The 72,089-nt window shown below is 44.1% G+C and overlaps 1 protein-coding gene across 3 annotated transcripts; it reads right to left on the bottom strand.

The window, feature by feature from the left end:
* Window positions 1-27,007: 27,007 nt before the first annotated feature.
* etaa1a (ETAA1 activator of ATR kinase a) lies at window positions 27,008-57,347 on the bottom strand. 3 transcript variants are annotated; one of them, XR_011595036.1, is made up of 7 exons: window positions 57,075-57,347; window positions 48,944-49,081; window positions 47,741-47,817; window positions 38,339-38,439; window positions 32,323-34,652; window positions 32,052-32,207; window positions 28,255-28,300 (listed from the first exon to the last, which is right to left on the bottom strand). XR_011595036.1 is itself a non-coding variant. In XM_070889792.1 (6 exons), exons 1-6 carry the CDS (start codon window positions 57,250-57,252, stop codon window positions 28,173-28,175), a joined length of 2,952 nt encoding a protein of 983 aa, XP_070745893.1. In that variant the 5' UTR covers window positions 57,253-57,347; the 3' UTR covers window positions 27,008-28,172. The 3 variants fall into 3 exon arrangements, 2 of the variants coding, with proteins under 2 accessions (XP_070745893.1, XP_070745894.1); XM_070889792.1 differs by lacking the exon at window positions 32,052-32,207 and having other exon boundaries at window positions 27,008-28,300; XM_070889793.1 differs by lacking the exons at window positions 32,052-32,207; window positions 57,075-57,347 and adding an exon at window positions 52,194-52,361 and having other exon boundaries at window positions 27,008-28,300.
* Between the last annotated feature and the right edge of the window lie 14,742 nt (window positions 57,348-72,089).

Raw genomic sequence — 72,089 nt, 5'->3', positions numbered from 1 at the left:
AGCATACTCAGAGGTGCATACATTATACCTGTCCTTGCTGTAGTGAAGATAGCAGTGGTTAAAACACATGGCTTCTACCAGCCAAACATTTCAAACATTTGTTCTTGGGAAGTGGGCACTTATTGCCCATCCCTAATTGCCATGAGGGCATTAAGAGTCAACCATGAGTGTAAGACTGAAGTCACATATGTGCCAGACCAGGTTAAGGGAGCAGGTATTAGTGAATCATTTGTTTTTTATAACAATCCAGTAGCTTTCATGGTCATTTTTCCAGCTGCCAGCCCACAAATTACCAGAATATATAAAATTCATTTTCACAACCTGCGACAGTGGGATTTGGACTCCTGTCCTCTGTGCTATTAGTCCAGTACTAGGCAATTACATGTTACTTGATGAAACCCCTGTACTGGCAGAGTTCAGTACTTCCTCCATGTGTCAGCTGTGGCTTAGTGGGTTAGCACTCTCTAGGTGGGAGAGGCTAGGAGTGAGCAGGTGCTGCTGGAGTTGGAGTGAGTTTGTAAAAAGTTGGTGGTGGGTTTTTTTTCTTCAAATTTTAGGGCCTTCTTGGCCCATAAACATCAGCCAGATAGCTGCTGAGGGGCCTGGAGTACTGGGCCCCTCAGAGAATTTAACCAGGAGAGAGAATGTCTTGAGAATAAAGAATAAAAGGGCCAAGATTTGGGTCAGGATCCCAAGAGGTTTGGAAAAGAAAACACGGTGGTGGTTCACTGCCTGGATAAGGAGATGCGAGCTTGGGGTATTATCCAGGCAGTACTTGAGGAATGCGGTGAGGGAAGTTGCTTTGCTTGCTGACCAAAGCCGAATGTTGGATTCGAAGTGACAGTCAGTGGCCGAGAGAAGATGGAAAAATTTTTACTGAGCCTGAAGTTTGGTGAGAAGTACTTGGATGTATCTTTGCTATATTCCGAAGAGGTGATAGTTTCATTCTTAAACCTGCCGGTTTATGTTGAAAACGATGTGCTGATAAAAAAGTTGGAGTCATGAGACATTAAACTTTGCTTAGTAATAAAGAGGAGATACTATCCTGGAACGCAGGTAGCCGATGGAACCCGTTATGTAAAAATGCAGTTCCCAGAGAGGGTGAAGTCATTATCCTACAGCATGAAATTCGAGACAAGGGAAGGAGTGCAGTACTTCTGGATTCTGCAAGATAACTAGGTGAAGGTTTGCTACTACTGTCTTGGACACAACCATTTAGTAAGACGCTGTCCAGACTTGTACTGTTATAACTGTGGCAAATTTGGGCACATCGCTTGGAACTGCAAGGTAAAGAGCTGTGCAGTTTGTCGCAAATGTCCCACCCGCTGTGAGTGTGAGGCAGAAGGAAGTTCCTTGAACGATGAGGAGATGGGAGAAGGAGCAGGAGGTGTGAGTGGAGTAGCCAGAAGAGTTGAGCAGGCGGGGGACACAGCCGCCGAACGGAATGAGGAAAGAGCGCAAGAAGAGGCAGAAAATTGTGGAGCAGAAAACAGGATGGGAATGGTGGAAAACACACCAAGTGTGGTGGAAAAGGAATAAGTCAGCGGAGGACATCACGGGTCAGAGACAGGGTCGAGCCATAATATGGCTCACCTTCAGGTGTCCGTGGGGGGAGCTGGGGCGGGTGTGGGGTGCGGGGTAAGTGTAAGTACTCCAACGAGAGACGGGGAGTTGTACAACTTGGGAAGCAGGAGGGTGCAAGAGGCAGGAGCCTTAAAGGAGCAGCAGGAAAGGAGCGGGGAGACAAAGACGCCAAAAGGGAGCAAGATGGGTGGGGACACGCCATTGTCCCAGAGAGAGAAGAAACGGGGAGCAAGGGTCAGCAGTGGAGGTGAGGCTGAAGGGAGTGGCACTGTTGGAGAAACCATGTTAGCAGAGGACTCTCTAAGGGAGATTCTGTATCTGACGGGGAACAGGGATGGGAGATTACAGAAGAGCTCGAGTGTGAGGAGTCAGAGGAGGATGGTGACATGGAACTGGGGGTTGGGGGGGGGCTTCATGTGAAAGGGAAAGGTTAGTGAAGGGCAGAAGGAGGGAGAAGGGACAGTTCCACAGCCTAAATTTAATGTAAGAAAGAGGCTGAAACTGCAGGGAAAGTTCAAATAGGAGGTGAAAAAGAGCCGGAGGCTGCAGGAGAAAGCAACAGCTGCCTAAAAAACGGAGCATGAGGGGAGGGAAGGACCAGAGATTAAATGATGCTGGGGGCATTATCAGGCACACTTCTTTTATCAGGAGCAATGATTACATTGGTCTCGATTAACGTGACCGGACAGGGGAGAGAACAAATTGCAGCAGTTGTTGCAGTGTTTTAAAGGCACTGACCTGTTGTGCCTGCAAGCAACCTTTTGGGGTGAGGATATCCTAGAAAGAGTTCGGAAGGTTTGGAAGGGAGAAGTGTTTGCAAGTTGCGCAAATAATAACTATAGAGGGGTGGCTGTTTTAGTGAGTTCATCCATAAAAGAGAACGTTGCATTGTTGGACAAGGACACTGAGGGGAGATTTTTACAGCTAAAGGTACAAAATGGATGAACTGAATTGTGATCTTTTTAATATCTATGCACTGAATGACCATTGCAGGCGTTGTGAGTTTTTTCGGTGGTTATTCACAGAAGTGGCAGAGGTGGAAAACCCTTGTATACTGGGGGATTTTGGTGTATTTTTATCTCGGATGGACATTTCAGCCCAGATGACCTTTAAGGATGATAACTCCAGAGAGATGATTGTAAAAATGATGGCGATTTTAAATTTGAGACTTATGGAGGGATCGGAACCACATAAAAAGGGAGTTCTCCAGAAATAAAACAGAGCCGAATAGATTTTGTGTTAATGTGGGAAGGGTTAAGTTCTGAGGTGATGGAGATTTATTATAAAAAAGTATTTTTTAGTGACCACTTGGCTTTGGTTCTTAAAATTAGGAACAGCAGAGTTAAGATCGGTCCAGGGGTGTGCATTTTAAACAATCAGTACCTGAAAGAAATTGCTTTTAAAGAAGGGATTTTAAATATAATAAAGAATGCTCAGAAGGAACCTTTATTCTTGAAAGAAAAAAGAGTTTGGTGGGACAATTTCAAATATGAGGTAAAAGTTTTTTCGCTACGTTATGGGAAAGAAAGAGCAACAGCTAACCGGCGTCAAGAAGATAATATAAACAGAAGGTTTACAGATATCTGTAATGCAGTTGACGGAAGGGATAAGGGAGCAGAGACTAAGTGGAAGGTTTTAAAGGAAAAGTGGAAATTATTACAAGCTGAAAAATGCAAGGGGGCCATTCTCCGCGCAAAGGCTAAAGATGCATTGGAGGGAGAAAAATGCATTCGATATTTTCTAGAGCAAGAGAAGTTGCGACAAAGGTTATCATTAATTGGAGAGTTGAAGATTGGGGAAAAGATCATTAATGAAAGTGGGGAGATTATGGAGGCGGCTAGTAACTTTTATCAAGAGTTATATACAAAAGATACTTCCAAATTGGTGATGGAGAAGGTTAGTGCTTTTATTGAAGAGGGTTTAAAGGAGGATGACAGAAGCATGTGTGACAAAGGAGTAGGATTAGCGGAAATAAAAGTAGCAATAAGTGGAATGAAGGGGGGAAAAGACCAGGGTCCGATGGATTAAGTGCAGAATTTTACAAAGAATTTTTAGAGATTTGAAGTCCATTGGTCTTAGAGGTTTTTAAGGAGATTAAAACTGAGGGAAGCCTGGCGCCATCTATGAGGAGAGGTATCATAAGCTTAACATAAAAATAAAGGGGATGGAAGGGATTTGGAGGACCATCACTTTATTAAATGTGGATTATAAGATCTTAGCGAGGGTTATGGCAAATTGTATGAAGTAGGTGATGCCGCAGAAAGTTTCACCCTCTCAGTCCTATGGAGTCATAGGCCGGGACATCGCTGACTCTGTGGTCTCAATCCGAGATGTGATAGAACTCATGGAAGAAAGTGGGAGGGAAGCTTATGTGCTAAAGATGGATCAAGAGAAAGCCTTTGATAGAGTCCCTCATGAGTTTTTATTAATAGTTTTGGAAACATATGGTTTTGGGAAAAATGTCATTGAGTGGATAAAGATTTTTTATTCAAACACAATTAGCTGTGCTAAATGTAATGATTTTTTTATCCAAGTATTTTGCAATACAGAGAAGATCAGTGAGACAGGGTTGTCCCCTATCCCCATTGTTGTACACATTGGTAGCAGAACTATTAGGTTACATAATGCGAAAGGAACAAGATGTAGCCAGGATTGTGATTCCCAGTTCCGCGCAGGTGCCAGTAATACACCAATATGCAGATGACACGACTTTAACATTGAGAAATGGGGAGTCAGTGGGAAAGCTATGGGAGTAGTGGAGGTGTATTGTAGAGCTTTAGGTGCCAGAGTAAATTATAGTAAGTTGTGGGAAGGAGTTGGATGGGGGCGGGGGGAGGTTAGGGGTGGTGGTTGGAGGAAAGCCCTTTTAAGGTAGTGGAGGTTTTAGAAGTTCTGGGGGTGCAGATGGGGTGCAAGAAGCATAGGGATGAGGTGGATCGACTCAATTGGGAACCGAAGGTTATGAAAATTAAAAAGATTTTGGGAAGATGGGAAAGAAGGTGGTTGAAAGTGCAAGGAAGAACGACAGTGGTGTCAGCTCTCCTGCTCTCTAAACTATGGTACTTATTGACGATAGAGGATATTCCTGAGTGGGTGGAAAAGTCTATCCGAGAGGCTTGTGTAAAGTTTTTATGGGAAGGGAAACTAGTCTTGGTTGCTTACAATGGCTTTGGACAGCGAAATCAGGGACGACTCAATTTCCCAGATATTGATTTGAAACATAGAAACATAGAAACATAGAAAATAGGTGCAGGAGTACGCCATTCGGCACTTCGAGCCTGCACCACCATTCAATAAGATCATGGCTGATCATCACCTCAGTACCCCTTTCCTGCTTTCTCTCCATACCCCTTGATCCCTTTAGCCATAAGCGCCATGTCTAACTCCCTCTTGAATATATCCAACAAACTGGCATCAACAACTTTCTGCGGTAGAGAATGCCACAGGTTAACAATTCTCTGAGTGAAGAATTTTCTCCTCATCTCGGTCCTAAATGGCTTACCCCTTATCCTGAGACTGTGTCCCCTGCTTCTGGACTTCCCCAACATCGGGAACATTCTTCCTGCGTCTAACCTGTCCAGTCCCGTCAGAATGTTATATGTTTCTATGAGATCGCCTCTCATCCTTCTAAACTCCAGTGAATACAGGCCCAGTCGATTCAGTCTCTCTTCATATGTCAGTCCTGCCATCCCGGGAATCAGTCTGGTGAACCTTTGCTGCACTCCCTCAATAACAAGAACGTCCTTCCTCAGATTAGGAGACCAAAACTGAACACAATATTCCAGGTGAGGCCTCACCAAGGCCCTGTACAACTGCAGTAAGACCTCCCTGCTCCTATACTCATATCCCCTAGCTATGAAGGCAACGTGCCATTTGCCTTCTTCATCACCTACTGTACCTGCATGCCAACTTTCAATGACTGATGTACCATGACACCCAGGTCTCGTTGCACCTCCCCTTTTCCTAATCTGCCGCCATTCAGATAATATTCTGCCTTTGTGTTTTTGCCACCAAAGTGGATAACCTCACATTTATCCACATATACTGCACCTGCCATGCATTTGCCCACATAGCTAACCTGTCCAAGTCACCCTGCAGCCTCTTAGCATCCTCCTCGCAGCTCACACCGCCACCCAGCTTAGTGTCATCTGCAAACTTGGAGATATTACACTCAATTCTTTCATCTAAATCATTGATATATATTGTAAATAGCTGGGGTCCCAGCACTGAGCTCTGCAGCACCCCACTAGTCACTGCCTGCCATGCTGAAAAGGACCCATTTATCCCGACTCCCTGCTTCCTGTCTGCCAACCAGTTCTCTATTCACATCAATACATTACCCCCAATACCATGTGCTTTAATTTTGCACACCAATCTCTTGTGTGGGACTTTGTCAAAAGCCTTTTGAAAGTCCAAATACACCACATCCACTGGTTCTCCCTTGTCCACTCTATTAGTTACATCCTCAACAAATTCTAGAAGATTTGTCAAGCATGATTTCCCTTTCATAAATCCATGCTGACTTGGACCGATCCTGTCACTGCTTTCCAAATGCGCTGCTATTTCATCCTTAATAATTGATCCAACATTTTCCCCACTACTGATGTCAGGCTAACCAGTCTATAATTCCCCGTTTTCTCTGTTCCTCCTTTCTTAGAAAGTGGTGTTACATTACCCTCCAGTCCATAGGAACTGATCCAGAGTCGATAGACTGCTGGAAAATGATCATCAATGCATCCACTTTTTCTAGGGCCACTTCCTTAAGTACTTTGGGATGCAGACTATCAGGCCCTGGGGATTTATCGGCCTTCAATCCTATCAATTTTCCCTAATACAATTTCCTGACTAATAAGGATTTCCTTCAGTTGCTCCTTCTCACGAGACCCTCAGTCGCCTAGTATTTCCGGAAGGTTATTTGTGTCTTTCTTCGTGAAGACAGAACCAAAGTATTTGTTCAATTGATCTGCCATTTCTTTGTTCCCCATTATAAATTCACCTGATTCTGACTGCAAGAGACCTACGTTTGTCTTCACTAATCTTTTTCTCTTCACATATCTATAGAAGCTTTTGCAGTCAGTTTTTATGTTCCCAGCAAGCTTCCTCTCATACTCTATTTCACTCTCCTAATTAAACCCTTTGTCCTCCTCCTCTAAATTTCTCCCAGTCCTCAGGTTTGCTGCTTTTTCTGGCCAATTTATGTGCCTCTTCCTTGGATTTAACACTATCCTTAATTTCCCTTGTTAGCCACGGTTGAGCCACCTTCCCCATTTTAATTTTACTCCAGACCTGGATGTACAATTATTGAAGTTCATACATGTGATCTTTAAATGTTTGTCATTGCCTATCCACCGCCAACCCTTTAAGTATCATTCGCCAGTCTATTCTTTCCAATTCACGTCTCATACCATCGAAGTTACCTTTCCCTAAGTTCAGGATCCTAGTCTCTGAATTAACTGTGTCACTCTCCATCTTAGTAAAGAATTCTACTATATTATGGTCACTCTTCCCCAAGGGGCCTCACACAACAAGATTGCTAATTAGTCCTTTTTCATTACACATCACCCAGTCTAGGATGGCCAGCCCTCTAGTTGGTTCCTCGACATATTGGTCTGGAAAACCATCCCTAATACACTCCAGGAAATCCTCCTCCACCGTACTGTTACCAGTTTGGTTAGCCCAATCTATATGTAGATTAAAGTTGCCCATGATAACTGCTGTACCCTTATTGCATGCATCCCTAATTTCTCATTTGATGCTGTCCCCAACCTCACTACTAATGTTTGGTGGTCTGTACACAACTCCCACTAGTGTTTTCTGCTCTTTGGTATTCCGCAGCTCTACCCATTCAGATTTCACGTCATCCAAGCTAATGTCCTTCCTTACTATTGCATTAATTTCCTCTTTAACCAGCAACTCTACCCCACCTCCTTTTCCTTTCTGTCTATCTTTCCTGAATTTTGAATACCCCTGGATGTTGAGTTCCCAGCCTTGGTCACTCTGGAGCCATGTCTCCGTAATGCCAATTATATCATATTCTTTAATAGCTGCTTGCGCAGTTAATTTGTCCACCTTATTATGAATACTCCTCGCATTGAGGCACAGAGCTTGTCTTTTTAACACACTTTGCCCCTTTAGAGTTTTGCTGTAATGTGGCCCTTTTTGATTTTTTCATTGGGTTTCTCTGCCCTCTACTTTTACTTTTCTTCTTTCTATCTTTTGCTTCTGCCCCCATTCTACTTCCCTCTTCTCCCTGCATAGGTTCCCATCCCTCTGCCATATTAGTTTAACCCCTCCCCAACAGCACTAGCAAACACTCCCCCAAGGACATTGATTTGAAAAAAAAATCCTTTAGATTATTAAATGAGTGAAGATATTTCTTGAGAAGTCAAATACAAGTTTTTGGAAGAGTTACTTCCAGCATTTTTTTTAATTAAGTGTGATAGGACAGGGAATATTTTATATGGAATACAACAATACGTTTATGAAATCGATTAAACCTCTCCCTAGGTTTTATAAGGGAGTTGTAGATACTTGGGCCCAATTTTTTTTAAAGTGTGCAATTTATACCCAAAGGTGCCAAGGAATTTTTAGAAGAGCCCTTATTTTTGAACAGGTGGATCAACATTGAAGGAGAGGTATTATTTAATCAAGCTTTTATAAAAGCTGCTATTATATATGTGAAAGATGTATTATATAAGGTAAGTCCAGGTTGGTTGCCAGAAGTGGTAGTGAGGGACATGGTTTGGGAGGAGGATCAGGTGGTAGAGGAAAAAGCAATTAAGATCATGTATGAGAAGATGCCACAGGATTGGATGGAAGAAATAAATACGCAAATCTCCAAAGGAGGTATAATGCGTCCTGCTTTTCCAAGCTTTCTGCTGGAGAAAGGGGAGGAGTTGGTCCAAGTTGACAACTGTAATACTCAAGATTTCTATGGGGTATTTAGAGAATGGAGATTTAAGACATCTGCTGGTCAGGAGTTTTGGCAGAATTTATACCCACAGCTGGACTTCAACAGGATTTGGGAGTGTGGGCGAATTTTAAATATATAGAGTGCATTGAACTGGATTTCAAATTGGCTCATAACAGGATTTTTACCACAGTGTTATGTAAGATTAGGCAAGTAGAGGTGGCAATTTGCCCAGTGTGTGGGACGCGGGATGAGACTCTGTCCCGTTTGCTGGTGTTATGTCCACAGTTAAAGGATTTTAAGTACTATGTTCGACAGTTGTGAGGTTTTCTCGCTGGGAGAGGACTGAAGAGCAAGAATGGGAATCCCGTGGGACTCAATTTTGAGACGGGGATTGCAGAAGAGTCTGCCCGGGTCTAGCGGAGTGGCAATTAATTTATTGTTCAGTTTGGCTAGATTTGTGATTAAGCAAAAGAAGGAATGTTCTGTTTTTTAAGGGGAAGAGAATAAACCTAAAAGAGTATTTTAAATATAAACTAAAAGATTATAAGGCTCTGTAGATGTTTTATTCAGAAAATAATTTAAAGATAGTATTTTATGATCAATTTGTAAAGTACAATAGATTATTATATGTTACAGGAGACAAATTAAACTTCAGGTTTTGATGTTAATATGTGTTGGAGGAACGGCTGTGCAGAGGGGCGGAATGGATTTGTATGACACAATGGAATGATCACGATGTTGTAAATATTCTTAATGTTCAATAAATATTAATATTTTTTTTTAAGTGTGTAGCACTCTTGCTTCTGAGTCAGAAGGGTGTGGGTTCAAGTCCCACCCCAAAGACTTGGACACAAAATCTACAGTGACTCTCCCAGTGCAGTACTGATGGAGTACTGGACTGTTGGAGGTGCCGTCTTTTGGACGAGATGTTAAACTGAGGTCCCACCTGTCCTCTCGGGTGATGTAAAGGATCCCATGGCACTATTTCGAAGAAAAGCAGGGATATTATCCCTGGTGTCCTGTCCAATATTTAGAACTCAACCAACAACCATTATCTGGTCATTATCACATTGCTGTTTGTGAGACCATGCTATGCACAATTTGGCAGCTGCATTTTCCTGCGTTACAACAGTGATTGCACTTCATTGGCTGTAAAGCACTTTGGGATGTCCTGAGGTTATGAAAGTCTTTTTTTTTTTAATTGATCACTATTAGTACAATGCTTAACCAGCATAACACATGTTTTTTCAGCAGAAAACATTAAACTGTAATAATAAGGATCTCTATCAATAGACCATTGAACACACCTGCCTGCAGCATACTTGCAGTGATTGGTGAGCGGTAGAAATGGGAGGACACTGCCCATTCAGGGCTGGCAGCAGCTATATTTTTGGGCTGGGAGTGCTGAATCAAAATATTTGCCCTTCCATTAATAATTGTATTCTGATTTTGTGTACATTATATAAACTAAAACATCACAGGGAGTGGGCTGGAAATATGGTTCCCATCTCGCCAGAACTGGCCTGGAGTCTCCAGGAATTAAAGATTAATCTCCAGACTCACCTGCTAATAAAACCACCCAAGCCACACAATTCACAATTACACAAATAATTTACAAGTAATCTGACTGCATAATAAAATAGTGTTGATAGGATAAAATGTATGGGATTACAATCAGAAACCCACAGCACACATAAAACTGCAAAGCCCTTCATGTGTTACAGTTACCTTGTGCACAAATTCATATTAGCTATGTCACCATGCCCTTGGGATAAACTTGATGCCTGGGAGCATTTTTAGCCAATCGCTAGACGATGTTCAATTTTGAGCAGTTACAAGGGAAAGGAATCTTAATCGTACTCACTGTTTCAGCAATGTGGACCGATAAGAAATCTGTGATTGAGTTAAAAGTATGGCAATCTGAGGAGGTTCGCATGATATAAAAAATGGTTTATGCACATCACCTGATGCCCAAGATAGATTACAGTTTCTAACGACGGTTACCAACTTCATTTTGACGTATTCCTGGCGGTTTCATCACATGATCTCTTGCCTCGAAGCGCCCCGTCCCCACACAGTCCTGCTACTGATCGCCATCCACACAACACACCACCTTCTCACACCAAGTGTAAAGTGAATTGACTCTTTGGATCATTCGTCACCCATAAATGAAAGCGCTCAAAGAAAATGGAAAATATATCATACCATTTTCTTTAATGTTCCTATGATTTTTCTCCAGGGTTAGTTAGCTCACAGCAGTGCTCTGGAGATTAATCTTTAATTCCTGGAGACTCCAGGCCAGTTCTGGCGAGATGGGAACCATATTTCCAGCCCACTCCCTGTGATGTTTTAGTTTATATAATGTACACAAAATCAGAATACAATTATTAATGGAAGGGCAAATATTTTGATTCAGCACTCCCAGCTCGAAACTTTACATGATTGGATTCGGACGCAAAAGTCAGGAAGGCCAACTTAGGACCGCCATGATTTTCAGCATTCTCAATTAATGTTCTACATCCTTTACTCTTCATTGAAATGAATGGATGAAATATCGCACAAAGGCTGCTTATCGGAGGCACTGACTTCCACATCCAAATTCCGGTAGCACTCTGCTCACACAAAGCTCGGTACCGGAAATGCTAAATCGAAAAATGCACTCCATAGAACCTTATCACTCCAAAAACATCTCAATGCACTTGAGTACAGTGACTGTTGTTACGTACGCAAATTATATCATGTGCATTATTTCAGATTTCCAGCATCGGTAGTATTTTGTTTTTGTTTTATTAGTACAGTGTTGTCCAATAGAATGTACTGATCAGCCACAGAAGTGGCACTGTTTTAGCATTAATTTTGGTAGAAAGCACCACACAATATAGGTAAATACACGTCAGGTGTATGCTTCAAAAACAAAATACTGGAATCTGGAATAAAAACAGAAAATGCTGGAAATCTCAGCAGGTCAGGCAGCATCTGTGGAGAGGAAGCAGAGTTAATGTTTTGGGTCGCCCGAAACACTAACTCTGCTTCCTCTCCACAGATGCTGCTTGACCTGCTGAGATTTTTAGCATCGGGTGTATATTTACTTACCAAACATCTGTCACCATTCAGTAACCAAAGAAGTAAAGCACTCACAACGATCAAAAAACACTTAGACACTCTGTTTTCCTCATCATTTTACCAACAAACACACAAGTTCATATCCATACACCGTATGAATATGAGTATTGAGGTTACAGGCTATTGTGTCTATTGCCATACCTGGCTTCTCAATTAGCTCCACGTGTGGCTGGTGGCTAACATATTGGACAGCACTGCACTGGAATGAAAGTTGCAAGGTTTTTTCTTACCGTTTTAGGAGGTTTTATTTATAAAGAAGCGTGGTGCATTGTTTCACAGGAAAACATCACACTCCTTATGACATTCACCTAAAAATAATCTGCAGTGTATTGGAGAGAAACCCCATAAACAGCAAATTTCACGCAATCTTTTATCTCTCATCTTGAGTTGACTTTGAGAAAGGTTTCAGTATTGAGAAAGAGCAGGATATGAGGCCATTTATTTATATTCATTACTTCGAGCTCACTGTCCCATTTTCAAAGTAAGAGGGCACAAAAGGCAAGGACTTGACGTCAGCTTCATTAATATTGCTATCCTGTGTGAAGCCAGACGCAAAGGAGAACTCGTTAATAATAGTAAGAATATATGCTGCAGATATGTTAGTGAGCCAGCAACGTAAGGTAACTTTACGGGTTTATCGCAGGAATTTCCATGTGTCCTGCCTGCCCCCAAATTGGCGGCCGGAGCCTCGTCGGAAGATTGTCGAAAGCCTGTTTATGGAGTATCTGGGGTTTCCATCAATCAGAATTACTGAGGAGATTCCTGTCGCACCTGTCTTTTTATAGTTTTAAAAATAAAAAGCACTTCGGATTCCCTCCGCTATACCCAACAACTTTAGTGTGCCAAGGTGAATTGCTCCCCCGCCACTGCTGCTCTTGAGTGTGCTGGATTATGCTCAAAAGGTGCGAGGGACTGCTCGAACGTAGGCCATCCAACATTGCTTGTCTTTCTGCCTCACTGTGGAGATGTTACGTTTCCCTTGAGTGACCCCTTGTAGGCGCAGAAACCTACTGTGACGAAAACAAAGCATTTCGTCGTGTTTTAGTTTGGTATTAGTTATTTTATTTCATTTTACAGTACGTAAAGCATTAACAAATACAACTGCACTCCCACAAATCGATAAAATAAGAAGCGATTTTCCATTCCAGTGCAAATCGGGCAGGCAGTGTGCAGGACGGATACAGTCAGAATAGGCCATTTCATGGTCAGGCTCACTGATGTTAATTCGGCAAGCTACCAACGCAAAACATATTCCTACAGGCAGCGCACCAATTTGGCAAGTGGGGTATCTGGTGGGGTAGCGGCTGATTTTGAAAGGTCTGCAGCAGGACGGGGTGAACATGTAAACAGATGACCAAAACAGATGGTAAGGGCAATGAACTAAAACGTCACTTTATGGGAAGAATTGAACTGCACTCCCCAAAGCCAATCCTTGCGAGATGGGAGCAAGTGTTGGAAATAAGGCTATAGGAATATAGGTCTCATTCTCACACTCATGCTCCTATTTAGTGACGTTCTCCCTCGGGAGCACAGCCTCAGATTTCACCCTTGTTTCTGTTTAAAAGTGCAATTAATAACCAATACTTGCAGAGGTCTGTAGAGGCCTGTCTAAAGGCCAATCGTGATAAAATTGTGCAACTTTGCATGGGGAAAATAGAAATGATAATTGCATTCTGAACTCCCGAACTCAACAGGGGTTCATAAGAAATGAGCTCAAGTTTGTGGAAACATATCAGAGATACACGGGGGAAATGCAGCCGTATTTCCTTTCTTAACCTGATCTCTAGTGATCGCTCCAATCTGATCAAACTCTTACTGGTAGCACCAACCAGAACTAACTTTCATTGGCAACCCTCACCCAACCTTACTCCTGCTCGGAGTTCCCTCCCCGTGCTGTAATGAAGTTATGGCCATATATAGCAGATTAAATAACAAGTGCTAGCTTTTCTAAAGGTATGAAGGAAATAAATTGAATGCATATACTGAAATTTCCTACATTGTTTTCCACAGTACAAGTGGCTACACTTCAACAGTACTTCATTAGCTCGTCCTGAGGTTGTGAAAGGCACTACATAAATGCAATTTCTTTCTTTTAAAACACTTACTCTAAAATAATGAACTTACGGTTGATAAATCAGCCACAGGTTCAGCTTTTGAGTATTGTAATTTCACTTGTATCTTTGAAAACAAAACTTGTAGCTTCATTTACCAAATGTATCTGTTACCTCCATGTTCGGAGTGGCAGCATGAGTAAGGCTGGTATACCACACGTCTTGGTCAAGCTAGCTGACAAAACCTCTGTATCCTCGCTTGTGAAATCTGCTTTGTGAAATCTTCATTAGGCCATTTTGATAAAACATTAATAAAATGCTTACAATTGATGCTTTTACATGTCTGCTTGAGAAGTGCAAAGTGAGCAGGATTATAGGTACGTCATGTTCCGTCATATTTTGGAGTTTAACATCAAATCAAGAGCACCCAGCATTTTGATAGGCAGCCATTAACTATGAACAAAATAAAGAGTAGTTCAGGATTTTGCCAATACGTTCCAATAGGACCCGAACCACGTGCTTTGAGCAGAAGTTTGGTTAAAAGTGATTGGTTGCTGGAGCAAATCCCATGTTGAGTTGTCCATTCAATGGCAGCCAAGAGGTGTTTTAAATGAGGGATAGGCTGTTTTTAAGAAATTCCAAACAATGCGATGTCTGGTCATTCAACAGTTATCTAGCATCTTGGTGTTGACAAATTTCTTTGATCTCTGCTCAAATCTTTGAAAAGAGGCCCATTAAGAATCAACACAGACACCAGGACCTGTCAGTAAATGAGTAGAAGAGCAATAATGGAGAAAGTTTTGCATTTATATAGTGCCTTTCACAACCTCTGGACATCTCAAAGCGGTTTACAGCCAATGAGGTACTTTTGAAGAAGTGTAGTCACTGTTGTAATGTAGGAAACATGGCAGCCAAATTGTGCAAAGCAAACTCCCACAAACAGCAATGTGATAATGACAAGATAATCTTTTTTTGTTATGTTGATTGAGGGTAAATATTGGTCAAGAAACCGGAGATAACTCCCCTGCTCTTCTTCAAAATAGCGCCATGGGATATTTTACAACCATCTGAGAGAGCAGACGGGGACTCGGTTTAACATCTTATCCAAAAGACAGAAACTCCAACAGTGCAGCACTCCCTCAGCATTGCACTGGAGTTTCAGGTTAGATTTTTGTGCTCAAGTCTCTGGAGTGGGACTTGAACTCACAACCTTCTGATTTAGTGGCGAGAGTGCTACCCACTGAGCCACAGCTAACCATAGCTTGGGAGCTTCTTATCAACAAGAGCAGACACTGATGACAAGATTCAACACCACCTCCAGTGCACCAGTGCAGCCTTCGGCTGCCTGAGGAAAAGTGTGTTCGAAGACCAAGCCCTCAAATCTGCCACCAAGCTCATAGTCTACAGGGCTGTAGTAATACCCGCCCTCCTGTATGGCTCAGAGACATGGACCATGTACAGTAGACACCTCAAGTCGCTGGAGAAATACCACCAACGATGTCTCTGCAAGATTCTACAAATCGCCTGGGAGGACAGACGCACCAATATTAGCGGCCTCGACCAGGCCAACATCCCCAGCATTGAAGCACTGACCACACTTGATCAGCTCCGCTGGGCAGGCCACATTGTCCGCATGCCAGACACGAGATTCCCAAAGCAAGCGCTCTACTCGGAACTCCTTCGCGGCAAATGAGCCAAAGGTGGGCAGAGGAAACGTTACAAGGACACCCTCAAAGCCTCCCTGATAAAGTGCAACATCCCCACCGACACCTGGGAGTCCCTGGCCAAAGACCGCCCTAAGTGGAGGAAGTGCATCCGAGAGGGCGCTGAGCACCTCGAGTCTCATCGCCGAGAGCGTGCAGAAATCAAGTGCAGGCAGCGGAAAGAACGCGTGGCGAATTTGTCCCACCATCCCTTACCCTCAACGACTATCTGTCCCACCTGTGACAGTGGCTCTCGTATTGGACTGTTCAGCTACCTAAGGACTCATTTTAAGAGTGGAAGCAAGTCTTCCTCAATTCCGAAGGCCTGCCTATGACGACGATGAGCCAGATTTATACATTTCCTTTATCTTGTTTCGAACAGTACACAACCAGAAATTGTACTTTCAGAGAATAAAGGACTACACGTGCTTAAGACACACAGCGATCTGGTCCAGATCACAGGGAATTTCATTGTTAGATTCCCAGGACTTGCGACTGCGTTAGCAGATACAGGAGAGCAGGAACCAACTTCTGTAAGAAAAGAGACAAGCGACCAGACTGTTCAAGGCAGGGGCCGACGCCACTGAACCCGCGTACGCACCTGTGGCAGACCTGAATTCAATACAGTAATTAACCTTTTCAATAAAAGAGGAAAATGCACCCAATAGAGAATAATAGATATGTAGCAGCGAGTTACAGAGAACAGCAGATGGCTTGTAGCTGTTGTAAGATTACAGTGTAGACCATGAAGTAGCCAGTAAAACACTGCCAAAAAAGCAGTGTGATGTGCCATTATAACCTGTATTACTCTTTCAGCTGTGCCATTTTTGCTTCACACTAAGCGCATCATAATGGTCATAAAATAGAAACGGATACAATTTTAAAATGCAATAAATAACTAACATGTTTGAGGCAGATTAATCTCAGGGTTCTGTTGATATTCATAAAATATTCACTTAGGATTTATGACGATAAGGGAAAAAAATGAATTGGCCCACTGCCTTGAGTTTTACTGCTTGCCATCTACTGCCTAATGTAACACCCACAAGATTGATGCACCACAAGAGTAAAGGCATATCCGGCCAACGGTTACAAGCTCAGACATACTCCCAACCATCTTTTTTTAATTTAACATATATAGCTTTGATTTTCCCATCTCCCTTCATCATTGGAGCTGTGTGTTCTGTGACTGTGGACAGGTTTTAAGAACTACCACTGACCATTGTCAATGGTCCTCAAAGATTTGTTATGGCCCAGATTTTGTTGTCAAAATAACAGTGAGGCGAATGGCACTCACCGTTATTTATGTGTAAATGCTGCAGCAACTTCAGGCGAGGGGCAGTTGCGCTGTTACACGCAGAAGTCCTAAAATTGCTGTGCAGAAATTGGCGCTCTGCCGTTAGCATTGCGAAAAACGGCTGCCTCACCATTAAAATACATTGAATGTCAAATACAGCCCAAAAATGTGTTATGCAATTACATGTCCCCAGATTTTGTTGCAAGGGTAAGTCTAACTAATGGCAGACACTATTAGCTGCCTTGTTCAGCAAATTTTAGCCCATGTCTTTTGACGGAAACCAATATTGTGCAAAAATGATGAGGTAAAACCATTAATAAAATGAGCTGTTTTGGAAGTTGAGGTAGCCAACCATCTATGGCAGCAGTGGAAGTGGAGATTTAGTTTCACAGTCTAAAGAAGTAATAGCAAAATGGGTCTTCAGCATAGTTAGGTAATTATGATCACGAAAGAGTAACAATATGGAAACTATTTCCACAATTACCAGATCGTACATCTGGTACCAATAAATGTGATTTAGTAGGAAATCGCTTGAAGAAAAGAAAATTATTACAATTAAATTAAAAGAATAAATGATCAAATCCCTGCAATATGCTACAATGTTGTTAAAAATGATAGATCTGAGGATGGAACTCTATGCATTATGAAACGGGTTAAGGTTTCCATTGATGGTGCATGGTAAAGAATGGAATTCTATTCTAAACAATTTCAGCATGTCCAAATTTAATCAGTATAACCAAATAATTACTGTAACAGTATTCACTGTATTAGGCTATACTCTCTTGAACTCAGCAGAATTAGCATTAAATAATAATCACACTGCAAATTATAAAACATTACAAGTGATGTAAACATTTTCAACAATATTTCCTAGTTTATTATTTCCCAGAACCCCACATATTTCTGATGTGCAGACGCAAAAATGTCTGCAAATTGTTTCTGTTGTTTGGTGAATTTTACAGATTAACACTGCAAGTAATAAATCACATACCAACTGGTGTTGTCAATAGGTTCCTTATTCACCACATTTGCAACCAGCCCTGATTTTATTGTGTCGCTTAGCAGAATAAACGTGGATGCTGGATCTCAGTTCACTTTTGGCATTTTAAGACTCTTGTAGAATCTGCATCTTCCTTCGTAGTGAAAGATCAAATTCCAAGTGGATTTTTGTTTGTTAAAGTATCAAATCAGCAATGAAAAAATATACAAAACCACAGCTAATCTGAGGGAGTGCTGCACTGTCGGAGGTACGGCCTTTCGGATGAGATGCTGACTCCGTCTGCCCTCTCGGGTGGGTGTAAAAAATCTCCTGGCACTTTTTCGAAGAGCAGGGGAGTTCGCTTGGTGTCCTAGCCAATATTCATCCCTTAACCAACATTAATTTTAAAAATCTGGTCATGATCACATTGCTGTTAGTGCCCAAATTGGCTGTCGAGCTTCCAACATTATAACAGTGACTACACTTGAAAAGTACTTCAATGGCTACAAAACACGTTGGGAAGTCCTGAGGACGTAAAAGGCACTATATAATTGCACATTTTTTTCTTTTTAAAAGAGTGAAGTCTCAAGTGGCATACTGAACTCAGTGAGGAGCAGGTGAAAAGAAGTTTAAAAGAAACATGGATGAAAAGCAGGGCTTTAATAGGATGTTAAGGGTCAGTTAGTAACCAATTACCATTTGATGGGCCATCCCATAAAAATTACCGGTGAATGCGCTGTTAAACAAAATTCTTATGATGAAACAATTAACTAAGACTACCAGTAATCTAACCAATACAACAGAACCCCATCAATCATTATAAACCAACACACACACACACACACAGATACATTTGATTATTACAGCTCTGGCAAGGACAGATTGATTATTAAAAGCAAGACAGCACTGCAAGCCGTAATTACTAAATCCAAATTCAAATGTAAGTCACAATTCTTCCATGTTATGGGACCAAGTAAAATTTGTTTTTTAATCCAGCTGAATAGAATGCCTCAAGAGAAGGTCCATTATTATCAGCATAACTTCAAAGTCGATGCCCCATCATCTCCAACCTAAAAGTATGGTTTAAAGTAGTTTGTGCACGGGTATTTAAAAACCTAGCTTGGAGTTTCCGCTCGATTACTCGATGTTTTTTTTTTTAGGTGCAATTCCCCCGATATTGGCGGAACCCTCGCAAAAGATTGCAGAATTTTAAGCACAAATTGCGTTCAGCGCAACTTGAGCTCCTGCGATCTTTTGCGCTGGTTTTAAGAACATCGCGCTTGAAGCCAGCCCCGTCCACAATACTCTCCACACCCCCAGATCAAATTAATCACAGTGGCCAGATTCCACAAATTGCGCTCGTTTGTGGGCCTTCAAGGAGGCTCTAAAAATTAAGTTGGATCTTTTGGGTGCAAGGACACTAATAGGAATGTTTTGAATTTACTAAGAAACTGACCCAATAGAACTAGAAAATAGGGTTTTTTGTATAATTTTCAGTAATTTAAAATTGGGTTACTCTCAGGTGAGATTGGCACTGTGATTTAAAATGCTTATTTCTTTGTGATAAAACCATTTACAGCTGTATTAATCAAACTGCACCAAATTACCATTCTTCAATATACCACAGAATATATTTTAAAGCAATTAAAAAAAAAAATTACATCTTAAACCACTGCCCTGGTTGTGCTGGTTCATGGCAGATTGTGTGTTCGGCGATATGCAGATGAGTTTAAGTGGAAACTCGGGGAGGAAAAAAACACTCGTCAATATGGGCGCAATTTGCGCATTCACTGAATGTGCCCAAAGCAGAAATTGTATCCCCTAATTCTAAACAGACACAACCTTCGTAACATTAGCACAACATGTCGAACAGAAGCTGGCCTGCCCTCTACTTCTCTAGCAAAATGTAGTAAAATTCCCTTTCAATGAGTTGATCATATTTCTGCATTGGATCACTTTCATTCTACTCCTGGTTGTCACTCAAAACACACTTGAAAACCTTAGTTCATCTTTCAAACTCCAGCTGAGCAAAGCCGCCAAGTCACTGGGTCAGCACGTAAACGTTTCTTAAACAAATTTTACAATTTGATTCTTCAAGAATTTTGACCATCTGGAAACAAAATCATCTGCAGGTGCTTCATTTACAGAAATATCTGGCCTGGAGCATCTGCAACATCATAGCTCTTTGCTCAAAACTTGTTTGAATAGTTTTAAGCTACAACCACCTGAAAACGATTGCACCCAAGGCAAGTCTTCTGGAAAGTTTTTTTTTAAGTACAGAATGTTTCCCTTTCGCACATATATGATGATCTGGATTCCAGCTGACCCATTATTTGTTGTGTCTTTATTCCCAATGTGAATGGTTGAATGGTTCCATGTTGTAGCATATTAACAGACTGCATTATCCACCGTACAACTCAGGGCTCCACTTTCAAAAACTTCAGGTGCATTTACATAGCTTGAGGGGATCTAAAGGGACCTCAGCAACCATCAGGGTTAACTTTGAGACTTTGCTCCATAATGTTGTTCATTCTACCTGCACCATTAAACAGCTGCCATACAAAATAGAAGCACACAAGTAGAAAGAAACAAACACAGCAGAGAGCTGTGCTAAAAAGATATGCACTTTCTGCAATTAAAGGCCAAATACATCATTGTAATTGTGGTGGTCCAGGAAATATTTACAAAAATACAACTCACAAAATGTTCCAGTTGAAAATACTGCCTTTTGTGTTTTTTTTTGTTTCTTTCATCACACATCACACAGGGGCAAAGAAATATTATAAATTGATGAGTTATCTTAAACAACTTGGATTTATATAGCACCATTAATGTAGCAAAACACCCAAGCAATTCACAGGAGCTTTATCAAACAAAATTTGGCACACCATACAAGGGAGTTATTAAGGCAGACTTTGTCAAAGAGGTAGGTTTTAAAGGAGCATCTTAAAAGGAGAAGAGGTAGAGAGGTGGAGAGGTTTAGGAGGGAAATTCCAGAGCTTAGGGCCTTGGTAGCTGAAGGCATGGCTGCCAATTATAGAGCGATTAAAATCGGGGGGAGAGGGGGGGGGCAGAATTAGAGAAGTGCAGATATCTCGATAGTTGAAGGACGGGAGGAGGTTACAGAGATAGGGATGGGCGAGGCCACGGAGGAATTTGAAATCAAGGATAAGAATTTTTAAATCGAGGCTTTGCTTAACCGGGAGCCAATGTAGGTCAGTGAGCACAGGGGTGATGGGTGAATGGGACCGTGTGCAAATTCGGACATGGCAGCAGTTTTGGATGACCTCAAGTTTACGGAGCGTAGAACGTTAAATATTTTTAAAGATATTTTTTAAAAATCAACAGAATAGAAATTGAGCAATAATAGTTTCACAGATTTTAAGAGAAAATCTTGAGGTTTATAAACTCTCAAATCTGAGTAATGAAGAACATTGCACTTTACAAGAGTACCAATATGCACTAAAGTGATTGAAATAACACAGCATGACTTTTCAAGTACAGAAAACAGGACTTTTAAGTTCCGGGCAATTCACACCTCAGTAACATGACTGGTCATTAACTTGCGCAGATATGTTGAAACCAAGCTAAAAGCATTTAAATATTTTCCACCTGGTAGCCAGCCACCAGGGAAGACCCTGTCTTCATTTAATGAAACACAGTAATTAATCATAAAGTCTTCAAACTGAGCTCAAGGCTTTTTTTTTATTTCAGAGCTTGACTAAAACTTGGATCCTTTGAATGCTGTTTTGGCTTCCAAGAGGAAAGTAATACATTTATATTTTTCTTAAGCACAGCAACAGGAATTGAATGTTGAATTAGACAAAAGATTGGTTAATATTCAAGCAAATAGCTATTATCTTGTTTCAAAACAAGAGCAAGGAGTTTTGAAGAGAAAATAGTGGTATGAGTCCATTTGGATCAAAATATGGCATCTTCAGATAATTATCTTTAAATTGATCTTCATTTTGGGCAACAACTTGCATTTAAAAAACACCTTTAACATAAAACGCTCCAAGACGCTTCACAAGAGTGATTACCAAACAAAATTTGACACTGAGCCAATTAGGACAGGTGACCAAAAGTTTGGTGGAGAGACGGAGATATTTAGGGAGGCAATTCCAGAGCTTAGGGCCTAGACAGCTGAAGGCACGTCCACCAATAGAAACGTAGGAAGTGGCAGATGCACAAGAGGACAGAGTTTCAGAAATGCAGAGGGTTGTAGGGCTGGAGGTTACAGAGATATGGAGGGGGAGACTATGAAATGATTTGGGTAAGAGAATGTTAATTTTTATATAAGAATATAATCAGAGCAGGAGTAGGCCATTTGGCCGCTCGAGCCTGCTCCGCCATTCAATAAGATCTGGTCTTGGTCTCAACTCCACTTTCCTGCCCGCTCCCCATAACCCTGGACTCTTCTATCGTTCAAAAATCTGTGTATCTCCACCTTAAAGATATTCAATGACCCAGCCTCAACAGCTCTCTGGGGTAGAGAATTCCAAAGATTCACAACCCTCAGAGAAGAAATTCCTTCTCATTTTAAATGTGCGACCCCTTCTGAAACTATGTTCCCTAGTTCTAGATTCCCCCACTAGGGGAAACATCCTCTCTGCATCTACCCTGTTGAGCCCCCTCAGAATCTTATACGTTAACTAAGATCACCTCTCATTCTTCTAAACTCCAGTGAGTAAAGGCCCAACCTGCTAAACGTTTCTTCATAAGACAACCTCTTCATCTCAGGAATCAACCTCGTGAACCTTCTTTGAACTGCCTCCAATGCAAGTATATCCCTCCTTAAATAAGGAGACCAAAACTGTACGCAGTACTCCAGGTGTGGTCTCACCAACAGTTGTAGCAAGACTTCCCTACTTTTACACTCCATCCTCCTTACAATAAAGACCAACATTGCATTTGCCTTTCTAATTACTTCTTGTATCTGCATGCTAACTTTTTGTGTTTCATGTACAAGGATCCCCAGATCCCTCTGTACTGCAGCATTTTGTAATCTCTCTCCACTTAAAATAATAATTTGCTTTTTTATTCTTGCTACAAAGTGGATAGCCTCACATTTTCCTACATTATACTCCATCTGCCAAATCTTTGCCCATTCACTTAACCTATCTATATCTCTTTGCAGATTTGTCCTCTTCACAACTTGCTTTCTCGCCTACTTTTGTATCATCAGCAAATTTGGCTACATTACACTCGGTTCCCTCATCCAAGTCATCAATATAGATTGTAAATAGTTGAGGCCCCAGCACTGATCCCTGTGGCACCCTGCTAGTTAGTCTACCAACCCAAAAATGACCCATTTATCCCGACTCTGTTTTTGGTTAGTTAGCCAATCCACTAGCCAGGCTAATGTATTACCCCCAACCCCATGAGCTCTTATCTTGTGCAGTAACCTTTTATGTGGCACCTTAAATCAAATGCCTTGTGGAAATCTAAATAGACTACATCTATTTGTTCCCCTTTATCCACACTGCTCGTTACATCCTCAAAGAACTCCAGAAAATTTGTCAAACATGATTTCCCTTTCATAAAACAATGCTGACTCTGGTTGATTGTATTATGATTTTCTAAATGTTCTATTACTTCTTTAATATGGACTCCAGCATTTTCCCAATGACAGATGTTAGGCTAACTGGTTTATAGTTTCCTGCTTTCGGTCTCCCTCCTTTCTTAAATAGGGGCATTACATTTGCAATTTTCCAATCTGCTGGGACCTCTCCAGAATCCAGGGAATTTTGGTAGATTACAACCAATGCATCCACTATCCCTGCAGCCACTTCTTTTAAGACCCTAGGATGCAGGCCATCACGTGCAGGGGACTTGTCCACCTTTAGTCCCATTAGTTTTCCGAGTACTTTTTCTCTAGTGATAGTGATTGTTTTAAGTTACCCCATCCCTATAGCCCCTTGATTATCTATTATTGGGATGATTTTAGTGGTCTTCTACCATGAAGAATCGATACAAAAATATTTGTTCTAAGTTTCTCCCATTTCTGTTTCCCATTATTAGTTCCCCAGTCTCATCCTCTAAGAAAGCAACATTTAGTTTAACTATTCTCTTCCTTTTTATATACCTGTAGAAAGCTCTACCTGTCTGTTTTTATATTTCTTGCTAGTTTACTCTCCTAATCTATCCTCTTTATTTTTTTTGTGATCCTTTGCTGGTTTCTAAAAATCTCCCAATCCTTTGGCCTGCCATTAGTCTTTGAACATTGTATGCCTTTGTTTTCAATGATACCATCCTTAACTTCCTTAGTTAGCCACAGAGGGTACATCCTTCTCTTAAGAGTCATTCTTTCTCACTGGAATATATCTTTGCTGAGAGTTAAGAAATATCTCCTTAAATGTCTGCCATTGCTTATCTACTGTCTTACCCTTTAATCTATTTTCCCAGTCCACTTTAGCTAACTCTGTCTTCATACCTTTGTAATTGCCTTTATTTAGTTTAGGACACGAATTTGAGACCCAAGTCTGTCGCCCTCAAACTGAATTTTAAATTCTAACATGCTATGATCACTCTTCCCGAGAGGATCCTTTACTATGAGATCATTAATATTGAAAGAAAAATAAAAGATTTGCATTTATATAGCACCTTTGATGACCACTGGACATCCCAAAACACTTTACAGCCAATGAAGTACTTTTGCAGGATAGTCACTGTTGTAATGTAGGAAATGCGGCAGTCAATTTGCACACAGTGAGCTTCCACAAACTGCAATGTGATAATGACCAGATAATCTGTTTTAGTAATATTGATTGAGGGATAAATATTGCCCAGGACATTGGGGATAACTCCCCTGCGTTTCAATGAAATACTGCTATGGGATCTTTTGCATCCACTTGAAAGGGCAGACGGGTCCTCAGTTTAACGTCCCATCCGAAAAATGGCACCTCCGACCGTGCAGCATTCACTGTTGAGAAGGATGAGATGGAATAGATCACAGTCACAGAAATGTAATTTGTGCCATTTTTCGGATGGGACGTTAAACTGAGGACCCGTCTGCCCTTTCAAGTGGATGCAAAAGATCCCATAGCAGTATTTCATTGAAACGCAGGGGAGTTATCCCCAATGTCCTGGGCAATATTTATCCCTCAATCAATATTACTAAAACAGATTATCTGGTCATTATCACATTGCAGTTTGTGGAAGCTCACTATGTGCAAATTGACTGCCGCATTTCCTACATTACAACAGTGCTGTGGCAGGAACAAAAACCTGGTTGGAGAGGTTCAAACATGGAGTTGTACAAAAGATGGACAGAGATTTGGGAGGCAACAATTAGTTCAACGACTTGAGAGTTTGGAATGGGGATAAAGGTGGGCTTTTTCAGCAGGGATATTTACGGCAGAAAGGGAGGGGGGGGAATCGTCCCAGAGAAATGTGAACCGGTTACAATATAAGCTAGCATGGGGAGGGCAGAAAGGGAAATTGGGCGGTGGCAGTTTTGTGGGAATAGAGTCAAGAGGAGCAGGATTTGGGACTCATGGATGAGATTAGACACAGTCACGACCCACTCGCCCCTGCTTATAACAAGCAGGTTGCTGAATGCCCACATTACACAGTATTTCCCCACTTTCACAATGGAGCCAATTTAAAACCAGTTCTAAATGTAGTATCTCCAAATTTGCGGATGACACTAAGTTGGGTGGCAGTGTGAGCTGCGAGGAGGATGCTGTGAGGCTGCAGAGCGACTTGGATAGGTTAGGTGAGTGGGCAAATGCATGGCAGATGAAGTATAATGTGGATAAATGTGAGGTTATCCACTTTGGTGGTAAAAACAGAGAGACAGACTATTATCTGAATGGTGACAGATTAGGAAAAGGGGAGGTGCAAAGAGACCTGGGTGTCATGGTACATCAGTCATTGAAGGTTGGCATGCAGGTGCAGCAGGCAGTTAAGAAAGCAAATGGCATGTTGGCCTTCATAGCAAGGGGATTTGAGTACAGGGGCAGGGAGGTGTTGCTACAGTTGTACAGGGCATTGGTGAGGCCACACCTGGAGTATTGTGTACAGTTTTGGTCTCCTAACCTGAGGAAGGACATTCTTGCTATTGAGGGAGTGCAGCGAAGGTTCACCAGACTGATTCCCGGGATGGCGGGACTGACCTATCAAGAAAGACTGGATCAACTGGGCTTGTATTCACTGGAGTTCAGAAGAATGAGAGGGGACCTCATAGAAACATATAAAATTCTGACGGGGTTAGACAGGTTAGATGCAGGAAGAATGTTCCCAATGTTGGGGAAGTCCAGAACCAGGGGTCACAGTCTAAGGATAAGGGGTAAGCCATTTAGGACCGAGATGCGGAGGAACTTCTTCACCCAGAGAGTGGTGAACCTGTGGAATTCTCTACCACAGAAAGTTGTTGAGGCCAATTCACTAAATATATTCAAAAAGGAGTTAGATGAGGTCCTTACTGCTAGGGGGATCAAGGGGTATGGCGAGAAAGCAGGAATGGGGTACTGAAGTTGAATGTTCAGCCATGAACTCATTGAATGGCGGTGCAGGCTAGAAGGGCCGAATGGCCTACTCCTGCACCTATTTTCTATGTTTCTATGTTTCTATACAGAATCTTAATTTTCTTCAAATCAAAGTCTGCTTCTGGACAGCAATAGTGGGTCAAAGTATACTGCACCCTTAGCATAATAAAATCTTCACGGCTGTTTTGCAATATGGTACATTGCTGCAATTTTATCACGCACTCAACCAAATATAGAAACTTAACTAGATTATTCCCTGAGGAATAATAAATGGAACTGCATATGAGCAAAATTCAAGGTACATTAGTTTGCCATTTTAGAATACCAAATGGCTCCTTCAATTTTTTTTATTAGATGTCTAGACACTGGTTAAAAAGCACCAGGTATGCATAAAACACTTACATATGTACAGTTGCCAAAGTATTATGTACATAGCGCAGCAGAAACATACTGCAAATACTAAGGGTACAGATTCGGACTAGTGCAATTGCTTTCTGGCAGCACTTAATGTTTAGAAGCCTAGATCTTAAACAATGTAGTGCAAACAAGACTACAACATTATTAACTAGCAATTTTACTAAAAAGGTGCAGATATTTAATAACAAAGTACTCCTCGTATGTCACTAGAAGACAGTTATTAAATTAGCGACTGTACTGTGTGGGCCAGCATCAAGAATATTTTCATTAAATATCCGTGTTCTGAGGTAGATTATGAAAAAAATAGAAAAAGTTTTATGCAGTAAAATTTTTTACTCGTGAAAGTCACAGACTGTCGCACAGTTGTTTTAACAGCGGACACAGAATAAAAATGTCACAAGACCTTCAGTCACATGGCAGTCTGAATACAATTGAAACATTTGTCCGAGACTGCATTTTAGAGCTGGACTTTTACTATGCGCAGTTGATAATTGAAGAAAAACAGAAAGGGAGTTTAGCAGTGGTACAGTGGTCAACACATTAACATAAAATTCCATGGCAGAAAATGACATAAAATCGTAGCATCATTCTATGATTCCTCGGTGTACTTTTTTGGAGCAACAGTTAATGGGTTAATGGCAAAGTTCAAATCATGTACAAAGAAATTTTAGGTGAATGCCTTGAGCAGAACACTGCCAGAGGAACTTGAATCAAAGACATTTTAAAACACTAAAATAAAATTGCAAGACAAACGTAACAGAAATAAGAAATTAAAATCAGCATACAAGCATTAAACAAACTTTCTTTACAATAGAAACCCTTGTACAGAACCAACAAATTAATCATAGACAAATTATTGAAATAATGTCTGGGGCAGCTCATAATCGTGCAGTTAAATTAGAGAAAATTGACAAGACGATGCCAGTGACTGGTTATAACTCTCAAGGAATTCAGCTTAGGTTTGCATCAACATTTCCAAGCCAAATGACTAAAATGTTTCTAGAAAGCTTTCAGGTAGGATTCTTTGATGACTCATCTGATTAAGGCTCATCCATACAGACCAGGATAGTCCCAGCTTCAATCCCCAGTCTTTGTTAAGTGAGTTTATTTCAAATAGATGGCAGTAGCAAAACCTCAATTAACCTCCTTGCCCTCGAGTTAGAAGGGAAAAATAACAGGGTTCCTTCTCCTGCTCACTAGTAACCCCTCACCCCTACTGCTGAATTGCACATATGGGCTTTGGACAAGATTGGGCTCAGATACAATGCTTCCCACGGTCAAATAGTCACGCAGCAAGGGGTCAGTGCCTTCAAGAGGAGGCAAAGGAGGATGGGAGAGAGGGAGAAAAAAAAGCAAAGACTTTTAAGTCATGATATTAGGAACACAACAGTGGGATAAATACTGCAATGCACTTTTTAATAACTTAATTATAACAAATATGCTTTCATTCTCCTACTAGCCAACGCAAATCTCTATTTATTTCTCCAGCTACATTGCAGAGAGAAAATAAGACGTAGACACAGATTATCTGGGAAGAAAATGTGCACTCCTTCAGCAGAGTGCTATTTCCTTCATTACATTCTTACAATAAACAGTCATCCTTTGGATCTGTGAAATCAAGTCAATGACAGATGAGTGCAGTCGGCTTGCATTTTCATCTTCCTCCGAGCTAATGCTGCCCGTTTCTTCTCTTCAATCTCTTGCAGGGAACATTTTGCCACTGGTTCCTCCACTGTCTCAACAACTGAACAAATGAAAAGCATATAAAGCAATATCCTTTAAGACAATAAATAGCTTAGCTGCACAAATTCAATTGATTTAATCATATAGTGTCAATTTAGCTAATCGTAACTTTGAAAAATGGTCAGCTGACAGACCCCAGGTACGATTATTTTACCATAAAAACCATCTGAAAACAATCAATTAAATTGCTCAATTGTCGAAGTGGATATTCATTGTACAGAATGAACTAAAAATGATTTCCACCTGTGCAATATTGCCTTCCTGCACCCTAAAGCACCGAGCCCTGCTTTCGTCACCTTGATTACTCGTGTACTTGATTACTCCAATATCCTCAACCAGTTTACCATCTCCACAATCTCCAACAGTCACCAGTATCCCTGCCACATTGAATCCAATTCGTCCAGCACCCCTGTCCCTGTTGACTTAGGTCAATTGTTAATTTTAAATCTGAGATGGATAGATTTTTGTTAACCAAGGTTACTAAGAGATAGAGTTAGGTCACAGATCAGGCATGATCTCACTGAATAGTGGAACAGGCTCGAGGAGCTAAATGGCCTAATAGGAGATTAAGGCAATAGTTAGGAAGGACATTAGCTTGGATGATGTGGAATCTATATGGGTAGAGCTGCAGAACACCAAAGGGCAAAAAACGTTAGTGGGAGTTGTGTACAGACCTCCAAACAGTAGTAGTGATGTTGGGGAGGGCATCAAACAGGAAATTAGGGGTGCGTGCAATAAAGGTGCAGCAGTTATAATGGGTGACTTTAATATGCACATAGATTGGGCTAACCAAACTGGAAGCAATACGGTGGAGGAGGATTTTCTGGAGTGCATAAGGGATGGTTTTTTAGACCAATATGTCGAGGAACCAACTAGGGGGGAGGCCATCTTAGACTGGGTGTTATGTAATGAGAAAGGATTAATTAGCAATCTCGTTGTGCGAGGCCCCTTGGGGAAGAGTGACCATAATATGGTGGAATTCTGCATTAGGATGGAGAATGAAACAGTTAATTCAGAGACCATGGTCCAGAACTTAAAGAAGGCTAACTTTGAAGGTATGAGGCGTGAATTGGCTGAGATGGATTGGCGAATGATACTTAAGGGGTTGACTGTGGATGGGCAATGGCAGACATTTCGAGACCGCATGGATGAACTACAACAATTGTACATTCCTGTCTGGCATAGAAATAAAAAAGGGAAGGTGGCTCAACCGTGGCTATCAAGGGAAATCAGGGATAGTATTAAAGCCAAGGAAGTGGCATACAAATTGGCCAGAAATAGCAGCGAACCTGGGGACTGGGAGAAATTTAGAACTCAGCAGAGGAGGACAAAGGGTTTGATTAGGGCAGGGAAAATGGAGTATGAGAAGAAGCTTGCAGGGAACATTAAGACGGATTGCAAAAGTTTCTATAGATATGTAAAGAGAAAAAGGTTAGTAAAGACAAATGTAGGTCCCCTGCAGTCAGAATCAGGGGAAGTCATAACGGGGAACAAAGAAATGGCGGACCAATTGAACAAGTACTTTGGTTCGGTATTCACGAAGGAGGACACGAACAACCTTCCGGTTATAAAAGGGGTCGGGGGGTCTAGTAAGGAGGAGGAACTGAGGGAAATCCTTATTAGCCGGGAAATTGTGTTGGGGAAATTGATGGGATTGAAGGCCGATAAATCCCCAGGGCCTGATGGACTGCATCCCAGAGTACTTAAGGAGGTGGCCTTGGAAATAGTGGATGCGTTGACAGTCATTTTCCAACATTCCATTGACTCTGGATCAGTTCCTATGGAGTGGAGGGTAGCCAATGTAACCCCACTTTTTAAAAAAGGAGGGAGAGAGAAAACAGGGAATTATAGACCGGTCAGCCTGACATCGGTATTGGGTAAAATGATGGAATCAATTATTAAGGATGTCATAGCAGTGCATTTGGAAAGAGGTGACATGATAGGTCCAAGTCAGCATGGATTTGTGAAAGGGAAATCATGCTTGACAAATCTTCTGGAATTTTTTGAGGATGTTTCCAGTAGAGTGGATAAGGGAGAACCAGTTGATGTGGTATATTTGGACTTTCAGAAGGCGTTCGACAAGGTCCCACACAAGAGATTGATGTGCAAAGTTAGAGCACATGGGATTGGGGTAGTGTACTGACATGGATTGAGAACTGGTTGTCAGACAGGAAGCAAAGAGTAGGAGTAAATGGGTACTTTTCAGAATGGCAGGCAGTGACTAGTGGGGTACCGCAAGGTTCTGTGCTGGGGCCCCAGCTGTTTACACTGTACATTAATGATTTAGATGAGGGGATTAAATGTAGTATCTCCAAATTTGCGGATGACACTAAGTTGGGTGGCAGTGTGAGCTGCGAGGAGGATGCTGTGAGGCTGCAGAGCGACTTGGATAGGTTAGGTGAGTGGGCAAATGCATGGCAGATGAAGTATAATGTGGATAAATGTGAGGTTATCCACTTTGGTGGTAAAAACAGAGAGACAGACTATTATCTGAATGGTGACAGATTAGGAAAAGGGGAGGTGCAAAGAGACCTGGGTGTCATGGTACATCAGTCATTGAAGGTTGGCATGCAGGTGCAGCAGGCGGTTAAGAAAGCAAATGGCATGTTGGCCTTCATAGCAAGGGGATTTGAGTACAGGGGCAGGGAGGTGTTGCTACAGTTGTACAGGGCATTGGTGAGGCCACACCTGGAGTATTGTGTACAGTTTTGGTCTCCTAACCTGAGGAAGGACATTCTTGCTATTGAGGGAGTGCAGCGAAGGTTCACCAGACTGATTCCTGGGATGGCGGGACTGACCTATCAAGAAAGACTGGATCAACTGGGCTTGTATTCACTGGAGTTCAGAAGAATGAGAGGGGACCTCATAGAAACATATAAAATTCTGACGGGGTTAGACAGGTTAGATGCAGGAAGAATGTTCCCAATGTTGGGGAAGTCCAGAACCAGGGGTCACAGTCTAAGGATAAGGGGTAAGCCATTTAGGACCGAGATGCGGAGGAATTTCTTCACCCAGAGAGTGGTGAACCTGTGGAATTCTCTACCACAGAAAGTTGTTGAGGCCAATTCACTAAATATATTCAAAAAGGAGTTAGATGAGGTCCTTACTGCTAGGGGGATCAAGGGGTATGGCGAGAAAGCAGGAATGGGGTACTGAAGTTGAATGTTCAGCCATGAACTCATTGAATGGCGGTGCAGGCTAGAAGGGCCGAATGGCCTACTCCTGCACCTATTTTCTATGTTTCTATGTTTCTATGTTTCTGAACCCATGACTTGCTCTGGCTCCCTATCCTTCAGTGCATGAAATTTAATTTAAAGCCTTGCCTTCAAAATTCCTCCACGCCCTCTCCTTAACCCATCTTCTGAAATCTCCTCTAGCCTTGCATTCCCCTCCACGCACCCTTTAGTCCTCTGACACTCTGGCTTTTTACCGTAACTATTCTTAAAACAAACCATCCCTTAGTTATTATGCTCCCTTTTAAAATCAAGCATCATGTTTACATTGCTTGTCCAGTTTACATTAAAAACAGCATGTGAAAAGCACCACTTTATACCTTTGTTTGGGGGGGGGGGGGGAGATGCGGGTTGGAGGAAAACCAACTTCTACTGGCACAGTCACAACAACACCACATCTGTACAACATAAGCGATCAAGAGATTAATTTTTATACTGGGAACAAATTAATGAGGGAATTTTTAAATGCCGACTACATGATCAAAACAACTCATTAAATGACGGGATCATTTTCCTCACTTCGTGCTGACAGGGAGCCTCAGTGGTTGGGAGCTCGTGTCCCAAATTCAGGTGTGCATCTGAATTGCTAGTTGAAGCCTGTTGGTAAGGTTCCCTATTGTCAGTGCAAAGTCAGACAATTATCCCTGCTGAAACATTTGCTTGAGAGTAGTGTTGCTTGAAAAACAAGATATGATTAGTTATTACTAAAATATCTAATGATAATTAGGGTATTATCACAATTTACTGAAATTCAACATTAAATGTTGGAAACTAAACTAGGCCTCCTCACCTTTGGTCTGTAAAGTAGAGTCAGAAAAATGTCTCTTTAGAGGCATCGCTGGATATCGTGTAGCTGTAGGAAATGTGTTTGACTGAACATTTCTTTCCATAGGGCTTTTTACATGATCTCTGTTGCCAAAAGTCTTTGCACTGTGTGTTACATGACTACTGGTGTTCCCTTGAACACCAATCACAGAAGAATCAGTAATTTTAGTGAAGGTGAACCGAGGAATTCCGGTAATGTCAGCAGTACCCTGCGATTTTGGGGCTGTGTGACTCATGGTTATAGTGGATGTACACAGTTTCTGGCCACGGCCAAGGTTTGCAGTGATTGAAGCCCGATGCACATTTGAAATGCCAACAGCATTTCCAGAGCCAGGCACAGAATTAGATCTGTTAAAATTCATTGCACACATGTTGGTGGTATTTGACAAAGCTTTTCCCTGGAAATTGCTTACAGAATTCAAATGGTGGCTTTGTGTAGGGAGTGTAGTTGTAGTATACACCGTGCATGCCAAACCTGTAGGCTTTAGTGGAGGCCTCTTGGAAGGTACAGCATTTTGCTTTGCTACTAGCCGTCCTCTAGAGCAGATCTTGCTTGCTGGCGCAACAGAAGATTGATTTTGATTTAAATGCTTTTGCTGCCCATCCAGCTTTTCAGTAAATTGATTTTTTTGCATGTTTGAAGTCAAAACTGCATTGTTAGTTATAGTCTGGTTACTATTTGCTATTTTTAGTCCTCTAGTTTCATTGGTTATAGTCACCTCAGAGCCCTGGCTTTGAATCAACTTTTCTACGTCATCGCACATCCTGTTCAAATCATCGTCGTCATCGCCAGTTTCCCACAGGCTGTCCAATTCACAAAACATATTTTGAATTTCATCATCGAACTCTGCATCATTCCAGTCATCGACTGCAAACGGAGGTAAAGCACTTTGCATCATTACATCAACTCTTCTCTGCGAACCAGCACTAGAGGGTTTTTCAGATCCCAGCTGATCAATAGAGTTCAATTTTGCAAGCACTGAACAGTCAGTGGAAACAAGCTTTTGTGAAACAAGGGAGTCCATTGTATTCTTCTGTACACTGCCACTATACAACCACTGTTGGTTAAAAGGTTTTGTACAAGACAAGAAAGTCGATTCCCTTAGAGGTACGTTAAACAGATGGGAACTGCATTGAGATTTTGGAACTTCTTCAGAATTTCTCTGTTCTTTTTTTATTAATGTGCTAACCACACTTTTAAAGTCTTTAGCTTGTTGACTTTTGAGAGGTTCCTGCTCGGTCAGTTTATTGATAGATTTGATTTGTAGGGTAAAAGTAGACCTTGGCTTTGCTTTTTCAGATCCTTTTCCGAATTGTAAGGTTTTGGGCACCATTTCTGTGTCTTTGGGTTTGCCAACAGGACTTTGCACATGCTGCATAAATGATACTATGCCAGAAGTAGCCTTTGGCTTGCTCATATCATTAAATGTCTTTGCATATTTGTGGTTAGCAGCATCCGAGGTATGACTTGACTGATCTGGGAAGTGTGTAGATTCCTTGGGATTGGCAATAAGTTCTGGGTTTTGTGTAATTTGCATTACAAAGGAGTCGTCTTCCATCCAGTCATCATTCGCCCAGTCGTCAAACCCATCATCCTCTCTGACTGTTTCAAATGTACAAGGTGCTGCTGTTCTGCCTTTGGATTGAACATTAGTTTCCTTTTGCTGGTCCAATTCACAATCTGTAGTGATGCTTTCACAAACAAATTCTTTGCCATGCTTGGAGCTTGCTGCATTGCTAAAGAGTGGATCTTTACCTGGATCTAATTCAAATGATTTTGAGGCTTGAGGGCTATTTTGTTTAGAAACGAAAGAGGGAATCATTAATTCTTCTACCATAGTTATATTAGTGCCTTTGCCATGATCAATGTTGTCTTGTACAGATGTTGTGACTGCTTTGGCAGTATGACATCCAGCTAACTTTGGACTTGAAATGTCATCTCCCGAGAGGCCCTGACTCAGAGGTTGACTGGCATTTTGGGTGGGTCCATCAAACAAGGCATTGACAGCGGCTTCAGCTTCGAGATCCAGTGACTTCTGACTACTATTCTGACTGTGTAGTTCTATTATTGGAAGGGCACTGCCTGTACTATGTTTAGCTGACTCAGGTATCTGTTCCAATGCTGAAATGGTATAGCTTGGCCGCTCTATATGTAGTGTTTGTTCTGAATCTTCATAACCTAGAGTTCGACTAACTTCACAGGCTTCTTGACCATAACCGACATCTTGTTCCGCCATGTTTCGGTCAAATTCTTTTGCTAACTTCATCAGTTCTTCCTCTGTATTCTTCTGAAATCTAAAATGAATAAAAACTTGACAAATTCTCACATACTGCTTTTAAAGCAAAGTTTAAAAAAAATGAATTTCTTTATGCAGACATTAATTTTGCTTCCTATTTTAAGGACATTCTAATCCAGTCACAAAACTTCATCTGTAATTAGCAAAAATCAATACATCACACTGCATTTGTGTGAGCAAGCAAGCAATGAAGTCTAAATTGACAATAGATGTGTTAATATGTTGAACGTCATGATTTTGTTAAGTCTTGCTCAAATACTGAAATTTTTCATGTACATTCCCCTATTATGTTGCTAGGTCAAATTATCCTGAAGAAATTTGATTACAATAAAACGGGACAGGAATAATTTGTGTACATGCAGATTTATAATTGCAGCATTTTCAAAATGTTTCCATGCCTCCATAAACTTGCACACATACCAGATTATTGTTGAGCAATGAATGGAAAGTTAAAGTTGTGTACAGCAAGCCTGAAGGACTAATTTTAAAGAAATCAAATCGCTTGTATGAAATCTTGACTCGGCAAAAGCCATGCTTCTATACATGTAAACAAGCTCCACCCTCTCCATTTAGTAGTGTCCTTAGTGCGAGTTAAAATGTCTGTAGGTTTCTGCCAAACAGCCAAATGTTAATGGCAAAGTAGCACTTCCAAAAAATCAATAAATGGGGGCCAGAGCAATTAATGGGCCTTCACATGAGCCTCAGAAAAACATACTGGCTCTTGAATTGAAAGTAACGAAAGAGATAAATTTTAATTTTGTTGTATTAACAATCTTCATTCTCGAGGGGATTTGACGCATACAAATGAAATTTACAGGCATCAGAGTTGCGTACAGATAGTAAAAATTAATGGAACCAGGAAGTGAGGAAGCTTACATAAAATACATGTGTCGAGAGCAACAAGATGCACACAGGGCAGAAGTAGCAGCAAAGTGTAAACATTAGAGAAAGTGACCTCTTCTCAGGTCAATGCAAATATATAAATGATAAGACATTGATATCTGCAGGTCTGAAGCTTTAGAATCATTTCTTTTTTAATAAAAGAAAAAGCATCAAAATTGGACTATTCCCAAATTATCTGATTTTTATTCTTCAACGGTATAGCATTAAAATAAATGGACATGTAGCATAATGCTACAACATAACTCACCTCTCCAAATGGCCATGAATTTTAGACAACATTAAACGGTTTCAAACCAAGTTAACTTTGATAACACTGAACAAATGCAGCCAAATGTTACTGCTCATAAACGGCTCACAAAGTGCGCCTAAAAAAAACTTACAAATTCTCCGGCTCCCTGCAGGTCCTCTGGCCCTCAGCGCAGCGCAGCACGAGCTGTAAGGGGTGGAGCTAGGTCCCTGCGCTGAAAACAGTGCCGGGGCCTCTGCACATGCGTGCTACAGTGGGCGCGCATGTTGCAGTAGCTCCAAGCGTCCAAAACTGTGTGGAAGGGGCCCGAAGCATGCAGCCCCTAGCCCTGGCTGAATGGCCTCACTGGGGCTGCGTGCATAAGGCTCCTCCCACGGCCAGCTCCTGCTTCCTCCCGACCCGATTCGACTCCCGCTTTCCCCCCCCCCCCCCGGACCCGACCCCTGACCCGACTCTCTCCCTCCCCCCCTCCCCCCCACCCGACCTGACCTCCCTCTCCCTCCCTTCCCCCCCCCCCCGAACCGACCTCCCTCCCACCACCCCGCCCCCAACCCAACCCGCGCTCCCGACCCGCGCTCCTGACCCGACCCACCCAACCACCCAGACCGGACCCAACCTGACCTCCCTCCCCCTGCCCCCGACACGAACCGATCCGACCTCCCTCTGCCCACCTCCACCCTACCCCCCCCGACCCGAACCGACCCGACCCACGCTCCTTCCCTACCCCCCTCCTCCCCCCCCCCCCCACCCCGACCCGACCCGTGCTCCCAACCGCCCACGCGCCCCCCCCCCAGACTGGACCCGACCTCCCTCCGCGCTCCCGCTCCCGACCCCGACACGCGCTCCCGACCTACCTGTAAATCTGGTGCTGGGGACGGGCCCTGCCCGAAGTCTTGGGCCTGGCCCGTTCAGCCCCCCCTCCCCTTTCTCCTTTGCCGGCCACCCCCTTCTCCTTCCTTCCCCCCCCCCTCCCCTTTACCCCACCTCCCCCTTCTTTACCCCACCTCCCCCTTCTCCTTTCCCCCCCTTCCTCCCTCCCTCCCCTCCCCCTGCCCACCCCTCTCTCCCTCTACCCCCCGCCCCCCCCCCCTCGCTGTCAGAAACACAGACACTGACAGGCAGAGAGTGAGAGAGACACAGACAGACAGACAGAGAGATAGAGACACTGACAGAGACACACTGGGGGGGGGGCATCCCAGCACGCTGTTGGAGGGCTCCGGGTGCTGCAGTCGGTAAGTAGAAAATGTTTTATTTATTGATTTTTTTTTATTGTTTCTTATTAATTTTTTGATTGATTTATTGATGTTTTTATCATTTATTATTGATGATGGCTTTTTATTTGTAAAACTGAAGTGTTTAATGTTTGTAAACTTCCCTTTAAACCCCGCCCCCCCCTCATTCCCTACACCTGATTTTCTAAAGTGTAGACAAGGTTTTTTCGAGCGTACAAAAATCTTCACTTACTCCATTCTAAGTTAGTTTGGAGTAAGTTTTCACTGCCGAAACTTTGAAAACGGGCGTAAGTGGCCGGACACGCCCCCTTTTGAAAAGAAAATTCTGTTCCAAAGTGAAACTGTTCTAACTGACTAGAACTGGAGCAAACTAAATGCCGAGAATTTGAATTTCTAAGATACTCCGTTCTACACCAGTTGCTCCAAAAAATCAGGAGCAACTGAGGCCGAAACTTGGGCCCTTTGTAAGTAAACAAGCTAAGAGCTTTGTTTTCAAACTTGAAATATCTCTCGAGTTCCATTAGATTTGATCGGGGACTCAATGGTGTAATTATATTACCAACCGAGTGTCCCAGGAAACTTAAATAAATAAAGGTCAGTCTGCCCCAGCAAAAAAATCCTAAAGTTCAGTGATTTATATGACATTGAAGCATTTCTAGTTCAGCTTTGTGAATGGGCAATTTCAGGATATTACTCAAGGACTCTATAATGGTTGACGTTAATTAGAACAGTTATCAATTTTGAGCATCACACACACTCAGGTGTGGGAAAACCATGCCCACAAATTGCTCCAAATAATCTAAACATATTTTCAATCAACAGTTCTCAAATACAAATGAACCGTGGAAGTTATTTTAACAGTGTATATCACATTTCTTAGTAACAAATTCTGTTTATATCACAAGGATACTAAACAAAATCAACACTGTTTGTTTTGAATACATTAAACTGCTGTGTCATTTTGAGCTGCCGTGACATCAGAAAGTGGTATTTTCATCGTAAACCATCTTTTTATAGCAATTTCACCTGTGAAACACTACACTGTATAATCCATTCAATAAAATGCAGAAAAGTTCAACTTTAACCAAGTATCTTGACGTCACAAAATTTATTGTTTCCTTAATAAATCAACTTGTATATAAAACCTATTGATGCAGAGCATTATATATTTCTTTAATTGACGCATGTGTCAATGTTCCATAATAACAGCACAGAAAAACTTGCTTGTTACAAGTAAATGCAACACCCAGTCTTAAGTTAACCTCTCTGAATGCTATAAAACAGTCTGTTAGTGGCACATACCTTGAATTATTTGCTTTGACCCTTTCTCGAAAAGAAACGGTTGGGCTACACTGGATTGCATCCTCACCTAGCCACTTGTTCAAAGATACTTCGGAAGATCGCTGCTTATGCCAAAAACAAATTGGACTATTAATTATTAACAGTGCCACTCTGTAGATATTTCTACCGTTTAAATATGTTTAAGAAAATAAAGTACAGAAACTAGATTACAGAAGAATTCCACTTGAGAGGAATATCTATTGACAAAGGAAAATTGTCATCATGTACATTCTAAGTGAAAACGCAGAATTGAAAGAGGTAATCAAACTTCCTTCTCATTTAATATAAACACAGAAAATGTTGGAAATACTCAGCAGGTCAGACAGCATCTTTGGAGAGAGAAACGGAGTTAACGTTTCAGGTAGAGGACCTTTCGTCAGAACTGGAAAAGGTTAGAGATATAACCGATTTTAAGCAAGTGCAGAGGCAGGGAATGGGTGGGGGGGTGTTGGGGTGGGTGGGGGGGGGGGAAAGAGGAGGAAAGAATAAAATGAAATATCTATCTATGATAGGCAGGAAATATTAAATGATAAAAGGGATGATAGTGCAAGGCAAAGGGAAATGGTAATGGGACAAGTTAAGAAGCAAAAGTTGACTAGATGAGGTGTAAAGGAGAATGCCAGAAACATCAACAGCTGCCATGTAGCGGAAAAGAAGAGGCGCAGAGGTTATGGACTGAAATTGCTGAACTCAATGTTGCAGCCAGAAGGCTGTAAAGTGCTTCATCGAAAGCTGAGGCGCTGATCGTCGAGCTTGCATTGCGCTTCATTGGAACAGTGTAAGAGGCCGAGTACAGAGAGATCAGAGTGGAAGTGAAGCGGAGAATTAAAATGGCAGGCAACTGGAAGCTCGGGGTCACGCTTACGGACTGAACGGAGGTGTTCCGCAAAGCGGTCAACCAATTTGCGTTTGGTCTCCCCAATGTAGAGGAGACCGCATAGTGAGCAACGAATACAGTTTACTAACTTCTAAGGAGTGTTTGGGGCCCTAGACAGTGGGAAGGGAGGAGGTAAAAGGGCAGGTGTTACACCTCCTGCGCTTGCACAGGAAGGTGCCGTGGGAAGGAGAGGGGGAAAGGATGGAAACACTAATATGGAAGGTGGCATCGTCAGAGCAGGTGCGATGGAGACAGAGAAACTAGGAGAATGGAATAGAGTCCTTACAGGAAGCAGGGTGGAAGTGTAGTCCAGGTAGCTGTGGGAGTCATTCATCATCATCATCATAGGCTGTCCCTCAGAATCGAGGAAGACTTGCTTCCACTCTTAAAATGAGTCCTTAGGTGGCTGAACAGCCCAGTACGAGAACCACAGTACCTGTCACAGGTGGGACAGGCAGTCGTTGAGGGTAAGGGAGGGTGGGACAGGTTTGCCGCACGCTCTTTCTGCTGCCTGCATTTGATTTCTGCATGCTCTCGGTGTTGAGACTCGAGGTGCTCAGCGCCCTCCCAGATGCACTTCCTCCACTTAGGGCGGTCTTTGGCCAGGGACTCCCAGGTGTCAGTGGGGATGTTGCACTTTATCAGGGAGGTTTTGAGGGTGTCCTTGTAACGTTCCCTCGGTGAAGGAAATCCGAGTAGAGCGCTTGCTTTGGGAGTCTCATGTCTGGTATGCGAACAAAGTGACCTGCCCAGCGGAGCTGATCAAGTGTGATTAGTGCTTCAATGCTGGGGATGTTGGCCTGGTTAAGGACACTAATGTTGGTGCGTCTGTCCACCCAGGGGATTTGTAGGATCTTGTGGAGACATCGTTGGTGGTATTTCTCCAATGACTTGAGGTGGGCTTATAGTGGATGTTTGTCAATAGTCTATCCCCAGAAATGGAGACAGAGAAGTCGAGGAAGGAAAGGGATGAGTTGGAGATGGACCATGTCAAGGTGAATGAAGGGTGGAAATAGGAAGCAAAGTGAATGAAATGTTCAGGATGAGAGCAGGAAACAGCACCGATACAGTCATCAATATACCAAAGAAAGGTGAGGGAGGGAACTTGGGTAGGACTGGAACAAAGAATGTTCCTTCCACATATCCCACAAAAAGGCAGGCATAGCTAGAACCCATACGGGTTCCCATAGCAACATCTTTAATTTGGATGAAGTGAGTGGAGTCAAAGGAGAAGTCGTTCACTTGTCCTCGGCCTCTTGCACTGTTCCAATGAAGCTCAACGCAAGCTCGAGGAACAGCACCTCATCTTTCAATTACAGCACTTTACAGCCTTTTGTACTCAACATATAATTCAACACTTTCAGACCATAACCTCTGCCCCTATTTTTTCCCCACATGCCAGCTGTTGATGTTGCTGCCATTCCCATATACACCTCATCTCAAGTCATCTTTTGCTTCTTAACTTGTCCCATTACCATTTCCCTTTGCCTTGCACTATTATCCCTTTTCTCATTTAATATTTCCTGCCTTCCACCCTATCAGACATTCAATGTTATTCTTTCCTACTCTCCCAGCTTTCCCTGCCTCTGCACTTGCTTAAAATCTGTTACATCTTTCACATTTTCCAGTTCTGAGGAAAGGGCATAGACCTGAAATGTTAACTCGGTTTCTCTCTCTACAGATGCTGCCTGACCCGCTAAGTATTTCCAGCATTTTTTGTTTGTATTTTTGATTTCCAGCATCCGCAGTATTTTGCTTTTAGTTATCATTTGTTCATCTTCCATACACACACTAGGATCATGACACAGCATTGGCATAAACGGGTTGATTTATATGATTTTAAGGTTTGCCTTAAGAACACTTTAGTGAAAACATAGAACACCAAACAGCCTTCTAAGCTCAACTCTAAGTCAACTGTTAATATTAATCTATGGGGTAGCCATGGCTCAGTAGAATTAGCTTTGACATTACTTAACTTCATCCCACCAGTTGACAACACAGCAAAATGCACTGCGTATGTATAGTCAACCCCAAGGCTGTACTGATAGAGATCACCCCACAACTTGGTGAGGCACGGAGCCATACCGACTAGCAACTTCCTAGCATAAGTAACTCGGTGTTGAATTACTAGATATCAGCTGGGGCAGCTGTAAGGCATTATAATTGGCCAGTGTCCCTAAGCTTGAGGAGCGAGTCATTAAACATTAGACAAGGTTGCTATTTATGCTTTAAATACATACATAACTTGCAGAAGAATTTGGAATTAACATTGTGGCATTCCTCCTCTTGTTGTGTCATCCGTGGCTCAGTGGGTAGCACTCTCGCCTCCACGTCAGAAGGTTGTGGGGGTTCAAGTCCCACTCCAGAGACTGGAGCATAAAAACCTAGGCTGACACTCCAGTGCAGCACTGCAGTCAGAGGTGCCGTCTTTCAGATGAGACGTTAAACCGAGGCCCCGTTAGCGCTCGAGTGGACGTAAAAGATCCCAAGGCACTACTTCAAAAAAGAGCAGGGGAGATGTCCCCGGTGTCCTGGCCAATATTTATCCCTCAATCACTAAAACATTGCTGTTTGTGGGAGCTTATTGTGCACAAATTGGCTGCTGCATTTCCTACATTACAACAGTGATTACAGCCAATTAAGTACTTTTTTGAAGTGTAAAGTGTTTTGGGACATCCGGTGGTTGTGAAAGGCGCTATATAAATGTTTCTTTCTTTACCAATTAGGATACAAGGACAGGTTTCCCCATCACCACAATCAGATTGCAGAGGGGAGTCATGAGCCAGGTGGAGAACGGATAGCCCTTGTTTCCGAGCAGCCAGCCACGAGCTTGATGTGGTAGCTGGAAGAGAGCTGTCACACCGGTCTGGCGCAGGATGAATGCATCGTGGCTGCTGCCAGGATAGCGGGCATTGACGGTGAGGATTCTGCGTGTGTAGTTGCATATCAACTGCCTTTGCGATTACAGAATACCTCAGGATTGTGATGCAGTGCCCACAAAGCCACGTGGGAGCAGTCAATTGTGCCCTGCCTGGACAAGAACAGGGAAACACTCATCAAGGACACCGAGGCAGTCAGGACCCGCTGGAAGGAACACTTCGAAGATCTCCTCAACCGAGTCTCTGCCTTTGACTCGAGTGTTCTCGACTCCATTCCACAGCATGCTACCCGGCACCACCTCAGTGAGACCCCAACACTGCACGAGGTGGAAAAGGCCATAAGACAGCTAAAAAATAACAAGGCTATGGGAGCGGATAGAATCCCTGCTGAGGCACTGAAGTATGGCGGAGAGGCATTACTGGCGCGAATACGCGACCTCATCTCTCTCATCTGGAGGGAGGAGAGCATGCCGGGAGATCTTAAGAGACGCAGTGATCGTGACCATCTTTAAAAAAGGGGACGTCCGACTGCGACAACTACAGAGGAATCTCCCTGCTATCAACCACTGGGAAAGTCGTCGCTAGAGTCCTCCTCAATCGTCTTCTCTCCATGGCAGAGGAGCTCCTCCCGCAGTCGCAGTGCGGATTTCGTCCCCTCCAGGGCACAACGGACATGATTTTTGGAGCGCGACAGCTGCAGGAAAAATGCAGGGAACAGCGCCAACCCTTATACATGACTTCTTTCAACCTTACAAAGGCCTTTGACACAGTCAACCGCGAAGGTCTATGGAGCGTCCTCCTCCGTTTCGGATGCCCCCAAAAAGTATGTCATCATACTCCGCCTGCTCCACGACGACATGCAAGCCGTGATCCTTATCAACGGATCAATCACAGACCCAATTCATGTCCGGACCGGGGTCAAGCAGGGCTGTGTCATTACCCCAACCCTCTTCTCAATCTTCCTCGCTGCAATGCTCCACCCTCACAGTTGATAAGCTACCCACTGGAGTGGAACTAAACTACAGAACCAGTGGGAAGCTGTTCAACCTTCGCCGTCTCCAGGCCAGGTCCAAGACCACTCCAACCTCTGCCATTGAGCTCCAGTACGCGGATGACGTCTGCATCTGTGCACACACAGAGGCTGAACTCCAGGACATAGTCGACGTATTTACCGAGGCATATGAAAGTATGGGCCTTACACTAAACATTAGTAAGACAAAGGTCCTACACCAGCCTGTCCTCGCCGCACAGCACTGCCCCCCAAACATCAAGATCCACGGCATGGCCCTGGACAATGTGGACCACTTTCCCTATCTCGGGAGCCTCCTATCAACAAGAGCAGGCATTGATGATGTGATCCAACACCGCCTCCAGTGTGCCAGTGCAGCGTTCGGCCGCCTGAGAAGAGAATGTTTGAAGATCAGTCCCTCAAAACTGTCACCAAGCTCATGGTCTACAGAGCCGTAGTAATACCCGTCCTCCTGTATAGGTCAGAGACATGGACCATGTACAGTAGACACCTCAAGTCGCTGGAGAAATATCACCAGCGATGTCTCCGCAAGATTCTGCAAATCCCCTGGGAAGACAAACGCACAAACATTAGTGTCCTCATCCAGACCAACATCCCCAGCATTGAAGCACTGACCACACTTGATCAGCTCCGCTGGGCAGGCCACATAGTTCGCATGCCAGACACGAGACTCCCAAAGCAAGTGCTCTACTCAGAACTTGTCCACGGCAAACGAGCCAAAGGCGAGCAGAGGAAACGTTACAAGGACACCCTCAAAGCCTCTCTGATAAAGTACGACATCCTCACTGACACCTGGGAGTCCTTGGCCATAGACCATCCTAAGTGGAGGAAGTGCATTCGTGAGGGTGCTGAGCTCCTCGAGTATCGTCGCCGAGAGCATGCAGAAATCAAGTGCAGGCAGCGGAAGGAGCGTGCGGCAAACCAGGCTCCCTGCCCACCCTTTCCCTCAACGGCTATCTGTCCCACTTGTGACAGAGACTGTGGTTCTCATGTTGGACTATGCAGCCACCTAAGAACTCATGTTAAGAGTGGAAGCAAGTCTTCCTCAATCCCGAGGGACTGCCTATGATGATGCACCATGGGGAAGCCCGCTATCCTGGCAAAGCCACATGCACACTCCAGCTGCTTACCTCTGCTCACGGCGAAGGAATTGTATTCCCTTCTCCTTCTGTACAGAGCATCTGTGACCTCGTGGATGGTGCAATGGATGGCAAACTGGGAGATGTTAGAGATGTCTCCTGTTGCACACTAGAAGGATCCACTGGCGTAGAAATTGAGCGCGATGGTGACCTTGACTGCCACTGAGCAAGCCATCCTCACCTTGGTATGAGGCTTGAGGTCTGGTTGCAGGAGATGGCAGAGATCTGTGACCAGGTCCTTGCTGAAGCGCAGCCTTTGAACACATTGTTTCTCAGTGAAACTGATATAGAAGAACTGCTGCCGGAATACCCTGGGAGGGCAAGGTCTCCAGTTGACAGCCTGTTGGGCCTCCTCCCTCTGGCTACATTGTGCTGCTGTTCTCCCTACCTAAGTTGCCTCTGATGGTGACCTCGGAGCAGGAGGTCGAATGTCAACACAGTTCCTGTGAAATGACAAATATTGTCATTTCAAAACTGCCCTCAATGAAAGACAGGAATGTTTAACAGTCAGAACATTCCTTCAACTGAAAATCGCTGAAATCTGTCAAACAGACTGTCTGCCTATGTGGTAGTACGGTGTAAACAGTAACGGCCCACTAAAATGGTTTCCAAAGATGGCACCTTTAAATAGTGCTCCTCCAGCCAACTCTCGACTGAAATGCGACAGCTAAAGCGGTAGTCAGCGGCAGGCGGTAAAACGGGGCGTGTCCGAATTTAGCTTCCAGGGCGGTAACAGGGCGCTGCACATGGCGATGACGTCATCATCGACGGGCGCAGCCAAGCAGGGCACTACCTGTTAGTGCCACCGCAAAGTACCCACTCAATTTAGCGGAAGGCGCTGTTTTCACCGCGCCCGGACGAAAACTCATTCGCGCCCCATTAGCGCGCACCGCGGGCGCTAACAGGAGGTGCAAAGTACCTGAATTTCGCCCTCTTAAAGTTTTAGCAATTAATCTGTCAGAACCTTTTGTTAGGGGAATCATTTTATCATCAGTTATTTGTTGCTGTCATGAAGTCTGGCTGCATGGTCCCTCTGGGAGTCCACCATCATCTGCAGACTGGAAATGATAGGCTCCATGGTGTATGCAGAGCTCTATGCAATGCTGGAAGCAGACTTCATGGTGCGTGCAAAGCTCTATGCAATGCTGGTGGCAGACTTCTCCACGTTCCTTACCATAGAAGCTCTCAGGCACCCTTGCCATTGCTCCAATCACGTCAGAGTACATGGCCATCATCCTTCTTGTGAATGCCTTCCCATCAAGGTCCTCATCTGAGTTCTGTGCAGCAGAACTTATGCACGAACTCTCCCTCCAAGGAGTTGGCTCCTGAGGTACCCTTTCCCCTTAACTTTAATGTAGTCCGCCAGTCCCCGGTGCATCACCCAGTGCTGACCCCTCTGTTAAACTAACCTCTAAGGACCGCATAGTGCCAGTCTCTGAGCTGGTGCCTGTGGGTGAGATATGCAATGACGTGGTGCTCGGGTCCTCCTCCTCAGTGTGATGGAGGAGCTCAGATACAGGCTGCACATTTGCTTGCTGATTATCTGAAAGCATAAATGGCACAAGACTCACATTAAAGTGAGGGCAGTAGGGCAGGAACTGAGCATGGAAGGCAGAAAGTATCAGGAGCTGGAAAGTGATAAAGCCTTCTGGTGTGACAAAGAAGTGCGATGAGAAAAAGAGAGGGTATAAAGATACCATAGTTGCCCCAGCAGCGCCCACCACCTGCAGGTCAATGAGCCGCAGCACTCGCTCCTCCATGTCAGACAGCTCCTACAGTTGAGGTTCACTCCAGTCAGTCCTCTGCTGCTCCCTCCTATTATGTGCTATCTTGGCCTGCAAAAGAAAGGAACTTGTGTGAGTAAGAGTCTAGCTATGTATGAGAGAGATATGCTTGCCATCGTTGAATAGCAGTGAATGTAGGCAAGGCGCGAGATGAGGATGCGAGTTTGAGTAGCTGCACATGTTTGGTGGTTGAGTGGTGGGGGAGTGGTGGTTTGCGCAGTGTGCACAGACAGAGGTTCAGAGGCTGGTAATGTAGAAGATGTGGAAGCACGTACTCACCTTCACCACCCGACTGAGGTCGTTGAACAACTTCTGGCCCGGTGTTAGGATTCAATCGACTACAGTGCTGGTCAATATCTCCACGGCCACTTCTCTCCATATAGCCCTGAAGACCTGTGGCAATGGCCTCCTTCCGGATGTGGGGAACAGCGCAACCCTCCTTCGCTCCACTGCCCCCATCAATGACACATCTGTGAATCACCTTTCCCTCTCCCTTGCAGCAGGATTTCCAGCAGCTACCCCAGAAGGTTGTTTCAGTAGTTCACAGCTCTCCCACAAATGCAGCACTGCTGAAAATGAGCAGGTGCAGCTTGATATAACCTTCCCTTTCTGGAATCAGTCTGTGTGAAGGATTGAAGGATGATTGCTGAATACAAGTCATTTGAAATTGGGTAGTGCTGCCATTAGCGCCCCTGCAGCGCCCCACTGAGATCATTAGCGCCTCATTTAGCACCCACCCCCCCACCCCACCTACCTTCCTTCCTTCCTGGGGGTCTAAAGCCACACACACAAACTCTGACAACTTAGTAATTAATGGTATTCAGGAGTGAAATTCTACCATTCAAAAAAAACAATTAAATTTACTTTTAAGAATATTGCAAACTTTGTTAATGACATAACAACTTAATGAACAAGCTTGTTAATAAAAAGTAAATCAACAACATTCCCTCTAGTTCACACTCAGTTCATCACTTTAGCCAATCACGGAGTGTCATTGAACATCATCAGCAACTCTTCGACATGAACCAAACAACATCTTTCCAGATGTCTTTATTATGAATGGGTTTGATAGGGTAGAGGTAGAGAAGATGATTCCACTTGTGGCGAGTCCAAAATTAGGGGTCCAAATACAAGACAGTCACCAACAAATACAATAGGGAATTCAGGAGGAACTTGTTTACCCAGTGAGTGGTGAGAATGTGGAACTCGCTACCACAGGGAGTAGTTGAGGCAAATAGTATAGATGCATTTAAAGGGGAATCTAGATACACACACACGAGGGAGAAAGGAATAGAAGGCTATGCCGATAGGGTTAGATGAAGTGGGTGTGGGAGGAGACTCATATGGAGCATAAACACAGGCATGGGCCAGTTGGGCTGAATGGCTTGTTCCTGTGCTGTAAATTATATGCAAAATTGGCATTTTCTTTTTTCCACGTGTAAACTTTGATGAGTGAATTTAGAGCTCATTCCAACATACCTCGATAACTGCTCAACACTCTCCGATCTAATATAGTAGGCTTATAAGATAGTTGGAGAGAAAGCAGGAAAGGGGTACTGAGGGAATGATCAGTCATGATCTTATTGAATGGCGGTGCAGGCTCAAAGGGCCGAATGGCCTACTCCAGCAACTATTTTCTATGTTTCTATGTTACCTGAGGAGCAATGCGCTTTACAATGTCGGATATTTCCACTGCATGTTGACAAGCTATCGACTTCTTCTTTCCATTGTCTGCAAAAGGAAAGGCAAGAGGCTAAATTAACTTTCATTTCCTTCAAATTCCATTACTTATTTTCAATAAAGCTGAAATTGGCTCAAATTATTTTTTTTTAAAAAAGGAAAACCTATCAGTTACTTTTCGCAAACAAACTGATGGTGTTTTTTTTCTGCTTTGCAATATATTAGAAATAATAAAGCAAGTCTACACCTAATTTTAAACTTGATGGCCTTGAGATTATGCTGTGGGGTACTAGCCAACAAATACTCATCACCATTGCCTGAAATTGCTCAAGTATTTTAGCAGAGGCATTAGTTTAAAATACATCAGGGCTGCGGTGCTACAGTGGACATTACAACAACTTCACTTAGCCTTCCAACTAGAAACAGAATCCCACATAAGCATAATAATTTTTTTTGCCAATAAAGCCTGCTAATCTGTATAATATACAATAGCTTCACATAACGTATGCAGTGCCTTTAAAATGTATGCAATGAGTTATAGAGCAGACAAATTCAACAATTTATATAGCACCTTTAACGTAGTAAAAAGTCCCAAGACACTTCACAGGAGCAGTATAAAACAAAATTTGACACCGAGCCACATAAGGATATATTAGGACAGATGAAAGAGGTAAGGTTTAAAGAGGTTCTTAAAGGAGGAAAGAGAGGTAGAGATGTGGAGAAGGTTAGGGAGGGAATTCCAGAGCTTGGGGCCTTGGCAGCTGAAGGCACAGCCACTAATGGGGGAGTGATTAAAATCGGGGATGCTCAACAGGCCAGAATTAGAGGATTGCAAAGATCTTAGAGCGTTGTGGGGCTGGAGGAGATTATGGAGATAATAATTCAATATTGATGGTTAAAATAAAAGAGCAATGCTTAAAATTTGCAGTCGGTGTATAACAAAACAGCTATTAAGACACAACAGGCAATATCTACCTAAGTGTGTGCATTGATTGATTCAAGACTTATACATGTTGAGCCAGGTAAAAGGAGAGAAGGGGAGGAAAAGCAATGAGAAAAATATCAAAGCAGAGAAAAAAGTGCAAAACACAGATAAAAGAACCAAAAAAGCAGAATAGTGTACATAGAATTTCTCAACAATTCTAGATCATATACTTGATAACATGTGCTACATTACCTAATTTAAATGTGGTTGGAGAGTGCTGGTCCCAATAAATATCCTGCTGTAACTCTGAATCATTGACAGGGGATTCGTGATCAGCAATGAGCTGTTGCTTTCTTAACATCCTCTTAGGAGTTTTATAGGACAATATTTCTGAAAGATAAAAATACAGCTTAAATATGGTGCAAAGATTGGAGTACAGGTACAAATAAGCACGTTTAGGACAAGCCGCCTGCCCAATTCAGATAACGCAGTAACTATACAAGATACAAATATGAACACCTTTAAGGGATACGTGCAACCACAGTATAACACAGTAGCATCTGAAATAAATAAATCTTCATTACTAACACACTGCTCTTTGCAACTCTTTCTTAATATAGTGGCTTTGGTACGCATTGTTAATTCCTAACAGGAAACACAAATAGAAATTTTAGCACTTCAGTAGAGAGAAACCCCACTTAGGCAGAATAATCCAGTGCTCCAACTGACTTACCACATCATTATAACGACACTGCAATCCGCTCACATGATAACCTATTACCTTCCAATGTTTTGCTAATAAGGAACATTCAAATAAACCTCACAAACTCAGGGAAATTATTCTCTCAGTCATTAACTATTAAAAACTATCTTCATGGGCTCCCCGAGGGCTCCATAAAATCCAAAGGGTCCCAGATTCAATCTCCCTTGTGTGTGCTGTATTAGTTGATCTCAGCCATGACAGGAGTAGAGGCGCTAAAACTCCGAGTGAGGCGAAAAAGGTAGCTAGTGATCCCAGTCCTAATTACCATCCAATAGACTCCTGCTTGAAGTGGCACATGTCGATGTCAGCAGAGGTCAGGACCAGGCTCAGCTGTACTGCCCAATCCTCACCCTCGCTCAAATAGCCTGCTAACAATCATGGTGCACGTAAATAAGGTCCACAGGTTATGGTAAAGAAAGGCATGCAGGCCTTCAGTGAGGAGTTAATGCCTTCTAAAGTCGGAGGGAGAAAAGTTGCTGGAGAAAATATATATATTTTTTTAAAACACGCCCATGTTCACATACAATTGCTGAATTCTACTTTCCATATGCAATCCTAATTCAAAGTCGTCTCATTCCAATGATTTGAATTCAATTATTTTCAGCGTTAAATTGGTACTTTCCCATATGTTGTTTAATTTGAATTACCAGACAATTCACATATTTTTTAACCACGAAAATGATTCCCAATTATCAGGAGTAGATTATAGTCTTTGTTTCGACATCAGGACATCGACAATGCTAGGCTAAGCAATACCACGGAGAAGAATTACTGCTGAAAGTAGCTTTAGACTTTGTCAGTGGCAGAAAACTATCAGCATCAGAGTGACCGGCCGATATACACCCTGGCCAATTTCTTTCCCTTTGAAAATCAGATTCAGTGCCACCAGTTTTCCACCTCAAAGTTGAAAGTTGTTCCCATCGTGTGATAACGCAACACAAATTCTGAACATAACTATTTTGTATTTCATTGTAAGATTTCTATAAACTAGATAAAATTAAAACTATTTGTTAACCTCTATCACAGTCTAGTTCAAACAAAAATACAGAAATAAATCTTAAATAAGGGAACGCATTTTGCAATGGATGGAATATTTTCAGCGTGCTAATCATGTAAAAATGCAAGGACATTTTACACACAGGTTTTCGTTTGAAAGTTTACTACTTAAATCAAGAGGTTTATTTTAAAGAACAGCACTGAATTGGTAGTATTAGAATTCTACATAGTTAGGTCAGCTTAATAAGTTTGAGAAGATGTTTGCTCTGTGTAAACAACGCGTTCTATTTTGAAAGAGGGCTAGTTCATTGAGAGGTATAATGCTTCAGACAAGAAGATCTAGTTTCAAAATGTGGGTGTCAAGAGGGAGAACAAGTAACCCACAACAGCCATTTGATTGCACTTTATTTTTGGTAGACACCTGCTCTGTTCAGAAACGATTGCTGAGAGCTCTCAGGGATGATTATAACCATTGAGGGTGAATCACAGGAAAAGAAAGACCAAAAAGGAAGACCGAAAAGAGAAAGACAAAGAGAAAAAGAAAAAGTCGCATTTATATAGCGCCTTTCACAACCACCGGACATCAAAAAGTGCTTTACAGCTAATGAAGTACTTTTTTTGAAGTGTAGTCACTATTGTAATGTAGGAAACGTAGCAGCCAATTTGCACACAGCAAGCTCCCAAAAACAGCAATGTGATAATGACCAGATAATCTGTTTGTGATGTTGATGTTTGTAGACAGGACTTCAGATTTTTTTTTTAAGCTATAGCAATCTGTAATTTTCAAATTTAAGTTATTATAAATCTCACCGCAGTGTCACCCTACATTGTGCACTCAAATCCTCCTTCTGATTTGGCAAGAGGGCTATCAACTGGGCTACGCCAGAACATTGGCAAGTCGACTTCATGAGTTCTTAAAACTGAAGAATCATGGATACAAGGCTTCCTTTTCATTCACGAGAACAAATGATGGAGAAAGTGTTGTACTGAAAGATCTGTTTGCTATGGGCAGAGTCATTTCAATTAACGAAAAAGCCTCTTAATATTGGCTAGGCAATATTCCTCAGGACAATTTCCATCAAGGTCACAGAACCACCAACATTTTCATGGATTGTAAATGGAAATATTAGTGTTGTAGATCAGATTTTGGAAAATTTTCATGGGATGCTGAGAGACTTTATAAGTGACTAGGATGAGTTTTTGGAGTTTGGTAAATACTTTGAGCTTATACCAGCCTACCCCTGTGGGATTTTATGTATTATCCGCCAATTCATGTTCTACATTCCTGAAGTGCGAGCTTTTGAGTGTCACAGGGCAGCAAGCAATCATGCAGTGAAGACTGTAACCTGTGATCTTAAACCACTCATTAATCTCCCTCACATTCGGTCCCTTTTCCAAAAACAAAATTTTCCCAGTGATGAACGAACAATAATCTATTGTTCAATCTTATTTTTTCAAAACAAGCTGGAGACAGTAATTCACACACCTGGGGGAATATAAGGTATTGTGGCTTCCAAAGCATTCCAATGGTAAGCCTCCCCAAGGCAGTAATGCAAAGGACATTATAAGCTACACTTCAGCTGAAAAGAATGTAAAAGATAAACTGTTCATGCTATGGGTCCAGACCCACCAGTAGGAGATGTAATGTAAAACTTTCCAAGCGCTCAAAGAACAAGTAATGACCCTGAATTTACGCAAGACTCGTGCGCGTGTCAGCCGTGGCTCAATGGGTACCATCCTCACCTCTCCATAAAATGTAGATGACACTTTAGTACAGTATTGAGGGCGTGTTGCAAATTCGGAGTCGTCGTCTTTCAGATAAGATGTTAAACCGAGGCCCCATCTTCTCTCTCAGGTGGATGCAAAAGATCCCATGGCACTATTTCAAAGAACAGAGGAATTCACCTCGGTTTCCTGGCCAATATTTGTCCCTCATACAAATCACTAAAACAGATTAACTGCTTGTTATCACGTTTGTGGGAGACTGTTATGCACAAATTGGTTGCTGCATTTCCTACTTTACGACAGTGACATTTCAAAAATAACTCATTGGCTGTAAAGCACTTTAGGAAGACAAGGTCATGAAAAACTATATAAATACTAGACCTTTTTTCCTCCATAATTTCAACAGGAGATCAACTGAGCCCTTGGAGAAATAGCTCTTTATTCCGTTTCTCCACAAAATAGTCTATCTCTTGCCAAAGAACCCCTGTGGATATTCTAGGCGAACTTCTCCAACCTCCTCCCTATCCCACTTGAACTTTCTCCCTCACCAGAGGGTCATCAATCACTGGCCTGTTACCAATAGTCCGGCACAAACAAGGTTCCCACCATCCATGACCTCATCGTGATGAATCTATTAACTTCCGAGCACTGACAGACCTGATTTATGGTCCGTGACGTTTTCCCCTTTATCTGGCACTATATTCCACCATATGCCTTACCCAAAGAACATCAGCATGGCTTGCATATCCAAGTCTTACCTCAGGCTCCCTCTACTCCAGGGGGCACCTGTTCCTCTTCTGAACACTTCATCCTCTACCATTTAAAGTCCTTGTCATGTACTGACCCTCCGAAATCCCTTGCCAATTTCCTTGCTGAGACCTCTTCCCTCGACTTTACTCCAAGTGATCCTTGGTAACCAACCTACACCTGTTCTATATCCTGGGGATATTTGGCTTTGGCACGAATTTCATCAGGTAAATAAATACTCTGTAAGCTGCTGCTATAATTTTCACTGATATAGAACACAATCATCTCTCTTTTCTTTCAGTATGTAGAGGTACTCAATACAAATACCTGTTCTTGCCCCATCCCATCCCCCAAACCCACTGCTATTTTTTAGCAGCTTGGGACAACAAAGAACTTGCATTTATAGAGCACCTCATCATGTTTAGACAACACGAAAGCTCAGCACATCCAATAAATTGCATTTTAAGTACAGTATAGCCAGTGTTGGCAAATGCAACAGCCAATTTGCACACAGCAAACAGTGAATGAGATGAATGACAAATTAATCTGATTTTGCTGGTAATGGTTGAGCGAGGACACTGTTTCCTTCAAATGGAAGATGGGGCCTGGATTTAAAATTGCAACCAAAATAACATAACACCAACAACATAGCATTCCCTTAGTACTGTCTGTCCTAGATTTTGTGCTTTCATTTTGCAGTGGGACTTGAACGACAGCTTTCTGACTCGGATGCAAAAGTGCTACAAACTGAGACAAACAGAACCCCTGACAATTGCAAGGGTACATTCATGGCATTATGGGTAAAGAATGCACCCCCTCACCTAATGAGGGTAATTTAGGTAACAATTAAATGAGGACAAGTCTGAGGCTTCACGCAGCAGGTACTTGCAGTGAAGCTGTAAATATGACCTTACTTTGTCTTCTAATGTGATTATCTGCTCAGGCATATTCTTCATTCTGATCCTCTCTCACTTATAAGCTGCTAACATGGTAAAACTACTGGCTGGCATTCGGAAGGAATCCGAGGTGTAAAGCTTTCTTTACCAAATAAAGTGACCATTTTCCAACGGAATACAATGGCCAGGCTGAAGTATCTAACTTTTTATATATATATATAGTCTGAGAGTCAGGACATGGAAAATCTCCCCCACATCCGCAACACCACTTACCTCCACTCCATCTCTGCAACAGGCCCCCTCCACTGAAACTGAGCACGTGCCTTCACCAATTCAAGGCTCAGCTTCTGCCACTCTGCCAACCAGCCTCCCCACCTCAATCCTCCAAAAGCTTCAACTCATTCAAAATGCCACTGCCCTCATCCTCATCTGTACAACATCCCACACCCTGCCATCACCACCCCGAGCAGTTTGACTTCAAATTCCCCAGTGGGCTCATCCCATCCTACCCAAGTGATCTCCTCCAATCTTACACCCTCACACGCTCCTTTTTGCCCCTATAAGTACAGAATTTCTCCTTGCACCCCGAGCTCCAACACTGGCAGTTGCTCAATAGGTCACTATGCTCTGCCCACTCCATGCCCAGCTCTCTCCACCGCCTTCCTTCCACTGCTTTTTTAAATATAAATAAAAACCTCAAAGTCCTTCGCTTTGACGGGTACTTGGGTACCTCACAGGAACAGGAGTAGGTCATTCAGCTCCTCGAGCCTGTTCTGCCATTCAATGAGCTCATGGCTGATATACCCGCCATGCCTCCATAAATAACAATGCCTCGCAATATTCTAACGGTCTCAAGATTTTAAATTATTGAGCTAGCATTCATTGCTTTTTGTAGGAAGGAGTTCCACACTTCTACCACCCTTTGCATAAACATAGAAAATAGGTGCAGGAGTAGGCCATTCGGCCCTTCTAGCCTGCACCGCCATTCAATGAGTTCATGGCTGAACATGCAACTTCAGTACCCCATTCCTGCTTTCTCGTCATACTCCTTGATCCCCCGAGTAGTAAGGACTTTATCTAACTCCTTTTTGAATATATTTAGTGAATTGGCCTCAACAACTTTCTGTGGTAGAGAATTCCACAGGTTCACCACTCTCTGGGTGAAGAAGTTTCTCCTCATCTCGGTCCTAAATGGCTTACCCCTTATCCTTAGGCTGTGACCCCTGGTTCTGGACTTCCCCAACATTGGGAACATTCTTCCTGCATCTAACCTGTCTAAACCCATCAGAATTTTAAACGTTTCTTTGAGATCCCCTCTCATTGTTCTGAACTCCAGTGAATACAAGCCCAGTTGATCCAGTCTTTCTTGATATGTCAGTCCTGCCATCCCGGGAATCAGTCTGGTGAACCTTCGCTGCACTCCCTCAATAGCAAGAATGTCCTTCCTCAGGTTAGGAGACCAAAACTGTACACAATACTCCAGGTGTGGTCTCACCAAGGCCCTGTACAACTGTAGTAACACCTCCCTGCCCCTGTACTCAAATCCCCTCGCTATGAAGGCCAACATGCCATTTGCTTTCTTAACCGCCTGCTGTACCTGCATGCCAACCTTCAATGACTGATGTACCATGACACCCAGGTCTCATTGCACCTCCCCTTTTCCTAATCTGTCACCATTCAGATAATAGTCTGTCTCTCTGTTTTTACCACCAAAGTGGATAACCTCACATGTATCCACATTATACTTCATCTGCCATGCATTTGCCCACTCACCTAACCTATCCAAGTCACTCTGCAGCCTCACAGCATCCTCCTCGCAGCTCACACTGCCACCCAACTTAGTGTCATCCGCAAATTTGGAGATACTACATTTAATCCCCTCATCTAAATCATTAATGTACAGTGTAAACAGCTGGGGCCCCAGCACAGAAGCTTGCGGTACACCACTAGTCACTGCCTGCCATTCTGAAAAGTACCCATTTACTCCTACTCTTTGCTTCCTGTCTGTTTCCCAACTTCTCTCCTGAATGGTCTGGCTCTCTCCCTACCTCTCTGCACGTTCCACCTCCCATCTGTCATAGAACACAGGCCATTTTGCCCCTAGTGCTTTGGCTAGCTCTTTGAAAGAGGTAACCAATTAGTCCCACTGCCACCCCTTCCTTGGTCATGCACTATTTTGGCTTAAGAGCTTTGAAAACCACAAATTGCATTTATATAGCATCTTTACATAGTAAACCATCCCAAGGCATTTCACAGGACCGTCATAAAACAAAATTTGACACCAAGCCACACAAGGCATTATTAGGACAGGTGACCTAAAGTTTGATCAAAGAGGTAGGTTTTAAGGACCATCTTTAAAGGATGGAGAAGTTAGGAATGGAATTCCAGAGCTGAGAGCCCAGGCAGTTGAGGACACAGCCGCCAATGGTGGAGCAATTAAAATCAGGGATGCGCAAATGCCAGAATTTGGAGGAGTGCAGAGATCACGGCGGGTTGTGTAGAACTGGAGGAGGTTAGAGATGGGGGGAGCAAAGCCACGGAGGGATTCGAAAACAAGGATGAGAATTTTAAAATTGAGGCATTGCCAGACCAGGAGCCAATGTCAGTCAGGGAACACAGAGGTCGTGGGTGTGTGGAACTTGGTGTGAGTTAGGACATGTACTGCAAAGTTTTGGATGAGTTCAAGATTACAGAAGGCGGAAGATATCTTCTTGTACATCTTATGCATCAGCTGTGGCTCAGTGGGTAGCACGCTCTCCTTTGAGTCAAAATGTTGTGGGTTCAAGTCCCTCTCCAGAGACTTAAGCACCAAAATCTAGGCTGACACTACACCGCAGTACCAAGGGAGTGCATAACTATCTGAGGTCTTTCGGATGAGATGGTAAACCGAGGCCCCGTCTGCTCTCTCAGGTGGATGCAAAAGATCCCATGGCACTGTTTTGAAGAGCAGGGGAGTTATCCCTCAACCAACATCATTAAAACAGATTATCTGGTCATTATCACATTGCAGTTTGTGGGAGCTTGCTGTGCTTATTGCATATTGCCTGCCACGTTTCCGACATTACAACAGTGACTACACTTCAAAAGTACTTCAATGGTTGGAAAGCGCTTTGGGACGTCCTGAAGTCGTGAAAAGCGCTGTATAAACGCAAGTCTTTTTGTTTACAATGTGGTGATTGGAGAAATATAATAATTATTATTGCAATGGTTCCCTTTAGTTAGTTGAAATGAGGGAAGATGGGCAGCGTTTTTTCACCTTCAGCTTCCCCGGACCTAGCTGCAGGCCTCGGGCCTCGGCTCAGCCGCTTGCCCCTGGCCCGAGGAGTCAGCCTGCGGCCGGCGCTTGCATTCCTCGGATCCTCGGGTGTAACGCTCGGCCTCGGCCTCGGCCCCCGCCTCCTCCCGCCGTCGCCACCACCCGCCTCCTCCTTCATCCTTCACTCGGCCGCTTCACACCAGCCCGGCTTCGACATTTTGCTTCACAAAATCCACAAAACATCTGGAATAAATTAACAACCACCTATAACCCAGCTCCCCGCCCCTTTAAGAACTCTCCTTTACCCGATTGGTTGAGACCCCTCGCCGCAGCGAATTATGATTGGTTTCACTGTTGTTATGGTTTGACCCCGCCCCCTAGTTACGGTGTCAATCAAATTGGGGGGATTTGGACTCTTTTTTTACAGGGAAAATGTTTTCTGATATAACTCATAAGGAGACACTAAAAGAAAGAAAGGCTTGCATTTACATCGCACCTTTCACGACCTCAGGACATCCCAAAGCACTTTACAGCCAATGAAGTATTTTTGAAGGGTAGTCGCTGTTGTAATGTAGGAAACGAGGCAGCCAATTTGCGCACAGCAAGCTCCCACAAACAGCAATGTGATAATGACCAGATAATGTATTTTAGTAATGTTGGTTGAGGGATACATGTTAGCCAGGACGTCAGGGAGAACCCTGCTGTATTTCGAATAGTGCCGTGAAGTGTTCCTGCTAAGCTACATTCACCTGCCGCTCGCCGGCTTTTGTATCGTGGACGGCGCACATGAGCAGAAGTTTGAATAGGCTGCGCGTTGGGGGAGGCGGCCCATGCAGGAGACAGTGCGGCTTACAGGGGACCTTGGTGCTGTGGGATCTTTTACATCCATCTGAGAGGACAGACGGGGCCTCAGTTTAACGCCTCATCTGAAAGACGCCATCTCTGACAATGCAGCACTCTTTCAGTACTACACGGGAATGTCAGCCTAGATTATGTGCTCAAGTTGCTGGAGTGGGACCTGAATCCATGACCCACTGACCACAGCTGACACCTGAGTTACACAGAATTATATAGAGGCGCAGATGATAATATTCTTATTTAATTTGACAAGTTTCCTTTTTTCTCTTTGTATGATTTATTTAGTGTTTATTAGTTGTGCTCCATTGAAAAGGGGAGCACTTTTGTTAGATCTTTTGTTTGATGACTCTGGGACAACACAGGGTCTCCTTCTTGTTCCAATTTAAAAAGTAGAGTTACATCGAGTTTACAAGACAGAAACAGGCCATTCAGCCCAACTGGCTTTGCCGGCGTTTATACTCCACAAGAGCCTCCTCCCATCCCTCTTCATCTAACCCTATCAACATGTCCGTTTTTCAGATGTGACATTAAACCAAGATCCCATCTCCCTTGCAGGTGGATGTAAAAGATCCCATGGCACTAATTCAAAGAAGAGTGGAGTTTTCCCCGGTGTCCTGGCCAATGTTTATCCCTCAACCAACATCACTAACATAGATTATTTGGTCATTATCTCATTGCCGTTTGTTGGACCTTGCTATGCACACATTGGCTTCCCTGTTTCCTACATTGTCCCCTGCATGGCCCGCCTCCCCTAACGCGCGGCCTATTCAAATTTCTGCTCATGTGCGCCATCCACGATACAAAAGCTGGTGAGCGGCAGGTGAATGCAGCTTAGCAGGAACACTGCACAGCACTATTCGAAATAGAGCAACGTTCTCCCTGACATCCTGGCCAACATTTATCCCTCAAGTGGCTAACTTGAAAAGTACTTAATAGGCTGTAAAGTGCTTTGGGACGTCCTGAGGTTGTGAAAAGTGCTATATAAATGCAAATCTTTATTTCTTATAGCCTTCTATTCCCTTCTCCCTCATGTGTTTATCTAGCTTCCCCTTAAATGCATTTATGCTATTCGAGTCAACTACTCCCTGTGGTAGCAAGTTACACATTCTAACCAGTCTTTGGGTAAAAAAGTTTCTCCTGAAATCCCGATTAGATTTATTAGTGACCATCTTATATTTATGGCCTCTAGTTTTGGTCTCCCCCACAAGTAGAAACAGCTTCTCTACCTCTACCCAATGAAACCCTTTCATAATCATAATCGTAATCATAATCAGGTGAACCCTCAGTGTTCTCTTGTCTAGAGGAAAGAGTCTCAGCCTGTCTTTCCTTCTGCAGCATCCTATGATCCTACAAATCCGCAAGATCCTACAAATTCCTGGGAGGACAGACGCACCAACATTAGCATCCTCGACCAGGCCAACATCCCCAGCATCGAAACACTGACCACACTTGATCAGCTCCACTGGGCAGGCCACATTGTTCGCATGCCAGACACGAGACTCCCAAAGCAAACGCTCTACTCGGAACTCCTTCACGGCAAGCGAGCCAAAGGTGGGCAGAGGAAACGTTACAAGGACACCCTCAAAGCCTCCCTGATAAAGTGCAACATCCCCACTGACACCTGGGAGTCCCTGGCCAAAGACCGCCTTAAATGGAGGAAGTGCATTCGCGAGTCTCATCGCCAAGAGCATGCAGAAATCAAGCGCAGGCAGCGGAAAGAGCATGCGGCAAACCTGTCCCACCCACCCTTTCCCTCAACGATTATCTGTCCCACCTGTGACAGGGTCTGTGGTTGTTGTATTGGACTGTTCAGCCACCTAAAAACGTATTTTACGAGTGGAAGCAAGTCTTCCGCAATTCTGAGGGATGCCTATGATGGTGATGGTCATGGGTACTCCACCACCTTAACTTTGCCGGCAATGTGGCAAGTCACCTTTCTTGTAGCGAGGTGGGACTAGCCACAAAAATATTCCAGCAGAGAATGTGCCCCAGCGACATTGAGTTTCTCCAGTGTGATCAACCTGAAACCAAACAAATGCACTTCCCTTTTTTAAAGGGGCACAATTAATAAAAAACTTAACCACAAAACCGAAAGAAACTTATAAAACTTAACTAATAATGCCATTACTTTTATCCATTATGCCCTCCAGTCCCTGCAGTGCCCACTGTTGTGGAAGGCCTCAATTGTACCAGTGGGCACCACATGCTGCCTCTCCAGGGCCACCCGGGTGTGGACAAGACCGCGGAAGAGAGGCAGAAGAGGAAGTACTTCCTTCCAAATGCAAAATAAAAATCCCAAATCCAGGTCTGTCAAATCTTAGCCATTTGGAACGATAACTTGTTCATTTTAGTTTAAAAAATATCAAATCTCTCACCGCGAAAATGAAACACAACTCAATGTTTCGATGGGTTAGCTATCTGTCAACTCTTTATGATCATCATGGGCCACACGGACCTGTGTGAGAATATCATTGTAGGTCGGGTCTAAAATAGAGCTGGAGCGCGGGCCCTGGAACATCATGGGCCACACGGACCTGTGTGAGAACATCACCGCAGGTCGGGGCTATAAATAGAGCTGGAGGGCCGGGCTCTGGAACATCATGGGCCACCCCGACCTGTGTGAGAACACCACCGCAGGTCGGGGCTAAAGAGCTGGAGCACGGGCCCTGGAATATCGTGGTGGAGGTGCGGCGAATGAGGGTATGGGGCCCAGAAGAGCCGAGGGCCCAGGGGCAGCACGGATCTGCCCATACTGAGATATGTGTGCACACTAGGTCCGTGCAGCAGAGCAGGTCTCCAGTCGTCCTGTTTAATTCTTGCCACTGGATAAAGGCCCAGCTCTGTCAAGCCCGTGTGGTGGCTGATGTGCAATGGTCACCACACGTTAAAAAAATTCACGCACAGGCACCTTCCACCCCCTCAACTGAAGTTCAGGACTGGAACATCGGGTCCTTAGTTGAAACTTCTGTGAACTCTCGTGGAAGCAAGTCATCCTCGTTCGAGGGACCGCCTATGATGATGGATGATCACAAATCCAAGTGTTAATCCTTTTCATAATGTTGACAGCTCAGATTTCTCGGGCCCAAAATTGGTCGACATCTCACCCCCTACCACCCACATACCACCCAAAAATGCGATTTTGGTCAAAAAACACTGCCGACATATCGCTCGGCGGAATAATCATCATTGACATACCGCTGAGCAGTATGCAGAACCGCCCGCATACCGCCCAACAAGTCCGATTTTCATGGCATACCGCCGACATACCGCCGGAGCTGCATACCGTCCTGGAAAAGGTGGTTTTACGCGATCTTAACAGGGTGGGAATGGGCGGAGTGCATGGATCCGCCATTTTGGAAATCAGGTACTGTCAGCTAAAGCAGCACCTCTATATTTCTGAGGTGAACAGTGATTTTACAGTGCAATTTAGGGTGGAAAAGGTATTTTTATTGTTACTGAAAAACTTATTAAGATAGAAAGCATTTTAGTTATATTTTTTTCATCAAAAAATATTGTGGAGATTTAAAAAGATTGGGGCTTGTACTATCTCAGGAGGAACCAGATGTGAGAAGGTTTATTGAGCAGAGTTATAAGGGTAATGGAGGAGATCGCAGACTGATGAGGAGGAGGAGGCCTTAGCCTGATGACGGTTATGTTGTGTATGGAGAAAGAGTCAGACTGAACACTGTGAGCTCAAAGTAAAGTGTGACCTTAGTCTTTTATTGCAGGTCTCCAGAGTGCCTCTCCAACCAGTGAAGCCTCCTTAAATACCTGTGCTCCCAAGGGATTATGGGATCCCTTGGAACTCCAGTGGATGAGCCCTCTGGTGGCTGTACAGAGTAAATACAAGTCCACATATATAACAACACTCTCCCCCAAAGTCAATAGTGTAACTATTTACAATGTGAGTTGATCTGGGGCCCTTCTTGCCCTGGTTGATCGTCTTGGTGTGAAAGCTGGTGTTGTTGAATCATTTGTTGGGCCCTCGCTGGGCTGCTGTGCAGCTGGCCTTGCTGGGCTGCCTGGTGTGTTGGGCCCTACAGGACTGCTGTGGATGATGGGTTCTGCTTCGTGGTCAACCATGGTGCCGGTTGCCACTTGTGTGTATGTTGGAGGATCAAAAAAGGTAGGGTCCAAGGTGGGTTGCTCAGGATAGTCCATGAATCTGAGTTTGATTTGGTCCAAGTGTTTCTGGGGAATGAGTCCATTTCAAAGTTTGACCTGAAATACCCTGCAACCCTCTTTGGCCATGACAGTGTCGGGAAGCCACTTGGGACTTTGTCCATAATTTAGTACAAATACAGGATCATTGATTTCAATCTCGCGTGACACATTTGTGCTGTCATGGTATGCATTTTGTTGAAGCCGCCTGCTCTCTACCTGTTCATGTAGATCAGGGTGAACTAACAAGAGCCTTGTCTTAATTGCTCTTTTCATGAGCAGTTCAGCAGGTGGGATCCCAGTGAGTGAGTGGGGTCACATGCGGTAGATAAATAGGACTTGGGATAGGCGAGTCTGCAGTGAGTCTTCAGTTACCCTCTTCAAGCCTTGCTTGAAGGTTTGCACTGCTCTCTCTGCCTGACCATTGGATGCTGGTTTAAACTGGGCAGATGTGACATGTTTGATCCCGTTACGGGTCATGAATTCTTTGAACTCAGCACTGGTAAAACATGGCCCGTTATCGCTCACCAGGATATCGGGTAAGTCGTGAGTGACAAACATGGCCCGCAGGCTTTCAGTAGTGGCAGCGGATGTGCTAGCCGACATTATCTCACATTCAATCCACTTGAAATATGCATTTACAACCACAAGGAACATTTTACCCAATAACAGGCCTGCATAGTCGACGTGTACCCTAGACCATGGTTTGCAGGGCCAAGACCATAAACATAGTGGCGCCTCCCTGGGTACATTGCTTAACTGCGAGCACATATTACATTGTGCACACAGAACTCTAAGTCCACATCGATACCGGGCCACCCCACGAGGGATCTGGCTATCGCTTTCATCATTACGATGCCTGAGTGAGTACTGTGGAGGTCATTGATGAAGGTGTCTCTGCCCTTCTTGGGAAGCACTACTCGATTGCCTAGCAGAAGGCAGTCTGTCTGTATAGACATTTCATCTTTGCGCCGCTGGAACGACTTTATCTCTTCCTGCATTTCCACTGGGACACAGGACCAGCTCCCGTGAAACATACAGCTTTTGACTAGAGATAATAAGGGGTCCTGGCTTGACCAGGTTTTGATCTGCTGAGCAGTGACGGGTGATTGCAACCTCTCAAATGCTTCCATAACCATGGCTAGATCTGCAGGCTGCACCATTTCCACCCCCGTGGTGGGCAATGGCAGCCTACTGAGAGCATCGGCGCAGTTTTCTGTGCCTGGCCTGTGGCGGATGGCATAGTTGTATGCGGACAACGTGAGCGCCCATCTCTGGTATTTATCGCTTTACTCACGGAAAACAGTGATATAAGTAGCTTATGGTCAGTTTCCAATTCGAATTTTAGCCCAAACAGGTATTGATGCATTTTCTTTACCCCATAGACACACACTAATGCTTCTTTCTTAATCATGCTGTAGGCTCTCTCAGTCTTAGACAGACTCCTGGATGCATAAGCAACCGGTTGCAGTTTCCCGAAATCATTAGCTTGTTACAATACACACCCTACGCCATATGACGATGCATCACATGCTAATACCAAACACTTACATGGATCATACAACACAAGCAATTTGTTTGAGCATAACAATTTTCTTGCTTTTACAAAGGCATTTTCTTTGCTTTTGCACCAAACCCATTCACCCCCTTTTCGTAGTAAGACATGTAGTCGTTCTAACAGTGTGCTGAGACCCGGTAAGAAGTTACCAAAGTGGTTCAGGAGTCCCAGAAATGACCGCAGCTCCGTCACGTTCTGTGGCCTCAGTGCGTTCTCGATTGCCTCCGTCTTCGCGTTAGTGGGCCTGATGCCATCCGCCGCAATCCTCCTTCCCAAGAACACCACTTCAGGCGCCAGGAAAATGCACTTTGAGCATTTTAACCTGAGTCCCACGCGGTTGAGTCGCCGAAGAACCTCCTCCAGGTTCTGCAGGTGCTCGACTGTGTTCCGACCTGTGACCAAGATGTTGTCCTGAAAGACTACGGTGTGCGGGACCGAATTCAGTAAACTTTCCATGTTTCTCTGGAATATCACCGTCACTGATCGGATTCCAAACGGGCATCTGTTATAAACAAAAAGGCCTTTGTGTTGCGTGTTGATGCAGGTAAAGGCCTTCGAGGTTTCCTCCAGTTCCTGCGTCATGTAGGCTGAAGTCAGATCCAGCTTTGTGAACGTCTTTCCTCCCGCCAGCGTTGCAAAGAAGTCGTCAGCCTTTGGTAGTGGATATTGGTCCTGCAGGGAGAAACGATTGGTAGTTACTTTGTAATCGCCATCTCCCTTGAGGACTGGCCCACTCGCTGAACTTGATCGATGAAATTATGCCCTCTCTTTGCAGCTGGTCTAGCTCGATCTCTACCTTTTCTCTCATCCTGTACGGTACAGCTCTCGCCTTGTAATGGATGGATCGCGCGCCACAGAATTAGGTGGATCTGCACTTTTGCTCATTGGAATTTCCCAATGCCTGGTTCAAACAGCGAAGGAAATTTGTTTAAGACCTGGGTACACGAAGTGTAGTCAGCGGGCGACAGTGCTCACACATCGTCCCAGTTGCAGTGTATCTTTTCCAACCAGCTCCTGCTGAGCAGCGTGGGACCTTCGCCCGGTACCACCCAGAGTGGTAGCTTGTGCACTGCTCCATCGTACGAGACCTTTACGGTAGCACTGCCAATTACAGGAATCAGTTCTTTAGTGTAAGTTCTTAGTTTCGTGCGAGCTGGAGTTAAGACTGGCCTTGAGGCCTTGTTGCACCACAACCTTTCGAAAGTCTTTTTGCCCATGGTGGACTGGCTCACGCCCGTGTCCAGCTCCATTGACACCGGTAGTCTATTTAGTTCAACATTCAGCATTATCGGGGGACAATTCGTAGTGAATGTGAGGACCCCATGTACCTCTGCCTCCTCTACCTGAGGCTCTGGTTCGTCGTGATCCTCCGTGGATCTGTCCTCCTCTGCAACATGGTGGTTTGCAGGTTTAACTGGCCTTGCAACTTGCCTGCACACTCGTTGGAGGTGTCCCCTTGTTCCACAGCCCTTGCAAACGTACTCTTTGGATCGGCATGAATGGAAATGATGATCACCCCCGCAGCGCCAACAAAGTGTTAATGGCCTTGCATTCATCACCCTTGATGGTGGACTCTGAGTCATCTGCAGATGTGCAGCTGCAGGTACGTGTGACCTGCCCTGTACGTTATGATTCGAAAACAACATCATTTTGTTCACAGTACTTGTAGCAGCAATTGTGTGCTGAGAGATTTGCTTCGTATTGTCACTGGTGGCAATGAAAGCCTGGGCTATCGCTATGGCCTTACTCAAGGTTGGGGTCTCTACAGTCAAAAGTTTGCGAAGAATGGTTCCGTGGCCAATGCCAAGTACGAAAAAGTCTCTGAGCATGTGCTCCAAATATCCTTCAAATTCGTAATGTCCTGCAAGGCGTCTTAGCTCAGCAACATAACTCGCCACTTCCTGGCCTTCAGATCTTTTGTAGGTGTAGAACCGATACCTCGCCATCAGAACGCTTTCCTTCGGGTTCAAATGCTCTCGGACCAGTGTGCACAAATTGTCATACGATTTCTCCGTGGGTTTCGCTGGAGTGAGCAGATTCTTCATGAGGCCATATGTTGGTGCCCCACAGACGGTGAGGAGGATCGCCCTTCGTTTTGCAGCGCTCTCTTCCCCATCTAGCTCATTGGCCATGAAGTATTGGTCGAGTCGCTCCACAAAAGTTTCCCAATCATCTCCCTCCGAAAATTTCTCCATGATCCCCACTGTTCTCTGCATCTTTGGGTTCACTATCTGTATCTCGTCACCAGTTGTTGTGTATGGAGAAAGAGTCAGATTGAACACTGTGAGCTCAAAGTAAAGTGTGACCTTAGTCTTTTATTGCAGGTCTCCAGAGTGCGTCTTAAACCTGTGAAGCCTCCTTAAATACCTGTGCTCCCAAACGATTATGAGCCCTCTGGTGGCTGTACAGAGTAAATACAAGTCCACATATATAACAGGTTACCCCAAAGGTTTGACACTGTACAAGAGTGCTTAAATTAAATTCAAACGGTTATATAAAAATCTCAAAAATATCCGACAATTTTAAAACTTTGTAAAATGTATAACTATAAAACAACTCTTCCAACTTTAACAACTTTAATAACAACTTTAACAAAACTTTTACAACTTTTACAACTTTAACAAAACTTTAACAACTTTAAGAACAACTGTAACAACATTTTTCAACTTTAATAAACTTTTACAAATCAAATAAGGGTTACGGGGAGAGGGCGGGTAAGTGGAGCTGAGTCCACGGCCAGATCAGCCATGATCTTATTGAATGGCGGAGCAGGCTCAAGGGGCTAGATGGCCTACTCCTGTTCCTAATTCTTATGTTCTTATGTAAACTTAAATTATTCAATGCACACGTACAACAAAAAGACTCTTTACTGGCCTCGGCCATGACCTCGACCCCTGGCCTCAACTGCATTCTATACCACCCTTGGGACTACTCCTCCCTTTCTTACTCTCGCCCTTCCCTTTCCCAGTGCCCCTGAGCCTGGACCTCCCTGTGGTGATACCAAGCCGGCATGCAGCACTGCACCCTGAGTGCTGTTGCTATCAGTGGGGGTCAGACATTGCAGGCGCAATAAATGGGGCCTCAGGAGAAGCTCATGATGTGGAAGGCGTGGCTTTAGGGCTGGAAGATGATGTCAACCTGACTACTATGGCACAGGGGGGTTCTGCGCCATGTCCCGATCCTGTCGATTGCCGCATGGCTTCGACGGCATTGGTGGTTCGCTCCGTCGCGTATCCTCCGACCGCCGCTGTGATAGAGCCGCGATGTTTGCGGCTATCATAGCCATGGCCTTGAGCAGCCCTCGACCTATGTCGATGCTGGCCTGTGACAGACGCATCATGTCCTGGTACACGTCTACTGCAACCGACCTTTTCTGCACCAACTCTGTCACTGCGGCAAAGACGCTGCAACACTGGGGGTGCCTAGCTGCGCATGGCTTGGTCCCGCAGAATCAGAGGAGGCATGGGGGAATCCCCTGAATACAGACTCCGTGGTACTGAAGTTGCATGTTCAGCCATGAACTCATTGAATGGCGGTGCAGGCTCGAAGCGCCGAATGGTCTACTCCTGCACCTATTTTCTATGTTTCTATGTTTCTATGTTCCAGCTGGCCCACATGGAGCTTGTGTATCCTCCTCCATCTCCACCTCCACCTCCACCTCCACTTCCACTGGATGCAGGATCAGTGGCTCTTCCTCGTCCTCTTTGTCTTCCTCATCTCTGCCAGTGGTGAAGTCGGGAGAGGGCTGGATGATACCAGAGGTGGAGGCAGCGGGTCTGTCATCTGTGTTGGTGTGGTCTGAATCAGCCAAGTCTGGAAGTACAAAACAACATTTTAAAAAGCTTGGCACCAGGGGAGTGGTCAGGGTTATATGAGTACATAGTACAGTGACTTATCGCAGTCTTACTTAAATGTCCACCACTGCTGCAGTACTGCATTACATATTGCAGATAGACAGAAAATACAGATATGTATTGTGCCATGTATGCAAACTCTTTGTATTCACTATGTAACTATGTACGATGTACCACCTGAGGGCGCTGCTGTTGGAGGCCCTGGGGTTTCCTGCCCTGGGTGTGCAGGGGCATATAAAAGGCAGCCAGCATGCTGCTCCTCACTTTGCAGTCGTATTAAATGGACTGAAGTCACACAGCTCTTACTCACAGTACAAGCCTCGTGGAGTTATTCGATTGTAATTGCAGACACAATAACTGGCGACGAGAATACGGACTCTCACGCAATTATAGCTATCTTTGGCACACTAAAAGACTTCGCAGAGGGTGATGATTGGGATGCCTTCACGGCAAGGCTCGAGCAATATTTTGTGGCAAACGACCTGGCAGGGGAGACGGACATATTGGCGGAGCAGCGCAAGGCTATATTGCTGACCAGTTGTGGGCCCGAGGTCTACTGCCTCATCAGGGTCTTGCTGGCACCCACGAAGGCCAAAGATAAGACATACGATGAGCTGACTGAACTAATTCGCGATACCATACAGATGACTTCCTACCAGAATTGGAGTTCACTGGCAAGTACTGTACATAAAATAATGCCAATTGCAGGCAGAACTGTTGAACTAATAAGAACTGTACAGAGCAGAGCCTACATGCCTGCTGCTGCTGGGCCGTCAAGGGTGTAAATGCGAAATCATTAACACAATGCTGGCATTACGGGGGTAATCATGGGGCCCATCAATGTCGATTTAAAGACTATGCGTGCAAAAACTGCAGAACAAGGGGCCACCCCCAGCGAATGTGCAAACGTACTGCGACTCACCACGTGGCAGTGGAATCGGCAGAAGAGTCCTGATCTAGCGTGGATCACAAAGGACAAGCTAGAGTGACAACTCAGCCTGAGGGAGCAGAGTGGGGGGTGCACACCCTCTCCACAAAAAGTCCTCCCATGATGATAAAAGTCAAATTAAATAGCGTTCCTGTATCCATGGAAACAGGATACAGGAGGCGAGTCAGTCAATTATGAGCCAGAAGGCATTTGAAAGGCTGTGGGGCAACAACAAAGCACAAAGACCCAAGCTGAGCCTGATTCAGATAAAGCTGCGCACTTACACCAAGGAACTGGTATCAGTTATTGGCAGTGCGAACGTAAAGATATCCTCTGATGGAGAGGTACACGAGCTGCCACTGTGGATTATACCAGGCGATGGGCCAACGCTACTTGGCAGAAGCTGGATGGGGAAGATTCGGTGGAACTAGGAAGATGTCAAAGTATTATCGTCAGTTGACAATGCTTCTGTGCTCAAATGCTGAGCAAGTTCCCATCTTTATTTGGACCAGGCATCGGCAACTTCACAGGTGCCAAAATACAGATCCACTTGGTCCCCGAGACACGGCCCATTCATCACAAGGCTCGAGCGGTCCCCTACATGATGAGGGAGAAAGTGGAGATCGAATTGGACAGACTTCAATGCGAGAGAATAATATCGCCAGTCGAGTTCAACGAGTGGGCCAGCCCGATTGTTCCGGTACTAAAGAGCGATGACACGGTCAGAATCTGCGGCGACTACAAAGTAACGATCAACCAAGTCTCAGTACAGGACCAGTACCCACTACCCAAAGCCGATGCCCTTTTCACGACATTAGCAGGGGGAAAGGCATTCACCAAGCTGGATCTAACCTCCGCTTACATGACCCAGGAGCTGGTTGAGGCGTCGAAAAAATTAACATGAATCAACACGCACAAAGGACTATTCGTGTACCACAGGTGCCCGTTCGGGATTCGCTCGGCTGCAGCCATATTCCAAAGAAACATGGAGAGCCTGTTGAAATCGGTTCCACGCACCATCATATTTCAGGACGACATCCTCATCACTGGCCGCGACACCATGAACACCTGCACAACCTGGAAGAAGTTTTAAGTCAACTAAACAGAGTTGGACTCCGGTTGAAATGATCTAAATGTGTCTTCCTGGTGCCAGAGGTAGAATTTCTGGGGAGGAAGATTGCGGCAGACGGCATCAGACCCATGGGCTGGAAGACAGAGGCCATCAAGAATGCACCCAGACCACGAAATGTAACGGAGCTGCGCTCGTTCCTGGGACTCCTCAACTATTTCGGTAACTTTCTTCCAGGGTTGAGCACCTTGCTGGAACCATTGCACAAGCTGTTACACAAGGGAGACGACTGGGCTTGGGGTAAAAGTCAAGAGGCCGCCTTTGAGAAGGCCAGAAACCTGCTGTGTTTGAATAAGTTGCTGGTATTATATGACCCATGTAAACGTCTAGTTTTAGCATGTGATGCGTCGTCGTACAATGTCGGGTGTGTTTTGCAGCAAGCCAATGCAGTGGGCAAGCTCCAACCAGTTGCATATGCATCCAGAAGCCTATCGAAGGCCGAAAGAAGCTACAGCATGGTCGAAAAGGAGACTTTAGCCTGTGTTTACGGTGTAAAAAAGATGCACCAATATTTGTTTGGACTCAGGTTCGAGTTAGAGACGGATCACAAGCCCCTAATCTCACTGTTTTCGGAAAGCAAAGGCATAAACACCAATGCTTCGTCTCGAATCTAAAGATGGGCACTAACACTGCCTGCCTACGACTATGTAATCTGCCTCAGGCCAGACACTGAAAACTGCGCCGATGCTCTCAGCCGACTACCATTGCCCACCACCGGGGTGGAAACGGCGCAGCCCACAGACCTGCTACTGGCCATGGATACCTTTGATAACGAAGGGCCACCTGTAATGGCCTGCCAAATTAAGACCTGGACCAGCCAGGATCCTCTCTAAAAAGTTGCGTCCTCAATGGGAGCTGGTCAGCGGTCCCTAGAGATATGTGCTCACAATGGAGCAATGCTCACAGGGAGGCTCCACTTAGTCTATGGCCCTGGCCCTCAAAACCATGGTCCAGGATCCATGTGGATTATGGGGGCCCCTTTCTGGGAAAGATGTTCCTGGTTGTTGTGGACGCCTACTTCAAATGGATTGAATGCACTATAATGGCATCCAGCACGTCTGCAGCCACCATTGAAAGCCTCAGGGCCATGTTTGCCACCCATGGCTTACCCTACATTCTTGTCAGCGACAATGGTCCGTGCTTCACCAGCTCGGAATTCAATGAATTCATTACGTATTGGCATCAAGCACGTCAGATCTGCCCCGTTCAAGCCCGCACCCAATGGCCAAGCAGAGCGGGCAGTCCAAACCATAAAACAGAGCTTGAAACGTGTCACGGAAGGCTCCTTACAGACCCGCCTGTCCTGGGTACAGCTCAGCTACAGGACACGACCCCACTCACTTACCGAGGTTCCCCCTGAAGAATTACTAATGAAACAAGCACTCAAAACCAGGCTCTCCTTAGTACACCCTGACCTCAGTGGTCAGGTGGAAACCAGGCGATATCAGCAAAACACATACCTTGATCGCACGGCTGTATCACGCGATATCACTGTAAATGACCCTGTGTTTGTGCTGAATTATGGTCAGGGCCCCAAATGGATCGCCGGCACTGTATTAGCCAAGGAGGGGAATAGAGTGTTTGTTGTCAAACTGCTTAGCGGTCAAATCTGCAGAAAACATTTGGACCAAACCAAATTACGATTCACAGATAACCAGGAACCACCGGAAGAGAACCTCATCTTCAGCGACCCACCAACACACGCCCAATCGACAACAGACCTCGCTGCCAACCACGAGGATGATCCCACCATTCCCAACAGTCCAGCCCAACCAGTCACGCTGCAAGACAGCAGTAGCCCAACCAACTGACCCAGGCCAGAAGCGACACTCAGACGGTCAACCAGGGAGCGCAGGGCTCCGGTTCGCCTTAATCTGTAATCAACTCGCATCAAAGACTTTGGGGGGTGAATGATGTCATGTATGCAAACTCTTTGTATCACTATGTAACTATGTACGATGTACCACCTGAGGGCGCTGCTGTTGGATGCCCGGGGATTTCCTGCCCTGGGTGTGCAGGGGCATATAAAAGGCAGTCAGCCATGCTGCTCCTCACTGTGCAGTCGTATTAAATGGACTGAAGTCACATAGCTCTTACTCACAGTACAAGGCCTCGTGGAGTTATTCGATTGTAATTGCAGACACAATACATTGTGTTACATGCCCCCAACATTGCAGTACATCACATGGGGCCAACATTACAGTGCAATAAACTTACATTATATTACATCAGGCCAACATTACAGTACCATAAAGTTACATTACATTACAACAGGCCAACATTACAGTTACAGTTACATTACATAACATGAGAGGATCGCAACACAGACTGCATTTTATTCAACTTACCATCTTGTGTGAGTGGGTCAACTCCAATGCCGGTGGTGACACGGTTGCTATCCCCAACCAGGGACAGGGCACGGATCTCGATGTCAGTCAGAGGCTCCTGGATTGTGGGTCCTCCCCCCATATGGCACTGATCGGCTGGAATTGCAAATGTCTTTTGCAGAAAGTCAAGTAAATCAAAG

The sequence above is a fragment of the Pristiophorus japonicus genome, chromosome 9 (genome assembly GCF_044704955.1).
Source record: "Pristiophorus japonicus isolate sPriJap1 chromosome 9, sPriJap1.hap1, whole genome shotgun sequence".
Taxonomy (NCBI): domain Eukaryota; kingdom Metazoa; phylum Chordata; class Chondrichthyes; family Pristiophoridae; genus Pristiophorus; species Pristiophorus japonicus.
This window is presented reverse-complemented; position numbering and strand designations above follow the sequence as displayed.

Excerpts from the sequence above, each read along its gene's own strand:
- etaa1a (XM_070889792.1), bottom strand. The coding sequence starts at position 57,252 with ATGAAGGAGGAGGCGGGTGGTGGCGACGGCGGGAGGAGGCGGGGGCCG. Across the intron at positions 49,082-57,074 it reads TAGGTCCGGGGAAGCTGAAG|AAATATTGTCCTATAAAACT; the intron begins GTGAAAAAACGC and ends TTTATCTTTCAG. Across the intron at positions 28,301-32,322 it reads CTCTACTTTACAGACCAAAG|TTGTTGAGACAGTGGAGGAA; the intron begins GTGAGGAGGCCT and ends TCATTTGTTCAG.